The 72089-nt window shown below is 43.9% G+C and overlaps 2 protein-coding genes across 2 annotated transcripts; one reads left to right on the top strand and one right to left on the bottom strand.

Moving 5' to 3' along the window:
- The first annotated feature begins 15251 nt into the window (after positions 1-15251).
- On the top strand, positions 15252-23407 carry LOC115319434. Its single transcript, XM_029979424.4, has 2 exons — positions 15252-15318; positions 21616-23407. Exons 1-2 carry the CDS (start codon positions 15259-15261, stop codon positions 21970-21972), a joined length of 417 nt encoding a protein of 138 aa, XP_029835284.4. The 5' UTR covers positions 15252-15258; the 3' UTR covers positions 21973-23407.
- Positions 23408-56726: 33319 nt separating this feature from the next.
- Positions 56727-60310, bottom strand: LOC8043080. The gene is made up of 2 exons (XM_002416006.3): positions 60223-60310; positions 56727-57282 (listed from the first exon to the last, which is right to left on the bottom strand). Exons 1-2 carry the CDS (start codon positions 60232-60234, stop codon positions 56890-56892), a joined length of 405 nt encoding a protein of 134 aa, XP_002416051.2. The 5' UTR covers positions 60235-60310; the 3' UTR covers positions 56727-56889.
- Between the last annotated feature and the right edge of the window lie 11779 nt (positions 60311-72089).

Here is a 72089-nt window from a genome sequence, read left to right as displayed (position 1 = left end):
CTATGGAGAGTCCAAAACACGCTCTTTATATATATTATAAAATGACTCAGGCTGTATGAGATATTCTTTGCGGTACGTTTACGTTAATTTCATACTAATCCCAAAAAGTATAAATTTTAAAATCGATTTTCTCAACAAAAAAAAACCAACATTTTTTTTATTATTTTACTCTTGTTTCTTATTCTTGTTTCTTGTCCTTGTGTATTTTCGGCGCCCTGAAAGTTAGCTTGCGCCCTACGTCATCCTCAAGAGACTAGTCGCGAAAGCGACTAGTCGACCGTGGTGCAAACTGATGGCAAGCGGGCTACTTTCCAGTCTTTACCTTATTTATTTCCTTTCAAACATTTATTCTTTCATTTTTATTATATTGAATTCATATTTCTTGTGCAAATTTCGTATTTTTGGGGCATGTTCCCAATCTAACCCCCCCCCCCCCCCCCCCCCCCCCCCGTCTTTGAACATCACGGGTGTTAAAAAAAGAAAAGGGGTGTTTAGAATCGAGTAGATACGGTACATTTTAACAAAAAATAAAAAAAATAAAAAATGGGTTTTCGAGAAAATCGATTTCAAATTTGGTACTTTGTGGTTTTAGCATAACATTAACGTAAGCGTACCGCGAAGGGAATCCTATACAGCTGAGTTATTTTATAATATATATAAGGAACGTGTTTTGGGCTCTCCATAGACATAAAAAGTATCGACGTCCCAAGTATATCGCCAGTGTTTAATTGTCAAAGTTCATCAACGATTAACCGAGGGGGCGTTTTCGCCATTTTTACAGAAAAAAAGCAAAACGCTTAAAATTATTTTACGGTATTAAAGCCTTCTACCTGTGCTCACAGGGTGCATGAAAAAAGATAATTTAATGTGGACTCAAAATCCACGGCGGGAGATCGAGCGAAACATCCGAACCACGACGGATATGAAAAACACTGCTTTCCGCCGCGGCCTCTTTTAAAATTCGTAAGTCGAGAACCAAAAAATCCGACGAACTCGCAGTTTCTGGCTAGTGCGTTTTCAGAGACGACGCCATGACATATTTTTTTTTTTTTTTTTACAGCGAAATTAAAAATCCGGCCCTTCTTGCCTGCACGATTTGAGGTGAAATCACCCATATATATATATATATATAAAAGTACATTATACCGTACGGTGTATGCTCTTCCATACTTTATTCTTGTTATTTTTCGTCCCGGACATCTTTGTTTGGTTGTTTTCGTGGCATCTGAAAAGGCAGCGCCGACATAATCCCCGGGACAACGGCCCGCCATACTCCACGAGGAAAAAAATCTGTGAGAAGCAGTCACAAAAAGGAGAGCCCTACCCACTTTTTTTTTCTCCATCTGTAATTGGTGGGTCCCAGTCGACGTGACGGGCCGATCTGCTTCTTGAGCTGGTGGCTGTGACTCTAAAAAACGCCCTTCGCATTTACATACTCACAAAACGCTCAAACAGCTAATAATAATTGCGTTCTAGAAAATCGGCTCAGCGAATGATGAGGCGGAGCATCTGTTTAGACCTAAAAATAAAGTCCGCGCTGTGGCATTACGCAATGCAAACCTTCATGTCTGCATTGCGTAATGCCCTGCGCGGACTTCAGTTTTAGTTCTAAACGGATGTTCCGCCTCATCATCCGCTGAGCCGATTTCCTAGATCGTAATGATTGACTCTTCGAGAGTTTTTGCGGGTAAGTAGACGTGCAGGTATTTCTTAAAGTGTAGAGTGTATTATGGCAAGTGAAGCGCGGTTGTCCTTACTGTTGCTTTTTTCAGTTACTGCGAATGCAACTGTGCAAATCTCTGAACCATCCTTTAAGTTCTGCGAGTCCACTTCAACTCGGTTTCCGACATATGATTTGATTCATTTCGACGTACTTTTATTGTAAAGTACGAGAAAACTGCAAACAAATTTCCAATGAAAAAAGTGTTCATCGATTTGCACTTTTTGTGAACTTACAGTTCCTTAAGAATGGCCATTTAGTATTTGAAAGTCACAACCAAGTTTACATAAAATTTAACACGAAAGGGTATAATGGTTTATTCAAGAGCTGTGTCGCTAAGAAATAGACCGATATCACCAGTTAGTTTCGTTACGCCGCCGCTGCCGCGATGCATCGAGGGAACTTCTCTTTGAACATGAGAGAACCTCGTTGGAGCACTGCGCGTTCAGTGCATGAAACGGCTCGAGGCGTCTCGAGAACTGCCGCCTGCCTCCTCTGAATTAAAGTTATGGCAGCGTCACGAATGAGCCGCACACATGGTGAGATCGGTCTATTGGAGAAAAACGTGCCGTATCTTCCATACTCTACACTCTAAAACCAAACCCTGCGTCTCCTTTCCCCGCACAACACTGGAAGAGCCAATCACCGCAACTTACGGAGGGAGCTCAGCAAATGACGATGCCGAAACATATGTTTAGACCAAAAAACCTAATCTGAGGTGTGACATTAAGCAATGCAAAACGTCACGCTTGCACTGCCTAATGTCACAACACAGACTGCGTTTTTTTTGGGGGGTCTAGAACAATGTTTTGGCATCGTCATTCGCTGAGCTGCCTCCGTAAGTTGCGGTAATTGACTCTCAGAGCGTTGTGCGGGAAAGTAGACGCATGGGCATTTTAGTGCTATTTTTTGGCTCTTAACTGCTCATATTTTGCGTGTCCATGTATTCTTCTGTTTTTCGCATGCCCTTCGTTGCTTTGTTTTCCGTCGCAGCTACAAAGAAGCGAGAGCCGTCAACTTCGCCGGACAACGCAGAACTCAACGAGATGCGCGAGCCGAGTCCCGAGAGCAAATTCGTCATCCCAGTTGTCAAACAATGTGCCAAAGAACTTCCAGCGTCCCGAGAGAATGGCCTAACTTATGTGTGACTGAACCCAATGTGCTTTGTTTGGGAGATTATTTTTGTGAGTGATTCAGTGGGGGGCGTCGTATAAACCTACTCTACGCAGCAACTGAACAAAGTGAAAACGACAAGTGGCGCGAAGGGGACGCTCGTCGACTGGGTCGCCGGGGAGAACCACGAATGACTGTCAATCGTTGGAGCTGACATCCTGACTGGACGGAGCAGCCCGACGGAGTCTGTGCCTCAGTGACACTGTGGACTATAGTGACTCGTTAACAGCACTCTTCGACGGGACGCGGCTCAACGCAATGATTCATCGAGCGAGATGAGTTCAGGTAGAAAACTCGTTATACCGATGGACACATCCTCCCCAAGTCCGCTGCGAGAAACTTAGAAAGGTGCGTAAATCTAACATGCCTGTAATTACGCGGAAACGACAGTGGATACATGGCCAGCTGCGCAACAACGAGGAGCCAGTGTTGTGAATCATTGCAGCATCCCGATTGCGGACAACCTTTAATATTGAGACACTTATAACGATGCCGTTGCGGTGAGTGCATTTCTATTTTTTAGAATCTCGAGTAAATGACACGCGCGCTGGACGTTGCTTGACATCATCTACGATTTGACATCTGTCATATTATTATCCCGAGGAAGCCATCAATAAAGTCAAATTTTTGGTGGGAGTAGTCTTCAAAGCGACCTGAATCTTTCAAAACTTTTTTTTTCAGGTACAGATGGTTGTCTGCTCTATGCATTTCTGAGTATACGGTTGGGGGACTCACTACTGCGTTCAAGTATGACAACCGAACTGACCATAACTACAGACAAAATGAAGAAACCAAGCCGAAGCCAAGAATTGTTGATTCATAAAGCCACGTTACTGGCGCGTTCGAGCAAAACACAAGATGGTTGATGCGAGAGTACGCATCTTTCCAGTTTTTTTTCTTTCTTTTTCTCCGAAGCACGGTGCTTTATTCTACAAATGCATGCGTCTACACTGCGCGTTACAGTTTGTACGAACACGGCATCAGCCTAGGGTGACCACCTTTATGAGAGCGAAATGCGGGACACGCGGGGCAGGGAGGGGGGGGGGGGGGGGGGGGGGGTTCAGTAGAGGAAGTTTATTAACACGCACACAGCGAACCGAGGCTCTCTTAACACGTTTATTTTCCTGTACTGTTTATACACCCGCAGAAATTAAGCTAAAATATTTTCCACTCCCAGGGATGTATTTTTTTTAATCTCAAACGTGTTATTAAATGTGTCGAAGTTGAAAACAAAAATGGACGGTATCAGACCTCAAGGCTTCAAATGTAAATAAAAAAAAAACAGTAAATATTTTTCGGGTTATTGTTTCCTGTCAACGCACATTTTTATCAGCATGGTTCTACACAATTTTTTTACATTAGTGAACAAACGGTTAGGGCGCAAACGAGCTGGTGGTTGTCAAGCGTTTGACTGAAAAACCCCCGACTGGGTCAAGAAGGGCCGAACAAACACAGTCTCAAACACAGCTGAAATTTATTCGATAACGAAAGGGCTTATATAGGCATCAAATCCTATACAAAAAAACAGAGAGAGGGAGGGAGAGAAAGAAATGGGGAATCCCATGCCAGAAGCAGTACAACAAAGCAACCTTTACAATAGAACTGAGAAGCAGTGACCTTATTTAAACAATAAAAACAAATTATTTTTTTTCAACATTGTCTACACCGGCAGTCCGTCCCTTCTCGTCCCAGTCTCGGAGTTTTCAGTCAATTTTTTTTTTAACATTAAGTTCTCTTTCGCCCATTGCAACTGTAACTGTCTTCATTAAAAAAGAAAAAAAAGAATCACACTGCCTTTTCGCATTGACACAGCAAATTGAAAATAATTAGTACAATATTTTATATTTAAACTTTTGGCGAACTATTTTGCTCGCAATATTTAGCCACCAGGAGGGAAGCACAACGGCGCATGCTCCTCGTGTCTCCTGCAAGAACGATGGCCGCTTCCCGCAATGCTTGGATAGAAAATGGCGTATTATTGGGATTCACGCGATTGCTAGCGTACTCCGCGCTTCCCCATGCCCCGTTTGTTCGGCAACTTCATAAGTTGCGGAGTGAGTTTTACAGCAGTGTGAAATGCGGGACATTTTGAAGATTTTGGAATTTCTCGCGGGACGCTGGACCCGAGCCCTCAGTGCGGGACAGTCCCGCGAGTCGCGGGACGGGTGGTCACCCTACATCAGCCGCTTTGAGAATTTTACTCCGATATATTCTGGTATGGAACGGCAGATTTTACCGTTTCCGTTGGGTGACCACACGAACCCATTAGGCTGCACAAATATGTGTGGTTTCTCTTTCTGATTGGAGAGAGTAAGATGGGAAAAACAAAGGATTGCGTGTTCGTGGTAATTATGTAGCGCTCTGTACATATCGACGGAACACGAGAATGAAACGGACATACACGGGTACCTTGTGGCAATGCTGTGCTCGATCGAACCTTTGGTTTGCTTTGTATGAAATCAGGAAACCTTGCTCTGTTTGTTCACGCTGCTAAGATGAAAGTAGAATCCTTCTACTTTCATCTTAGTACTTTTATTTGTCTGTCCCACCTCTCGTTTGAGGGAGGGAAGGAGGGGGGGGGCAAGATTTGATAGCAATTCGAGTATGGTAAACAGTAGACAGCGTTTGCACATATCAGATGACAAAAACAGTGAGGACGGGCAACTAACTGCCTATGTCGCGACCTCTTAATGTTTTGTTGCTTTTTTTTTCTGTTAGAACTATACCTTTTGCAAACACGCTCGTTATGAATAGTAACAAAAACCTGCACAGATGTTTTGAAGGCGGTTTGTCAATGTCCGCCTTTGCTTGATTAGGAGGAAGCAGGGTTTGACAATAATCATAATAACAATTTCTTTATTTCTTTATTTATTTATTTTGGTTATTTATTACTGCCAGTCATTGACTGGCGAAGGCAGGAGTGGGTACACAGTGGAAAAGAGCACATAATCAAAATATGCGGTACGACATTACATCAGAAAATACGAGGAAATCCTTTTTTTTCGAACACAGATGCGCTTGAACTATTTACAATAGTTTCAGGCAAACTATTCCAGTCATCTATAGATCTCACAAAGAAGGAAAATTTAAATACACCAGAAAAGTACGGATAGGGATCAATATGCCTGTTCGACACCAAGGTCTAACAAACCTTGGTGTCGAAAACTGTATATATTTTTCATTTGTCTAACTTCTGCAAATGACTAATAATTGAGAAGAAAGTTTTAAGGCGATTTATTTTCATATGCGCTTCAATCGTGTAAAATCCAGCTCTATTTCGCAATTCTGTAACTGTACAATTGTTACAATTCCACAATTGTTACAATTCTGTAACAGTTATTAGGTTGTGCACTGATCAAGAAGTTTTGTTTGAGTTATCGAGGTTCTTCAATAAGCTCATTACTAAGATAATAAATCTGACGTATAGGACAGTATAATTATGTTGCGAAATTGTAGATATAATTACATACATTTGAGGAGCAAACTTTGAGGAATTTGGGTAGTCGTAGCGGTGTCGGAACGATTCGTTTCAATGAAGTCAGTTCATTTCATTTATTGCTTTGTTTTGAATACATTAATTCGCAATTAACTTATGGCAGGCAGTTGGCACAAAGGAATATATTAGTTTGTCCATTCGTATGTTGTCAGCTACTGATTATTATTTAAGTAATGGGAGCAGTGCAGGGCCGTAACCAGGGGGGGGGTTAGGGGGTTCTGACCCCCCCCGAAATTTTTTTCTGGGTACGGCCATGGTCGGTGCACTTGCAGCCAGCCAATTTTAATCTCCACCTCTGCGCATGCGCAGTGGCACCGATCGGCTACCGGGTACCAAACCGGGACCGGTTCTCCGGTTTGCTGTAACTCTCCATTATATGCCACCGATGCACATGATTCATAGGCGAAAATAAGACAATAGACCCTTTCAAAATGGCCGCCGTTGTCCCCGAAAACCCCCCCCGAAATTTTTTTCTGGGTACGGCCCTGGAGCAGTTGGAGATACGAAGAGATTTACAGAGAAAATTGATATCAAGTCAAAATTAATCGCATATGGTCCGATCATTCTTCCTCAAATTAAAAAAAAAAAAAGAAAAGTTCACGAGGGAGCAAACATTAGGTCCACAGTCGTGTACTATGAAAACATGAAGTCCAAGAGTAACAAACGCTCCGTTAGTAATTAAAGTCTCGACGGAAGTGAAAATGGTGCTCATGACAACGCTATAAAAGGATTTGCTCTTGACAGAATAATTAGTTAAGAGATTTATAGGTTATTGATGCACATTTCTATCAATCGGTTAAATAAATATAATAATTTGAAAGCTTTAATGATATTGTCATAATGACGTCTGAACAAATGGGCTTCATGTTAGTGACCCTTATCATCTAGATATCAACCAGAGTGCGTGATTGATAGTTTATTGTACGATAGAAAAATATTTTGCTTTAGACGGTGACAAGTTAAGAATCCAGGAGGAACTGCTCCCACCTCTTTCCACTTCAGCGGAGCGAACGCTGGAAAGGAGCCAGCGTTCGCTCTGCTAAAGTGGAAAGAGGTGGAGGGAGTTTTCCCCGAACTCTTCATCTGTAACTGTCTATAGAAGAACATATTTTCAGTACCAGCATAGTGTCGACGGATTTTCCGAAGTGTTTGCAAAGTGAAATCCCCCCGGCAAGAACAAAAACGCAGTGTCACAATCTTGCTCATTGAAATTTTATCTCTGCCTTTTTTGGTCGTTTTGTCTCACAGTATGTTTTCTGTTACAATTTTTAATATATGTGGCTTTTCGTCCAATATCTACTGCTACACAACAGCCAGATTACGGGGCTATATCGAGGTTTACAATTTAACATTATGGGCACTAGGTGGTTTCCCCCCCCAAAAAAAAAATCCCGCATTTTTAATGTAAAAACGTCTGCAGACTGCTTACGATGCACTTGGTGTTTCTTAGTATACGCACTAAACGTGTGCGTGTGTGCTGTGTTTTTTGCACATCGTAAACATGAATGGCGCATCCCTGAAAGCTAAAACTTGCCTTTAAGTACCTCTATTTATGTTAGCAACCCGTGAAAATTTCTGGTCAAAACAGCCGGATTCAAAATAAGCAGTTAGATCTGATTTCCTGAAGTTTCCAACGAGAACATGGCCTCTCGCGTGGTGCTGCGAATACATTAAAAATAACAGCGTCTAAGACCAATAAAGGACGCCGCCTTCTGAAAAAAAATATAAAAATCGCTGTTTAGCTTTGACTCAAGTAAAAATAGCAATACTTTTCACTCTGGCGATCACTGATACTACCATAGCCTACATGAAGCGTCGGATTTTGGCCACACGTTTATTATTTGTTTCATATTTCTTTCATTGCGACAAAATCCACATATTCTCTAGTATACACGTTCTCAATAAATAAAAAAAAAGACGAAAAGTAAAAAACAGGTACGAAAGTTCCGTTTGACATTTTTTGCCTCATGTTAGCTTATTAAAAAAATTGCGCACACCGTAAAGCTTCCGAAAATGTTCACTTGAACGTGTAAATGGTAACACTCTTTGCATACATTAGTGTATTTTTCGATTTTTTTTTCGTTTTATTCGAAAAACTGTTTCGACCAAACCGAACCTAGAACAGACGAACTTAATATAAACTCCTAACTTCCCGTCTCGCCCAAGCTGCCCAAAAGCGTCAGCCGCCCGAAACCCCCAGGGCTTGAGTAAGCAGACATGCTTAACTTGTTATTGCAGTTAGCCCTTCAGTCGCAGGTCCACTTCAGAGAGCCGCACGCATCAACTTAACGGACCGCTTGATAGCGGTCGTGCAGACGCCTCCTACGTACAAATATACTAAAAAAGTACTCAGGACGTGAATTAAAGACCCACCCAGAAATAAAAGACTAAACTAAAGTCAGCGAGGAACGGGAGAGGCCGCGAAAAGGGAGTATGGGCGGACGGAGAAGTGAAGTCGACATAAACTGCGACGAATATCGCCCGGTGGACTGTTTTGATAGCAGCAGCGACCGTTCCTCGACAGCTTCACGTTTTCAACCAAGGGTAGCGGGGGTAGAATAAGTATAGCCGCTATCTTTACGGCTGCGGATCCCAGAGCTGTGATGGTCCAATGCGCAGGATTCAGTCGGTCTGGAAATGTCGTTTGATAAAGCTATTCCGGTGAGCATTCCGTGTCCTCAAATGCTCCGCCGAGGGAGCTGTCCGTCGTTTCTTCCTCTTTATGCCATTTCGGTTATAGGAGCAGCCTTCTCGATTCTGGATTCAAGTTGTTGTTTTCATTTTTTGGGCGGTGCGACGGAGGAAGTGGCCAAAGAGGGGGTCCTTCCTCCCATAGCGACGCTCTGTTTGTCTGCGAAACATTCGCCTGAAAATAAAGCGCCGAAGGGTTCAATGTTCTCTCTGTGTACACGCGCGCGAGCGTGAGCACGACGCCGCAGTCGAGTAAGTTAACTCGACCCGACTCGAAGAGGGCAAGCAGTATAGTGATCCAGGAAGGTTAAATTTGGGCGGAAGGTTGTCCTCATAACTGTCCGATATCCACGTTTTATAAGTTTCTTGAACCCGGTCTGTTCACCCATTCGTGCGTTCGCGTACGTGTGCGTGCGCGTGCGTGTCTGCCCGTCTGTGCGCGTGCGTTTTCGTGGGTATGCGAGTTTGTGCGAGCGTGCGTGTACGTGCGCGCGTAGGAGCTTTTTTGTGCGAGCGTGTGTATGCGCGTGCGAGTGTCTTGTTTGGGGGGCCCCCTCTTTTAAATGCAATACCGGCACGCCAGGGGAGTGTCTGAGGCTGCCTCTCGCTAACGCAATCAGTTTGCAAACGAAATGCAGGGCAGCCCAGTGTTCCCTGCTGTCGTTCTCGCGTTGCGTGCTCGGTGCGTCCTAATCAAGAGCGTCGGGCGAACGGAGCGTGACGCTGGGGTTAAGTATACAAGAGCGGCAGCACACGCTCTTGTCGGCGGAACTGGGGACCGACTCCGGCTTGCGGGTCACGTGCAGGTGCAGTGGAAGAACCGGTTCCGTTTCCTGGTGGGAAACGGTTTCAGTCGCTTCCTTGTTTCGGAACGTCCATTGACAGAGACCGTTTACGGACTGCCTTATATAGCAGGATGTGTTACGATGGCCTAGCTGCGACGGTTTGCCGCAGCCGCTTTCACTTTGGGATCTTCCGTGAGGCTAATAAAGGCAACTAATCACGCATTGCCGTTTGTGGCGTCCAGTGTTTTTCTGCTTCCTCTGCACATCGGGGAGGGGCACAACGCGGAATGCCACGTCCTTCCGAAAGTCCAACAAATGATATTGCGTGTGGGAACTCCTAGTCTGAACCTGTTCGAGGGTGATACCCTCTGAACCGGCTTGTTTTGAACGGACCCGATTATCGCGGGCACGATCACACCCACATGCGCTCTAGTGTTCCCTGATTTGAGCAATTTCGGGCCGCTTTGCTTTCGAATGTCAGTTTTTTTTTTTTTTTTTTAACACGTGATCACGTGCGATAGCCATTAGCAGCATATGCCCATTGAATTGGTGTACATGGTGCTTTATTTTCCTTATGTTTCTTTATGTCTTTTTTATCTGGCCACAATCAAGCGTGGACTGCAGAATCGGAGACATAGACAGACGAGTATGAGAACAATAGAATATTCGTTGTTTCACTGATAGCTTTAGGAGGACAGTACAATCTTTTCAGAGATTCATATTCATTGCAACTGTTTTACAGTGGAACGTTCTTCTGGCGCCGCATGAGCTTGAGCTTGCATGCACACTGAGGTAAGACGCTGCTGCAGGAAGCTGGCTTGTGCTGTATTCAGCTCAATTGACGGCACTCCCCGCCTTTATATAAGTTATTTGTGACAATTGACGGAAAGTGCCACAGTCTACTATCCAGTCTAATGCTCTTGTTATCTTTCTTGGTGGCTCATAAGGTGATTATTTCAAGAACATGCAATAAGTAAAAATCTGTTAATGCACACTATTGAGAAAACGGTGAATGACGGCCCGGAGCACGAGTCGAAATTGATTCGGTCTCACGAGTAATTTCGCAAAATGCGAGACTTCCACGCTATAGATCTAAATACTCTCAGTGTCCTCGGAGAGCCCAGTACACCCTAAGAAATTCAATCGCATCTACTTACCTGCAAAACACTCAAAGAGTCAATCTCTGCGATCTACGAAATCAGCTCAGCGAATCATGAGGCGTAACATCCGTTTAGACCTAAAAATGAAGTCTGCGCTGTGGCATTACGCACTGCAAAGCGTCATGCTTGCATTGCCTAATGCCAAAGCGCAGACTTCAATTTTAGGTCTAAACAGATGTTCCGCCTCATCATTCGCTGAGCTGATTTCGCAGATCGCAGAGATTGACTCTTTGTTTGTTTTGCGGGTAAGTAGACGCGCAGGCATTTCTTAGGGTGTATGAACAGGTTCTTTAATTTATTCATTGGTCGCTATGGCCTTGTGGTGATCCTCTGTTATTCGCACAGCAGGTGACAATTGGGGATGCTCATGCCTGGAAGAGCAAGAATGCAAGCGCTTGAAGGGGCCAGGGGTGCCATGAATTGATATTGGGGTGAATTTAACTAACTGCATATCGCGTAGTGTGGCACAAGAGAACTGCCACATGAGGATAGGGTTCCAGAAACATTATATTCGCAATAAAATAAAAAAAAAAACACGCTTTAAGCGGTACGGGGCTCGCCACGCTTGAGTGCATGAGGCTCACAGATAGAACACGAGCATTGCATCACCATTCTGCTTGCGCTCGATAGTAATTAATTCGTTGACGAATCCTGACCAATAAATGTGGTGGCGGGAATCGCCAAAACGCAACATTTTCCGAAGCACAGCACGTGCTCTGAGCGTTGAAGAGACTGGGGCGCGACTCTGAATACTATATTGGCGCCGCGAGCTGGCGAAAGAACATCCAACAGATATTTCTTGCCCGAGTTGAGGAGGACAACTCTGATCAATTTTCTTCCCTGTTTTATGCAAACTTGCGACGGTGGAGCTAAAAAAATAACACACTAATTTGATCTACGTTCCGAACATTGGGGATTATGTATTAGCGATATCTAATAAAAGCGGGGATAACGTCAACTGGTTGGCCCCTTTTGCTCCTGAAGCACCTTTCATAACATGACTTTGCCTGCGAGACCAGCGCTTTCTAAGTTTATTTCCTCGAGGTCATATTGTTCGCTGTACTGAATCCTAAAATAATACGGAGCGTCCTACAATTTACTGCCGCGCGCGGGAGTATCAAAGCATCCGGTCAATTACACCATTAGTCGACCTAAGGAGAAAGCCTAAAAAAATGATGCGATGTTGTAGCCATGTTATGACTCCTATGTAGCGGTGTATTAATGGTGTGGAAAGAATTCCTCTACACACCGCGCCCGCTCGCCTATATTTAAGTGAAGTAAATGCTCCCGCGCTTCTCGCCTTTAAATTCCCAACGGCCACAGGGGCAGCCGGTACGCCCACGAAAGCTGTCCCTTCATGCTTAAAGTTTTTGTTGTAGTGTCTGCTTAAAAAGCGGAATCTAGTGAAAAGTACCTAACCGAGTCTTCTTTTTTCTTTTTTTTTATATTCCGGATGTAGCGCGTTGTACGCGAATGTCATCCACGGGCGACAGCGACAACCGCAAAATTTCTGCTATGACAATACAAACACAGCGGTGTGTGTAGAGTCACAGCTTAGAAATCGGCAAGTCGTGGTGATTCCCATGCATCGCATCATCAATGAGAATGTGGCCTCAGTTGAATGCGCCAAAGAACAAATCTAGAAGCTTGAGCATAATAAACCAAGGCCTGCGTTTATTAAGCGGGCAGATACTGTATAGTTTCGCTGGCAAGTTAAGAAAAGCCGGGTGTCGTAAGTACCGAGAGTGTGGGTAAAATTCATATAAAAAGTACTTGAAGTTAACAACAAAGTAAATGAGAGGTCACGTACTTAAAGTCAAGTAGCAAGTACACCGGGCCGAACGTACTTCAAGTAAAGTAATTAAATACAATGTAGATTCAAAGTAAAGTATACAAACGCTTTTAACGCAAACTTTCATGATGCTATTTCAATTCCTTATATTTTTTTAATTGGCATACACCGCCCGAGGGGTAATCGCGGGAGCATGTTATTTTCGGGAATGGTGGCCAATATTGAACAAAGTTGCACAGTGGCCACAGGGGAGTTGTTTTACTCTCATTGACGAACTATTTAACACAACCAACTCATAAGGAATTTATTTGTATCGGTCTTATAGCCGCCATTACTTCATTTGTAGAAATGACCAGACGACGTGTACTGGCTTGCTCCCAAAGGGGTTAAAAGTACTAGGAGAGAGCATGAAGTCAGCCCCGTAGATTCCACAAGCAATCCTCTCGTGGGGGAGTGTCATCTCCAAGTATTTTTAACCTCGTTGCTTGTGCTGTCCGAATGAGAAGTATGGAGAGGTCCGACTAATGCGGGAAAGCCGCCCCCAGTACAAACGGAGCGATGCTTCATCTGCTCGCATTTCAGCGAGAGTAGGATATCCCTCCCAGTATTTCTTCAGAGTTCACAAAGCATCATTTTGTGATACAAATTTAACGAGACCAAATTTGGGGAATGTGCCTTGAGGTTGGGAGTTGTACTTCCCTCGGAAATCACCAGAGAAAAAAAAATCTTTAAGTAAAGTACAAGTGAAGTACTCAGAGAATGTACTTCAAGTAAAGCAGGAGTTTTTAAAACCTCCTTGAAGTAGTACCGAGCGTCCGCGGAAAAACCGAGCCCTGTTTTTCGCACCGCCATAATAAATTAGACATCGCGAAGAGCTCGAACTCCGTCAGAACGTAGCCCCAGCCCTTCGAGCAAGAGGCCAAAGTTTCAGCGGCAACTGTTATCTTATTCAAAAGTTATGAGATTTTCTAAAAAATTCAATGGGAAAATGGTGGCCGATGGAGATCTCCAATACATGGAGCACTATGGCGCCAGCAAGTGAAAACGGGCAAAAATGGGCCCCATTTTCCCATAGAAAATGTCGAAAAATCACTTATAACTTTTGAATAAGAGAACGATTGGTGCTAATAAAACCTTGGCATCTTGCTCGAACAGCTGGGGCTACGTTCTGATGAAATTTAAGCTCTCCACTATGTCTAGTTTATTTTTGCGGTGCAATAAACGTAGTTTGGTTTTCTCGCGGGTACATTAGGTGCAATGTATTTAAGGTACTTCCCAACACCGAGTACCAAGCGTCTTATCAACTCTCCTTGGTCAATGAAATTGGAGCATTAGCTAATAAAGACACCAAGGAACGAATCACGGCCAGCAAGAAACAGGATTATAAAATCCACACTCAGCGCTTCTTAAGCTAGCGGTTACTATGGCAACCTCGCAGACTGTGCATTTAAATCCTCGGTAGCTACGCTGTTCCACAATATTTTGCATAATCTGGCTCCGTATTATGATGATCAGAAATCGGAAATTATGACGTCATTGAAGATAACACTCAGCCTAATCCGGAGACAGCGAGAGCAAATGTCTGGATCTCGTAGTTCGTAAAAGCGCGAGGAAAATATTCCGAACGCAAGGTCCGGCATCTTTCACCCCTCGAAGGGTGAACGAGTTCCCTTCAAGGTGGACACAATGCCAGCTAATAAGATGTTGCGCAGACTGTCGCCACACGGACGTTCTTTCCCACACCCACTCCGTCGTGAACAAACAAGATTGGGACGATACAACACATGACCCCGCGTAAGACAAGGCGGCTCGTTGTCTGCCCTAATTTCGGGCTTCTTTCGCTCTCTGTCGTCCCACCTTCGCCCGAGGCGTCCAATTGGAGTCTCCCTATACGAAAGAGTGGCTCCTCAGTCTCGTCGGGAGACGCATGAAAAACCAGGACGATCTTGAAATTCCTGTTAGCCGAGCCACCTTGACTGCTGCAACTTCCACGCTGGCGAGCGTCCTAAAAATAGTCCGGGCCCTTTCCAGGTAGCCCCGTCGTAGCGCGAGCGTTGCCTCTCTGGAAAACATCAAACCAATTGAAAGTTCTCGGAGGAAAGGAAAACATAACAGAGAGAATAGGCGTGGAACGGCAACACGTTGTCCGAAGGAGACTTCCTCCACTTTTGGAGCTGTTCTTGCAGGGCCGGTCGTCTATAACTGGCAACTCTGCATCGGCGAGGACGCAAAATAAAGGGAGAGTTGCTGAGAGAAAGGCCGAAGATGAACAGAGCGGGGAGAAAGGGTTGGACCGTTGTTTTTTTTTTCCTGGTCGAACACTGAGCCTCTTCCCGATTCCGCTTGGTGCTTACACTCTCGCCGGTCGCATGCTGAGAGAGATCCCCCAACTGTGCACGTATAAATGGCCAGCTGCGAACGGTGAGACGGTTTCTTTGCACATGAGGCTTCGCTGCCGTCGGGTCAGCGCGCTGTGTGTCCGAATGACGTCTTTGCTCAAGGTGAGGCTGTCTTTGCTGCTGCTTCGCGTTCATTGGGTATTGAGCACTTATTCACTTGTCGCGAACCAACATTGCTTCAACTCGTTAAAGAAGTGGAATACGCTTGAAGCATTGTTTGGAATGTTGCAGTGAAACGTTACGCGAACGACACCCGGCAGGAAGTAACTTCCGGAAATTGCATTGACCATCCTATTGTTTCCGGACACGTATTATCTCCGCTCCCTCCCTCTCCCCGCTTTCATTCTTTCGAAACTATTGTGTGCACTTTGAGGTTAGTGAAGTCAGAGCTTAGAAATGTTGGCAAAATATATTGTTTGTTGATTAAGCAAATATGCTGAAATTCTGAAATTGTAATTTTATTGAGACGTTAGGTATGTTAATGATATGCTCGGCCAGGGGTCTCCAAACCCCGACCCCCGGTCCAGATCTAGCCCTCGGAGGCTTTCTGACCTGCCCGCGGCTGGTCGTGGTCCTTCCGGTGTCGCCTGGCCCGCGGCCCGTTTCCAACAAGCCTGGTGCTACCAACGCAAAAATAAGCGCGGCGCGCACCAAAAGCGCACATGAAGAAAACAGAAAAGATGAAAAATCTTTGTCTATACTCCGCGGCAACTTTTCTTGGCAATGCAGTGGAAGGTACAGGCCCGCGTCCCCTCTCCCATTTTGAGTGTGCGCAGGCTCTCCTTCTCCCCCATTTCCGGGGAGAGGAGGAGAGCCCGCGCACACTTAAAATGGGAGAGGGGACGCGGGCCTGTACCTTCCACTGCATTGCCAAGAAAACTTGCCGCAGAGTATAGTTTCTTTTTTTTTTTTTTTTTTTACTTTACATTTTCATATTTATATTCTGGCCCTCGAGACAGCGACCGACCCCGGACCCGGCCCCTTAGCCAGGAAGTTTGGAGACCCCTGTGCTAGGGCATAGTCATGAAGTTCTCGCTATTTCGAATTTTAAGAGTAAACGAAACTTTTCTGAATTGCCAGAATATTGCGACCGAGAACGGGCAGGGATTTAACACTTGTGCTGGTAGACGGTCTTCAGCAGAAACTTGTACTCACTCAATCTATAGAAAGGCGATCGGTTTTCCACTGGGGCCGCAATTACTTCGTCGTCGATCATTGCTGTCGTTGTCTGCTAATGTTTTATGAAGAAAGAAGAGGGTGTGAAGAGGGCTTTTTCTAGTCTAGGTGGCGGTCCATGCCAGCTGTAGAGCTCATTAGTATCTGAAGTGGACACTACTTTATGCGTAGCGTGTTTAAATGGTCTGTTAGTGGCGAGCACCGCCGCGCTCCACAGTCAGTGCAGTGTCAGTATCTTAGGCGGCGGTTGAGGGGCACTTTTGTAAATACCCTTGTAGGTACAGTGCAAGGTCCATCTTCACAAAACTGATTTTTTACTCCCAGCATATCGTATAGACCAACACACGTCCCTGACGTCACGCAGCTGCGGTGGCGCTGTCAACGGCACTGCGCATGCGCAGACGCTTCACTCGAATTCAGTTTTTTGCGCACGTGCAGTGCCCACACCTGGTGTGGGCAAACGCGGGCTTGTTTGTAAACAGCGTGTCGGTCTATAGCATTTACTATCCGCGACAATATTAACGCTGCTCTCGGGCTCGTGAACATTTTACGACAGTAAACGATGAATACATAAGTGTTATTTTCTTCATCTTGGTCCTTGATACCTTTTTGCATGATAATAATGATGCTCATGAGGCTTTGATAGAATCCTCATGAGTTCAGTGTAATGTTTCTTAATAGGCTGCCGCGGTAGAGTTTGCTTCAGTAAAGGCCGGTAATTCACGGTACGTGTTCTATCCTTTAGTGCCAGCTCCGTAGATGGCTTGCTAAAAAATTGAAAACAGCTTATAAAGTTACCTTGACGTTGCGGCTGCATAGAAATCCAGGTGATACGATGACCCGATTAAAAACCAAGAATAAAAGGATTACTAGATTTGTTCATTTCAGACAAACCGACAGTGGTCTCGTTGGGTGAACGCCATATCAAGACCAGTTCGTTCAAAATTCGGACCTATGACGTTTCATTTTCCCCAGGTTATCACCAGGTTCAAAAGCCAGCCTCTTTAGTTATCTTTCGGTTAACACCAGTGCTCCGTTTATTTTTTTTTAGCATCTTGTTATATTTTGACCAGACTAAAATGTTTCAGACATAATTACGTTAATATAAAACAAGAAAGAATGAACAAGAAGCGAACGTTCCTTGGTCGTTCTTTCTGTTTAAAAAAAATATTTTACTAACACGCTTGGTATACGAACATACTTACTGTTCACTTTTTCTGTAGTAAATCAGTTGGCTTTAAAAGAAGGTTCTCGCGATAACAACTGCTGACGCCTTTGTTTACTAAGCCAGGACAGACACGCCGACATCTCGAATGTCAGTGAAACGCGTTTATAATAAATATAATGTCTTATATTGGAACATTAGTGCTGCCTGTTAATGAGGAGGCTGCTGGTCGTCTTTGCTCTAGAAAGTGCAGCTTTCACGATATTTGCTCTTCGCCCTATGGCATTCCGTCCTTCATAGGTGACACATAGACGGCAGCCCAGGCGAGCTACCGTAATATAGAGCAGAAAAGAGACGTCACAGTCAAGATATATTTATGTAGTTCGATGGCTAATCAAGCTGAAGACGATGTTTAGAATTAGTAGAGCTGGGAACGCGCAGAGAAAGCTTAATAGCTTGATGAATCGTCGTCGCCATGGCAACAAACACCGATTTTCCAAACGGCGTCTGCTAGCCAAAGTTTAATATTTTTGTAATGAGCAGCCGCAGACTGTCGCCACGAAGCGGCGTGAACGCAGGAAGAGGGGGGGGGGGGGGGGGAGGGGAGGGGATTAACACGCGATGCGAGGTGCCTGCTGAGGGGCTTCCCGCATGCTTTTCAATGGGCGGAACACGAAAAAAAAAAAAAAAAAGAGTTCGAAATGAGGACTTAATGCGTCGAAAAGCTGTTTATTTCTAGCGCCTCATAATTTGACAAGCCTTACACGAAAGGCATGTTTTCTGGGCCATCCCCCACACTGTTTTATTTTTTTGTCCATAACATGGGTCTACAGTATCAAACTGCCGACTACTAGACTCGTTGCTCTGTATTGTGTTCAATATTTTGAACTCTGAAAGCGATCTCTAGACGTTCATACTCGAAACTGGAAAAGCCATGATGGCTAGAGCTTTGCCAAAAAAACATTACTAGTCGAACCAGGGAAACTTCGTGCAAGCTGTTACATCGACCGCCGCACCTAGAACGCATTGCACATACTTCGCAAACTCATCGTCCAATGTGTGAAGGGTGTCATTGTCGTGCGCAACAACCAAGGCATGTTTATACGAATCGAATTTCTGGGAAAGCTCAGAAGGTGTTAGAAGGAAAGAGCTCGAAGTGTCGTTCAAGTAAACCTCGCACGGCGCCATCACAGCCGGAGTTCCATTTATCAACCGACCCGTGCCTGTCCACAAACGTCGGGGTAGTCGCGACGTGGCTCATCTGTCAAATTAGGAACTACGTTTGCGTCAAAATTACAAGCGTGCACATCACGACATCTTCCCATTCCGAAGGAATCATAGCCTGTAAGGAATCGCGGAAAGGATACACACGCCGTAAGAAAGAAGGAAAAGTAAAAAAAAAGAAACGAGCCAGCGTTATGCGTTGATATCTTGCATATATCTTGCAGCGTGCAAAACTAAGGGATGAGCGCATAGTTAAAATAGGCTTAGTGGTTTGCTCGTCGCAGATGCGTCCTGGCATCGTGGAAGCTGTTACATTGACCGCCGCTTATAGAACGCATTGCACGTACTCCGCAAACTCATTCTGCAAGGTCTGAAGGATCTCATCGTCCGAGCGTCGTCATACTGGCTTTTCAATCCGCTTTTGCTCTAAATGTTGCTGGCTGGCTGACGTGGGCTCAGACATGTACAAGTTACTCAACAAAAGCAATTAAGTAAAGTTACTGAGTATTGGCCTCAAGAGTAATTTGAATAGAGTAGAAATTACTAAAATAGAAAGTAATTTGAGTAAATTACTAACAACGGTAAAAAAAGTAGCGAATTACCTCTGAAGTTCCTTTTATATATGTATATTTTTTTATGGTAACAAGAAAGTGCATAGCTATCCGTTAGCGAAATTCTGCTAGCCAAATAAAAAGCGGCTTGTGCTTTCACAGAAATGCTTTAATATAGCTGGCGCTGCTTTTGCGTGCGTAGTTGTTTTGTACTTCTTTCGTTTTTTCGTCAATGATGTACTGCGGATGTATCGTTTCTAGTTTGAAGTTAGCACTGCCTGAGCTTGATTTTGCAGACAGTGTTTGCGTGTTTACAGTGTTGCGTAAAGTACATCTAAAAAGTACTTGAAGTAAAGTACAAAGTAAATAAGAGGTTATGTACTTCAAGTAAAGTAGTAAGTACACCAACTGCAATGTAAAGTGAAGTACTATAAATACAATATACTTTCAAAGTAAATTAGAAGTGCTTTTCAACACAATCTTTTATGATGCCCTTTCATCACCTTCAGGTTTTTATTTTTTTAAATCTGGAATGCATCGTTTTAGGGTAATCGCAGGCGAATCATTTTTTTTTTTTTTGGAAATGGCGGCAAATGTTGGATAAAGTCAAGCCGCCACAGAGCAGTTGTTTTACTCGCGCTGACAAACTATTTAACACAGTCAACTTATAAGGCACTTATTTGTATCGGTCTTATAGCCGCCATTACTTCACTCAGAGAAATGACAGATGACGTCTCGAAAGACGATAGCGCGTTTTCACATGACGATACGCCATTTTTTGTTTTCAAATTTGGGTAATATACTTTGAAGTAGGGAGTTATACTTTCCTCGGAAAGTGCCAGAAAAAACTAATTTACAAAAGTGCAACTGCATGCTCAGAGAATGTACTTCAAGTAAAGTACAAGTGTTCTAAACGTACTTAAACTAGCACTTTAAGTACCAGGTAGTACTTCCCAACACTGCTCGTTCATTATTTTTAATGTAAAAACGCTGGGGGTATTACTAAAGTTTCTCGAAATATTTTCGAACCTTCGAAGACCTGTATATTCTAAGTTTTGGGAGGAAAGGCAATGCAAAGAGGTCACCTTTGCGTTGCCCTTTAGCACGCGATTCTTCAAGTTCAGCACAAACTACGGGAGCACTAGATGAGCTTCAGAGCGGGTGCTGCACTTTCTTGCCTCCTCTCAGTGAGGATGCATGTGTACACTTCCTGTAGTGGGCGAGAGTTCTTACGTTGTGGAGAAGCGGGGACAAGCCCTTTCTTCAAATGCGTCAATTCTCCTTGAGCTTCGAGACACAAACGCCAGCCTTCGGTGTTAATCCCGTAGTTACTCGGCATCACTTGCGACATGTATGTTCGCTCCCCGCGCCTCGTAGCAGGGTTGTTGCAGTGGGGGGCTTGTGAAAAGTTTAGGGGGTTTCGGACTCACCGAACTATCCCACCCCCAACTCCCCTGCCTATGCCACATGCTACCCCCCCCCCCCCCCCCCGCGCCCCTTTGGAAATATCAGCTGATCTTCGACATCTTATCTCTTTTTGTGCAGGAATGTTTGTTGAGAAGCAAACCTACCACTAAATTTTCTTAGTAATTTGTAATTTGAGCAGAAGTTACTCCGAAAAATTTATTAAAGTAAACTACTAAATAAAAAACTAAAAATGTAATTGAAAGTTACGAAACTACTCACAAAAGTAGTTAAACTACAATAACTTGAGTAGAGTAGTTGAACTACGTACAAGCTTCTGCTTGAGGGCGTTGCGCACCACTCGTGACTGCAAATCACTGGGCGCGTTTGATATAACGATGCCTTCTTCACCATAGAACAAAATGTCTTAAATTGTCTTATGCGATTTCCTATACTCTGTTTCACCTCAGGATGAACCGCAGCGGATGCTTTGAGCCACCAAAGATAATTGAATGTCGCGCGAGTGTCACGCGACTTTCGGGATGGGCGCAGCGACGCGCAGAGGGCATAGACTCGTGATTCGTTCACAGCACCGGACTGGCTGCAGAATGACCCGTAGTGTCCACTAGCGGTCCATCGTATGGCGAAACGGAGTATAGGAAATCAAATAAAACAATTTGAAACAAAGTATACCGCAGCGTACATCTTAAAGCACATACCAGAAGTACGCCTTCATACAAGCAAGTGTCACTTTTTTTTTTTTTTGCTGCTGCGACGTGGATTATTGCAGCTAAATGGAACGGGCCTTCTGCATCAAGTCTCTGTATCCGACGCAGTGTCACCTCCCTGTAGCAAATCACGAACCTCGTTCTCTCGTAGATCTCACAGCTGGTCCTGCTAGTCTGCGTCGTACTGGTTACGTCAACGGAGGGCGGCTTTTACGGAGAAGGGGAGAGGCACGTCTACGCCGGTGCTGAGGACTACCCTCCGGGCTTCGTGATCAGCACGCTGCGGAGCGAGGAAGACAAGCACGGCCACGAGCAGAGAGGCTACGGCCACGGTCACAGGGACTACGTGAACGAGCCGGAGTACGTGGTGCGGAGTCCGTACGGTGCTCTGCTCCAGCAAGCCGAGTCCCACTCCCAGTTTTACGGTGGGGGAGTTGGTCCAATCGGGCACGACCACGTCGGTTTCTACGGAACAGGTGTCAGAGAAGACTACTTGATGGCTCGCTGAGTTCGATCGGGATGTGATCATGCGCGCGAACGTGTGCGAGTGTGTTTGAGTGCGTGAGAGAGCTTTGAAGTTACAGGAGGTTTCTAGGTAAGCTCTCTGGTCTGGGTGTTGGTCTAAAATTCCTTTTCTTATATTTTTCTCTTTGATGTGGTTTTTTGATTTCCTATTGTAAACTAAAAACGCTATCTGGTTCTCTGATATGTTACGAACATAATTTTCAAATTATACGGCTAATGTTTCCCAAATGATGATATGGTATTTTCTGGCCACCAACGGTTTTTGTACTGGTTTTTCAATCCGCTTTTGCTCTATAGGTTCTTTCCACTACATGGACAAGGCGCGAGGCTGCATGCTGTCTGTCAATCTCATGAATTTAATATTGTAAAACAATACATTCTGACAGTTATCTTACTTTCTCTACGTAGGAAGTTTCATCTGAGGTATGCTTTTGGCCTCATAAGAAACGTCATAACAGTAACCCTGTCTTTCGCTAGTTTATATGTCTTGTTTAATACGTCGTGATAAAGATTTCTTTTGTTTATATTGATGACAGACAAGGGAAACAACGTATTGTTTATTCCTTTTGTTCCTTCTTGTTTCTGAAATCAAAAGAATAATCAATCCCATTAAATGTGTTGTACCATAGCAAAAATATACTGATTTGGAGACAACAATTGTAAGGTCAGTTCGCTAGTCATACGAATGAGGGGATCCTGAGAACTGTTGAATAAAACCGTCGGCGATAGGTAACCGCTTGCACGCTCTTGTAAGGTGCGTTGTCTCCTTATTTAATTCTGAGCTTTCTATCATAGGGTCATTGTGCTTGAGTGTCTTGTAAATTTGTTTTTAAGTTCAAATCCAAAGATGTGTAGGGAACTTTTCCACATCTAAAATTGGACACAAAGTACGTTTGGTTTTATATGTATTCCTTATACGACCTTTGAGTGATGTTGCTGGTTCTAACTAGCAATGAAAACAGCTCACTTGGAAACAATGTCTCTAACATTATGCAGCAATGTCACCAATTCCCATTAAAATAAACGACAAGATCATGTTTACTCTAATATCTAAGTCTTCGGCAACTGCGTGAACACATTTCAAATGAGGCGCGCATTGTAGTTTAGTGGTGTTTCATCTGAACCTTGCACTGTATATTTGAGCAATTCTTGTCTTGTCAAACAGGGTCTTAGTTATGGTATGTTGTCTTTATTGTTGAAACAAATTATTGCATGTGTTTGCTTTAGAAAACTCACGGTCAATTGAGGTCGAAAGATTTAGAAATCGAGTTGGACAACACGTTAGGAAATCATTGTTTTATGTTTCCGACCGCCGATTGAAGCCCTGTTTTGTGTTTGGGAGGACACGTTGCACGTCCTGCAAGTGGACGAATTAACTTAATTTTGTTGTTGATTCAAAAATAAATCTATCTTTTAAGGTTCGTGTGTTTCAAATGTATACGTACATTAAATCAATGAATCAATTTTATCCTAAATAAAAATCAACACAGAACACACTGCACAAACACATCTGGATCCGTAGGATTCTTGGCTAGCCTCGGATCCATTCCAAAAGTACAAAAATAATGCGGCGGTTACATGGACAGTCAACTGAATTTTACTAGACTATTAAACCACACGCGGCATGGCAAAGAAAAAGCATTCGGACAATATTTTTTAAAGGGCTGTGCACACTGGACAAAACTTTTATAATGCACAACAAAATCCCGACCGTGCCCCATAGCCAGCCGGAAACGGCCAGGCGGCGCCAGCAGGGAGAGAGCCCACGGTTATACTCTGTCTCGTTGTAACTTGGCAAAGGGTGAACGATAAGCCCCACATTGCGTGCCGAAGGCTTCGAAATGCGCCACGTATACGGGCGCAACGTACACATATTGGAGCATGACGCAGCGCAAAGCCTGACACTTCTTCGGAGTTCAGGCGCGCTCCGGTGATACGCAGTCACGTTCCGATTGGCTTGCCAGGGCCGTAGCTTCTGCTGTACTGGCACGTTGCGCCATCACGGCTTCCTGGGATATCCAGTATTTCTTGCTTCAGACACTATGCTAAGCGGCGCCACCAGAGTAAAAGCTCACGTTTGAACAATGCAACCGCCACTCCCAGAAGTACCCAATATTTCTTGCTTCAGTCGCTAGATGGCGCCAAACCAAACAGCATTGCAGGTTGCCTATAGGCGTGCACGTAAAGCGGATTCAACAAAAAGTGGATCCTTGGAAGAGCTTTGCATAAGTGCTTACGAAGCGCGGATGTGATTTTGTCGGGTACGACGAAAGTCGTGCTATAGATGTGGACAGCGCTTTAATCGTTGGTTTAGAACAAAAATTGCAGGTCCGCTTGAGTAGCCGTAAATGTTGTATGCAGCGATGAAAATAGTAAGGTATTCTCTTCAGAAACAAATAAAAAGAACGCACACACAAAGCAAATATGATGTTCAATGTTTGTGATGCGTGCTTGCAGCTCACATGTGCTTCCCTGCTTTTCTGCTAAAAGGGGTGTTTTTGCATCCGAGGTTTTTCGTGTTTTTTTTCTCACTTTTTACATTACTGATTGAAAATATCAAAGACACGGACCCAAGGGAATTCCCCTTACTCTGCAGGTAGAATATTTTTTTTATTCATGTAAAATGCGTCTAGATCTCTCTCAGATAGTATATTACATAAAATTTTATCGACACCTTGAATCCATTTGTCTAATTGCTTTGAAAAAATTATTATTAGCAAGGAAAACATCGCATTGATGTTAGAGAGCCACGCTTTGTTAAATATAGTACAGTCTTTAAAGCGTATCATGAAAAATAAACGTTGTATTAAACGCACTTGCAATTAAGCATAAATTGGTTGTACACAACAGTTTGTCAGTCTTTTATTGAGTAAATATTAGGTCATTGCTAATATCTTTTTAAACAATGTAGTTGCTGTTCCTTTAGTTGTTTATCTTGTTATGTTTTATTTAAGTTTCTTTTAAGACCATTGAACTTAGTTCGGAAATGCCCAAGAACATTATCGCAACAATGAAGGCAGGGAGGGGAAGAAAAAAAAAAAAGCTATCCGAAAGTTTAAAACATCAAACTTAATTCTCACATATTTTGTGAAGGTAATATTTCTGTCTAAGATGTTTACGTTCAAATCTTGTGAAGGTGGCCGCCATGGGATTGAGGCCTTATACTCTAGGGTATTTGTTTCTTTTTTAAGAACTGTTTTCTCGACGATAGAGGGCCAGCTCCCTCCAGCCGTCACAGTCGATTTGAGGAACTCAGAAAGCATTCGAAAGACGAGCTTCCGGGAAATTCCTTCAAGACGAATACAGAGTGCATTGTCACAAACAAATGTATCTTTGTCGGAGAAAAAAACGCCGCCTAATAAAGTGGAGGCAAAGTTGAGCGCAGCAATGGTAAAGCCTGGTGTCACAAAAATATATCATAAAAAATTAAAAAAAACGGTAGAGCGAGCCGTTAAGTGTGATTTTCTGCCGGAAAACATTTTGACACAATGGGATTTTTGTTTTACAACTATTCATTTGAAAGCAATGTCCACGAGTGTACTTAAGAGGATGCGTGGAGCAAATTACAGCACTATATCAGTAATCCATATTGAGAGCGTGAAGCGATCACCGAGGTATCCCAAAATGCAATCTGGGTTGGCACACGGAGCGTTTAAAACTACCTATTGTCGCGTAAGTGTGCCGAACAACAACAAAAAAAAAAAAAAACTTCCGTAAAAAAAAAGGAAAAAAAAAATCTTTCCGCGGCAGAGTTGACAGGCCACGCGGATTCCGCTCGGTCAATCGGGGTAATCAGGGTTCGAACCCCGCCAATCTAGTTTTCTTTGACCATTTCTTTTCACTTCTGCAAAGGCTCCCAGTTCAGTTCCGCCACTGATCGCGTATTCTGGTTTAGAGCGTTCCAGAACAGGGGCCGTGTATGGACGTTTTCTGTTTCCTGTCGTTATTAGTCACGTCGGTTCCGTATGTGGTATGCGCGACGAAAAAATAATGAAATATTTCAGCCTGGAATATGCGAGAAAATATAGGTTGGGTAAACCAAGAATGTATGACAATCACAAATGTTTCGTAAGCACTTTTCAGCGGCGTGGAGAGATCAAAACGATGTTTTACCGCATACCAGAAGTGACGACGTTCAAGATGGCTGCGCCCTTGTGGAAAAGGTGATGGTGTTTGCAAACAAAAAGCGTCTGTCTGGGCATACTGGGGTAGTAAATCAATTACAGTAATTGAAATACTGTAATTTACTTTTTTGGATATTTGTAATTGTAATTCATTACTTTCAGCTAGAATGAATTGTAATTCAATTACATTCTAGCGTTAGTAATTGCAAACTTTCCGCCACAATTACAACTACTTTTGCAAGACTGCGGGGCCGACGGAACCTCTCTGAAAGACTGAGCGCTTGCACAAGGGACCTAGCGCTCGGTGACATAGTCGCACATATTGACACGCACGCACAACAGAAATAGCATCGTGTTGATTGTTTTCTTGTTGCTTACACTGCGGGCTGAGAGGCAATTAATCCTCTTTGGAGCCTATCTCAACGGCGCCGTGTGGAGCTGTCTGCGGTGCGAGCAGAAAATAATAGCTTAAGCATGACAGAGTATTGGAAGAAACAAAATTGAGCTTCAGCCTTCAGCCGAGGTTGGGAATTTTAATTTTCTACGAAGTTATCTTTCGTTTCTTTTTTGCCAGCTGTTTACGTCCCTCTTCCAGTACTGTCACATATTTGTGTCTCAGTGTTATTTTCAAGTTCATTTTCTGTTTGTTTTACTTTGGATATTATTGGAAAAAGAATTTTGGAGACTGACCTCGCATTTGTAAATATTGTCACAATGATTCGGGAGCCCCGATTCGGTTCTTACGTATATCTGAACCATCATAATTTGAACTCAATGCAAATAATTTACAATACCATGATGTTTGTATGAGAATCTGGTCGTATTAGAGCGTGTTGTTTTAGCTTTATATTAGCACTAGTAAATATTCATATATGACTAATTGTGGCATTTTTATTTGCCCATGGCTTACAGAAGTCTGTCAAAATTTGTTGTTCTTTCGCGACCTTGCGACTTCCAGCATGTCCACTAATTTATTATTTTTTCAAGATATAAGAACGCAGTACTTCACTGCCCAAAACTGTCAAGTTCTATCATGAATTTAACAAAATTCATAAAAGGAATGTACAGCACGTGACATTTTTACAGCGATGACTAACCCTCCTCAGACATTCGGACAAGAAATGAACCAATAAATGCGTTGCATTCTAAACAACAGGTTTAAAGTTGTGTGGCCCAAGTCGGGTCGCTCTCAGAAATAAGCAATGGTAAAGTAATTGCATTACTTTTTAAAAAGTAATTTGTAATTGTAATGAATTACCTTTCGCGTGATAAAACTTGTGGTTAAACTACTTTCGGAGCAAAGTAATGGTCATTGTAATGGAATTACGTTTTGGAAGTAATTTTGCCATGTATGTGACTGGCCGTGCGCAGAACACCAGATTCGCGTCAAGCGAAGCGTACGCGCCTGCTCCGTGACAACACCTGCGCCACTTTTAGTTGCCTTTGTTTTGCCGTTAAGCTCCTTGCTGACAATGAGGTAAAACTATACATTTATTACAGAATGGAACTTTTCAGTATGGACACTCAATTTATTGCCTTAGCCACAACTCGGGCAATCGTTCACATACGAATACTCTCGAGGAAGAGTTTTATTGTGTATCGATTTAGGTTATCCAGAAAGAAATGGGGTCAGAAGACGACAGCGAGGATAATCGCTTTGAGCATGTTGCACCCCAGTATGATTGACGCTGCCATCTTCGTCTTCAAGGTAGTTTTCTTTATAGCATGTTTTTGTGAAACGTATCTCAGAGTGATAGTCGAAAATACCCTACCCTTTGGCGCGTTATGTCACACTGGGAATCGCGGCGACATTAAGATGTTTTCAGCTGAAGCCAAGCGTATAGTGTCGTCTACCCAAAATAACTGGAAGCTGCCAAGCGCGGCAGTGCGGTAGTTTGGCACTGTATATAAATATAGTTCGATACGAGGCTCCCGACGAGGACCAAGAAACAAAAGTATGCTGAGAGGAATGAATAAAAAAAATAAAGATAACAGCACGTTTTCAGTCATATCTTTTTTTTTTTTTTAATTTCACCAAAAACCTGCGTTTTTGGTGAAATACTTACTACAAAAATTACCGTAACTTTAAAAGCCCAATGATAATGTATCGGATGAATGAGGTCGCTAAATTGTCATTTTTCTAACTTATTGTTGGCCTTGTTTCGTTTTTTTTTTTTTTTTTAATCATTGTTCGTACTTCAAGGGTAACTCCCGCCCATACTTGCAAATTTGTGATTACAACTGTTTTCAACTCAGTGAGTGCCGCTGAACTACAAGGTATGATTTGTTTTATCGATATTCTTCTTAGTTTTATAAATATCACAGCTCAAAGTTTGGCTTTGGCCCTCCATGGCAACACCGAAGCTATCTGCTAGAGAGGGATGGTAACATTTATATCAGGTGTACGGCCTCGACGTGACGTCGCAAGGGTGCAGCGGTACGCGGCACAACGTGCGGAATCAACCGCAGTACTATGGCGCCTGGAACGCGTCTCCGATTGGTGTGTTAACCGCATCCAAAAAAGTGGTCCCCCAAACTTTCAAAATCATACTTTTGGACTAAAATCCAAAGGTATGATTCCTCACATGGCCCTTCCAAACTAATTAGCTTTCCTTCTGCAATTTTGTAACTATCACAAGGCGGTGTTGGATATTACCAGAATGACCTTTGGAGGATCGGGCAAAAAAACTAAAGATATCCCCCCCCCAGCCTCTTCGAACCTGCGAGGGAGTCGCCAATTTTCCTCTGGTCAAACCTAGTTTGTGTTACCCCTGCACCGGGCCCAATGGGAGAGAGGATTGAGACTTTGGGCTGGAGCCATGGAAGGGAGTTCCAATTCTTCTCTGCACCGCCTGTCCCCAGTTGTGTTATGACGCATTCCACTCGTAGATCCGGAGCGCTTTCCGAAATCCGCGAGGGAGGTTAAATTCCGCTCCGTGGGATCCGCTCCGAATCGACGAGGGGAAGATAAAACTCGCACTTTTAGAGCGACCTCCCCCCCCCCGCTTCCCCCTCCGCCGTTCGAAATGGCCGCTGCTCGAACTTGACAAGCCCACCAACGCCTCAGCCGACTGATCTTTCCGACGACCAGTGACAACTGTCACTGCTTAGCTGCAGAAATAACACGCGACACAGGTCAGGCGAAATTATACGTACCATGGCGCCCATGTCACAAATAACGAAGACGTCCGCGTTCGGCACCGGCACATACCTTTCGGCCGCCTCAAAGCGGTGGGGCACGGACAGCGATTTCCATCGGTGGAGTTCAGATTTCTGGTACGACTTTAATAAACACAGAGGTAACAAACCATCACTTTCGTGGCCGTTGCCCAATCTGTTTTTGCTTTATTGCACGGGAAAACGCCGGCGGAATACAGTGTAAAAGGTAAACAATCATTGGCCGCAGAATGAACAGGCCTAACCTTGCGTCTGCCTCCGGCTTTCTGTCTTCTTCCTCTCACGATCACAGACGTCAGCGCTTGCGATTTACCACGCTCCACAATCCCGGCTTCGTATCCCTGGTCTACGCGAGGTTGAAGCGTTCGAGCCGTCACTATCCCACGTAAACAACCGACGCACCCGAACAGATCCAACTCGACGACCCGACCGTGGCCCGACCGGCCCGCCGACCTCGCCCACCTCGCCGCGCATGCGCGACGTAGGGTGCTCTGTCAACTTCCGGAAAGATCTGTGAAATCCCGCAGAGCAAATTCGGCGGGGTTTGATGCGCTCCGTAGAGCGAGCCAGACCTGCCAGCGGAATATGCGCGCTCCAAATGGAGCGCTTGCGCTCGAGATCTGCGAGCGGAATTCACCATTAGTTAGTTGTACGCCATTCAATTCTCTCTAAATAATCTTCATCAGTCTTCCAATCTTACGTTCGTTATTAAATTACACTTATCATCCATTCTTCCATTCTCGTCTGCAACCCTCGGCGCTCCTGCCAAATCCGTCGCCCCCTCCGGCAGGGCGAGAGCAACCCCTGTGCACCTCAACACTACATGCTCTTTTGTCTGGTCCTCCCCTTGACATATGGCACACCACGTATACATTTCCTCATACTTTGTCCTATGCGGAGCGAAAGTTCGTCTGCTTCTTGCACAAGGATTGCGATGATGTCAGAACGCCGACCTCTTATTGGCTGATTGAAAAACTAAATAGTGGGTAGACCTCAAGTCATCTAGCATTGAGATCTACCCACTATCCTTTAAATCAAAGCCAATGAGATATCAACGTCATGCAGACTTCACCGCAGCTCCTACGCAAGAAGCACTTGCTCACCGCATATGTCCTAGCCCTGAATACTCCTGAATTCTAGCCTCAAATAACAACGAGCTCCCCTGTGAAGTAACATACCAATCTTTCTTCTTTATTTCCTGTTTTCGTCCCCTATACATAGTTGAAGCTGATTTTCCCTGCATTCCTTCCTTCTACATTTTCTACTCGGCTTCTTTTACTTCCTTTTCTACAGACGTAGTCTGCACTACCCTACTAGCACTTGACTGTTTGTATTTGAATTTCAGTTTTCGGGTTCGGTTTGTTCATTTAGTGTTCTTACTTTTCAAATGTAGAAACTTATATACCTTTCTTGCCCATCGTATATCCTCCATTGTGTCTATCCTTCGTTCACATTTCAACTTACTGATCGCCTATGTTACTTTCCAGACTTCTCACCGCTCCTCTGCCAGATCTCTAAACTCGACTGGAGCTCAGATTTCATGCATAATACTGCGTTGCCAAAATACAATCCCGGCACCATGAATCCTTTCCATATTCCCCTAACAACCTCATATCTATTGTAATTCTATATCTTCATAATTGCTGGATTTCTTTTTTCTTAATTTATTTTTTTAGCATATGTTATTACTGTTCTTGTAAGTATCGTTTTTCCTTATTCTGCCATACTCCTAGATTTTTATAGTTCTCTACGTGCTCTACGTGCTGCAACTACAGGGTGAAACAAGGAGACGCCAGGCTCTTTAAATCGACCGGAAAATTCGGTTTCTTAACCTATCGCGCTACGACTTTGTGCAGCATTGCCCACAGGTGGTGCATTTTTTTTTTTTTTTTTTGTAAAATTTGCGAAGAGCGAACTTACCTGAGGAAAAAGCAAAGAAAGAAAAAGGCTTAGCTCCTATGAAAACGCAGCGACGCCACCGGTCTGCAAACAACACGGCGCCGTTTCGCACGGGAGACAAGAGATGGCGCAACAAACGCCGCCAACGAATGAGCATACTGCGCCGAGAGCAGGTCTTTTTATCAGACGATCTTTTCGACTCAAAAGCGGCGCGCGTTCCGCAGGCGGCGACAGTCGCAGAAACAAAAAAGACAGGCGCGGTAACAGCAAGGAACTGCAGTTCCTTGTTTGCAAAAGGGCCGGCTGTCGGCGTCGTCTGCTCGTTCGTTGGCGGCAGTTGGCGTCGCGACCGCTTGCGCCATCTCTTGTCTACCGTACGAAACGGCGCCGTGTTGTTTGCAGACCGGTGGCGTCGCTGCGTTTCCATAGGAGCTAAGCCTTTTTCTTCATTTACTTTTTCCTCAGGTAAATTCGCTCTTTGCAAATTTTACAAAAAAAAAAAAATGCACCATTTGTGGGCAACGCTGCACAAAGTCGTAGTGCGATAGGTTAAGAAACCGAATTTTCCGGTCGATTTAAAGAGCCTGGCGTCTCCTTGTTTCACCCTGTATAGTGCTATGGTGCCTGGAGCGCGTCTTCGACTGGTGTGTTTAGCGTCCTATCCCGCCCATACATCAAAAGTGGTCCCGATGTGGCAACAAATGACGCGAGTGTCATGCTGTTGCCTGTCGCGATCCTGGCGGTTGGCCGTGGAAATGCTGGCAAAAAGCACGAGCGAACGCGAGTGTCACTGTCGTCACGGCGTCCCGTTAGGTGTCCTAACTTCCGGCTGCACCAGCTTCCGTGAACTGTCACAGTGGAAAGCGACCCGCAGCAGAACAGGCATCTGCTACATACACCATAACTGTTGGGACGCCACCAGGGTCGCGACCGGCGACAGCATGACACTTCTATGACGTCATCAGGCGGAAATCGAGGGACCACTTTTTTTGGCCGCGGTAAACACACCAGTCAAAGACGCGATCCAGGCACCATAATAGTGCTACGGCACGCGTCGCCCAGTGTTGCTTGACTAAATGCTAACCCGCTTGCCACCTGCTAAAGAACAGCTGGTCACATCTTTAAAATCGGTTTTAGTGGAGTACTCGACTTCCGTAAAATTTTAGCGGTTATCATATCTCGTTCCACTAAGCGATACCAGTAATTTATTTTAGTTTCGTTTTCGAATGGAGTTGCCCTTTAAGAATCGCGCTCTTCTAACAACTCCTATACGGCCTCCGCTTAGAACAGCAGTGACCCCGAATAACCTCCTATGCTGCGGATTGTTGTCCTTATTTTGTATTGACAATGGAATCTCCATTATTCAATATACTTTGCCACCTTAAAAAATTATGTTTGTAATTGGTAGAGGGGGGGGGGGGGACAATTGTGTTATTTGATTCTAGAACTAACACTTCCAAAATGTGTTAGAAAAGTGAAGGTACAAAACAGGTTTGTAAGACTGCCTCCAAATAGAAACGAGCCAAAAACGATAAGTAAATCTTCGCTGTAGCGCACAAAATCTCAAGTAGAAAATGCAGCAGTAAATCTCATCTGATGAACGTGATCTGAACAAAGGACCTGCGAGAAAGAAATAACAGTCATTTGTTTATTTTTGGCGGCGAGTGTCTTGATGAGCGTATTATCTGCTAGCGAAGCCAGCATCCCCTCTTTCTACTGATACCAGTGTAGTATTTTTAGCATCTCGAGCGTTTTCGTAAAGGCGCTGGCAAAAATGGACCATTCGATAAAGCACCGTTCAGTAAAGCAAAGAGGCCCGTTTCCCTCGCTTGAAAGCTTCATGCTAATCGCGCATCATTAGAAGCCGCTTTGTCGCGCCTCGCGGCGTCAGGAACGACACCTTATTCGTCTACAACTATTCAGTTTGGGTTGCTTCGCTGAGGATGCGCCATTTGCATCCTCGAAATAGCCAGTGGGGCAATGAAGGCGGCAGTCACTTCCACTGCAATGATGCTGTTTCAAGAGTGCTAACCGAATTGCGTTATCAGCTCGTAGGCCCTAAATGGAAATCGACACAGCTCGCATAAGGACCAAGCCCATTCCATTCCCATTCCATTCCCATTCCGTTCCCATTCCATTCCCATTCCATTCCCATTCCATTCCCATTCCATTCCCATTCCATTCCGGGCTAAAGGCGTCTAATTACATTCCCATTCCATCCCCTCCAGCGCTGCCACCATTCCATTCCCATTCCATCCCGGGGTCGCGAAAGTGCGGAATGATTCCGAAATCATTCCAATTCCGGTGTGATAATTCCGCACAAGCCAAGCCAGCTAAGGGGCGCATCTCACTCGCTCGTCCTCGAAACGCGGAGCCTGTGCATTGCTCAAGGCCATCCTGTTGGGACAGTCAGTGGCGCGCACCTTTATAGAGAGACAGAGCGCGGAGAATTTGGGAACTAAATCTGATGGTCCTCGTTAGCGTCTTCACGCACACGTCGGAGGTATTTTGTGCCTTTCTCCTTTCCCTCTATGACCTCGTGTTTGAGGAGTGCCAAGACGGACCTTATCGACAATGACTGTTTGACAAGTGCAGCAGCGGCTTAGTACTAGTCTACAAAAGCTTTCGAGGAAACGAGCGATGCGGGGTTCCTTCAGATTTGAAATTAAAAGAAATATTGCCAATTTGTTTAATGCGAAAGCATTAACTGTCCCATGGAGCGAACCGATGTCATCAGCTTTAAAGCCCCGCGCCAAACGGCCCCTAATTTCCCCCGAAGTGAAGCCGCTCTTTAATGGATAGGCTCCCATTTGCTGGCGCGCGTCATCAAAGAACGAGAATCCCATTGGCTGTTGTGCGGCGTAGTTCCGAAAACCGCCACCAGAGAAGCCCTTTCCATGGCGCCGCAGCGCACGCAGCGGCCCGGCCACTACCGTCTCATCGCGTTATGGACAAAAGGACCAGAGCCTTAAAAAAAATACCGACAGCGAAACAGAAGAAACACCTAGACAAGGTCAACCGTCAAACGGAAGAAGCAAGCAAGTACGCAAAAGAACTATGCATCAACATATGGCTAGGGTACTGCGATTCCTTTGACAAAAAACCAGCGCTGGAGACATATGGAAGACATTCAAATCCATGCCAGGAAAAAAAAAATGAAGTCAGCCCTGCGACAAAACAGAAGAAATTCTCAACAAATTGGGATACATCTTCTTTCCTCAACCCCCAACAAAGCCGGACGCAATCATTTACCACCCTACCCATTCGGAACCTGCAGACAAGTCGGAGGACATGCCCTTCACAGAGTGGGAACTCGAAGCCCATGGTTTCCTCAAGACATATGCCGCAGTCCCTCACAACGCCAAAACCTCAAGGAACATGTTTGGGTAAGATATAACTTTGACGGTAGGCGTGACCTGCTAAGTCAACAGGAGCACGTAAAACAATTAGCGGAAGGGAAGGCCGCCTAGTACTTGTTTTGCGTGTGTGGGTCGTCGCAGCACTGCGTACCTCGAACAAGTTCATTGCACGACCGGTTTGGCCGTGGTTCACAGTAGCTAAGTTCGCCTGGCAGCGCATAAATTTCGCGTTTCTTACTCAAGTATCAACTCCCGAGGTTGGCTGACATGCCTTGTCAAATGTACTACTACCTCCGGGTAGAAATTCTGGGAAGAATACAAGACGACAAAAAGTTGTTACTTTTTTTTAAGTGGTACAATTCTTGTAAACGGTCTGTTCTTTTAATACACGTAGTGTAGGTATACGCTACTGTGACCTTTTTGACGGCGTTTATATTCCCATTGACGCGCTTCAAAAATAAATTTTAAAAAATTTGCTGCCTGAAGTCAGTCTATGAATGTTTCTATTCCTAGCTTTCTTTATTGTGATGTTGGATAATCCCATACTGGTTCAAAGATAAACAGCTACGTGTGTTTACATCTTAGTATCATATCACTAGGAATATAATCCTTGCACAATTTTATTCCACAACATCCCACAAACTGTTTAATAAGGTATTGCATATATTCAATGAATACAGTTGCTGCACAGTTGCCACGTAAGCTATCTACATGTTCCAGAAAACATCTGCTGCTGGGGGGCACCATAGAAGTAGGCAAAGGAGCTGGCTACATTACAGAGCAATCCACAAGTTCCTGAGATCACTGCCTCTGAATAAGAAGCAGCAATCTTTTGTAGCCATGGCTACTTGTGTGACATTATCCTCACATGTTTTCAGACGTGCAGTGCAAAAGCACTGAAGAAAACAAGCTGTGTGAGGAGCCTTCTGGAAAAGCATAACTTAAAGAATTGTGTGGAGCTGACGAGGACAGTCCAATAGTCAACATCAGGGCTGCTACTGGTGTTGACCCAAAGAGACCTGAGACCAGTGGCAATGGCAATGTAAGTGATGATGTCATGGGTTCCAGAACAGGCCGACGAAGCAGTGTTTTAATGGCTGGCACGACCAGTAATCTGCAGCTGACAAGAGTGAAAAGGAGTCGGCAACATAGTCGTAGACGCTGCTTCGGCTCGGTTTTGAAGCAGCCCGACATGCTCCGGTAAAGTACCCAGAAAATGCAAGTCACTTGCAGAAACGGTGACGGCATTCCTAAATAAAAGGACTGAGCAAGGAGTTTTATTCTAGATAGCTGTTGTATTTAATTGCGACAGATGAAACAAATTTGCTTAACAGTAAAGATTTGTGATATTCGTCTTTATCGTAACTCTCCATCATTAGAACTCTTCTATACCCCACAGCTGCGGGCTTCTGTGCACCCTTTTTTTACCAAAGCAATGCAAATCGGGTGTTTGTGTTTAGGCAGTGTATTTATTAGTCATTGCGGTTTTGCAACAATACGTTATGCTGCGCATGAGAAGTTTAGCCAGTACGACTAGTATACTGTGGTGATACACAAACGCACATTGGCACGATGCTCATACAGATCGAAGTGGGCAGTGGCAACACCACCTGGATAGCAAGATAGTACTGAACTTACTACACCTTCCATGATTGGCCGTAGCTTACAAATTGCACATGACTGCTGCATCTGTTTTGGCTGGGATTAATGTTCAATTAGTGAAGAACTGATTGACCACGACTCCTATCCGAATGCTGACTTGACACTCATCTCCGATAGACGTGCCGCGGTGTCGCGGCACGTCGATTGAACATTCCTCCCGTTATTCTGAAGTGATGCTCTTGTATAATATATGCCTGTATTTTTATGTTCTTTTTGAGAAATCTTTAACTACTGCATCATTACCGCTAGATTGGAAGCTTGGTCTGATGGTTCCGATACGCAAAGGAGGTCCAAGGAATGTAGTCACAAATTACCGTTCAATTTCACAAAGCAGTATCACGTGTAATGTAATTGAGTACATTTTATACACAACCATATTCTATCACGTAAATTCTTCGGGAATACTGCCTCGCTCCCAGCATGACTTTCGCCAAGGTTACGCGTGTGTGACACAGTTAAAGGGGCGGTGCAACGATTTTCGGACTTCGGTCAAAGATTTCTGGAAGTTGCCCTCTGACACTTCTGAAGTAAAGAACAGAAAACCGATTTCGCCTGCGTGTCCTAGTTGTTGCGTAAAAAAAAAGATACAGATTGGCATTTCGGGCACCCCTCAACTCACTCCCAGCCTTCAGGGTCACACCTGGTCGCACTCCCAGTGACGTCATTCGGAGTGCCGTGTAGCTTCCCGTGTACTATCTCGGAGGACGCTTCCCCTCCCTCTCTCTGCGTACATTAGCGGGCGCTATGCTGCAGCTTAGAGCCGAGCGAGGTCACGCAATCTTTCCGCCGTAGTTCCTTCGGCTGCCACTTGGAGCTGCAGGTGGGTGAAAAAGCTTGACTTTTGCTTTGCGATTATGCAGCGGAATCGCAACATTTTTAATGAAGGAAGTGTTTTCTCTATCCTCTGGGACACGATAAACAACGTAAAAGTGACGAGATGCAAATTCTTTTAATCATAAAATCGTTGCACCGCCCCTTTAACAGAGTTTGTACATCAACTGGCTGAGGCTCGTGATGACCGTGATAGTGTTAACTGCATTTTCCTCGATTTCATCAAGGCCTTTGATGTTCTCTCCCACGATTTGTCAATAAAAAAACTTAACGGTTACAAAATTAATAAAAAAGGTGTATAGTGGGTATGAGAATATTTGTTTCTCCGCAAACAATACGTTGTGCTAAACGATTGCCAGTCTAAATGCGCTGACGTGACATCAGGCGTTCCGCAAGGATATCTTCTTGGGACGCTATTATTTATGTTGTATTTGAACGATATCGTCAATGTGTGTCATCTTCAATGCACCCCTTTGTGGAAGATTGTGTTGTTTATCGAAAAATACGAGAGTGATAACATCGACATTCTACAGGCTATTACTAGGCTAAACGCTATTACCGATTAGTGCAAACTGTGAAAAATGAATATTAATAATTAAGAAAACTGTTCATATTCCTTTTACTAGACGTCTTGTTCCGTCCCTCGGTGTTTTTACAATTACTGACGAACCCGTCATTGTCGACTACGAATTCAGATATCTTGGTGTATTCTTAACTTCCACCCTAAGCTGGAATAAGCACGTTGATTACACTGTTTCAAAAGCCTCAATAATGCTTGTCTTCCTCTCTCGTGATTTTAAGTCTATTGTTCCATCTTCCCTGAAAGTGAAACTTTATTTTTCGTTATCTTCGCTGAATTTTAGAATATGCTTGCACCACTGGAACCCTCACACTGCTATTAAAAGAACTAAGCTACAAAAAGTACAAAACCGGGCTGGCCGTTTTGTTTAAAAAAAGTATGACAGGCGACAGAGTTTGTCACGTGCGAAAGAGAGACTGGGATGGAGGAAGTTAATCTCTATGACTTTAATAAGAAATAATTTGAGCCTTCGACTCACTTTATTTAATAACATATTTCTTTGTAGGGCTGGGATCAACAACGAAAACCACCTTCACCCGCCATATTATATATCGCAACGAAATGATCACATTTAATTTCATTTCATTTATTTACCTTGAAGACCCGTGTCCGGGTATTACACAAGGGAGGGTAAGAAGACACTTGTTTAAGCACAAAAGTAAAAATCACACAAAAACAAGAAAACAAAAAAGAAAAACATGGTATTAATGTTAAATGGCGATAAGAAGTTAACAAATCGCTATACAAATTTATTACTCGTTTATTTGATCCAAGAAAACATTGAGAAGCTCACAAAACTTAGAGGTGTTAATTTCCAGTTCAATGCCGTTGGGTAATGAATTCCTATCGCCCAAAGCAAGAGGCAGCATGAAACTCCGCTGTTTAAACTGATATTTTTATGAACTCTTTTTTCCTAAAACCATACGCGATTGGAACGGTTTGCCAGACTCGGGGGGTAACATTGTTGCTAACGATGTGTTTTATTTAGCAATAACCTCGTCGTGTTTCGTAAAGCGCGTTTTTAAGAAGCCTGAGCTTTGTTGTGAGACTCAAAAAGATTTATGAGATGGTATTTTTGTTTTCTTGGCTTTTGCATAACTAATTGTAGTTTTTATTATAACCTCCCCCCATCCCCTTTACTGTAATTCATATGGCGTTGTAGGTATCTGAAGTAATAAACAAATAAATACTAAAATAATTTTTTAGTGCGCGGCGGGATTTTTTTTTTTTTGCAATTTTATTGTGTTTTTTGTTTTGCCTCCCTTTTTAGAAGTTCATGAACCTCTAACTACCACTACGTGTGGGCGCTTTTAATGTGCGCGGATTATATTCCAGGCGTCGCCAATGCCAAGTAAGCCGCTTGTTTATTGAGAAAGACCTAGACTGAGTCGCAGTTCAGGAAACGAAGATGGAAAGCGAGGCCCTGACGGAGAACATGGTACGCCTTTTCGCAGCGAGGTATGACGTTTGTGTCAGTCACGCTATAGGGACGTCGGGGCTGTATTTTATTTAAAAAAAAAAATCCATCAGGACCGTTGAACAAGTTATTAGTTGTGAGACAATACGTTTTGTATTGAATGATTTTTTTTTTATATCTACTTACAAGTTTTGCGTGCTTTGCGTCCATGCCCCCACTAAAACGAGTGAACGTTTTATTTTTTCAAACACATTTAAAGTGTGTTCAGACTGATAGACTAGTCATTTTGTTGTGGGACTTTAACTGTCTATATGTGCTGCTATTGACAGGGCGAATAGCGTGCTGCATAAAGACGCGAGCGCTGAGTTTTTGAACAACATGGTCGATCGGTGCGAATTAGAAGATCATGCACTCTTAAAAAAAAGACCGTGCTTCTACTTTGCCGCAAAACACTCGGAGAGTCAATCACCGCAACTTACGGAAGCAGCTCAGCGAATGACAACGCCGAAACATATGTTTAGATCAAAACACGCAGTCTGAGTTGTGACATTAAGCGATGCTAGCGTGACGTTTTGCATTGCTTTATATCACACCTCAGACTGCGTTTTTTGGACGATTTTTGGAGAATGATTAGAGCCCGTAAAATCAGTCATGACCAAAAACAGACGATCGCAGAATCCCGTTCAGTGCCCCTTTAAGAAGGTCGTAGAACTTACAGAAAGTTCCTGTGAACACACGAATAACTTCGTTAACTGGGAGAAATGTTTTGGTTTTTGGCACGGTGAGTGGCCTTCCGTGCCAACTGTGTTTGAACGCAATATGTGGGATGACTCGCTGTCCCATTATCTCGGAGTTCCTTCGGAACATTACCGAGACAATGATGAATACTGGCGCGTGGAGACGGAGGCTCTGCGCGCAAAGGCGACGAAGTGTGTGTGTGTGTGTGTGTGTGTGCGTGGGGGGGGGGGGGGGGGGGGACTGGTTTGTTAACCTTTGGTGTGGTATGTGCTACAGGTTTTGCATTGTTCGCGTGTCAACATTCAGCGCATGCATCGTGTTTTTGCTTTGATTTATTTTGGGGATCAAATCTTTTTCTTCGAGTAAGAGCCTGTGGTCTAGGCCTGTCTCATTCGTTCGTCAAAGAGAGTTTGTGAACAGAATTATTTTCCTTCGAGAACAAAAAGACCCGTTTTCGCGTTCTGTCGTTCAGACAAAGTTGTGTAACGCATTACCAGAGTTTATAGTGTCAACGAGGGAAGACATCGGGGCCGGTGTGCGTGGGTACCTGAAAAAAGTTGTTTGCGCAGACCAATTTTCTTCAACGCGTTTCTCCCTGACTACTTGTGTGGCGTTGCACAAGCGTTTAACGAGGGACCTAATTGATTTACTATTTCCCGCGCATTTGCATCGTTGCTTGTTTAGTATAGGGCCAGCGCAGGATGTTCTGAAGCGAGTCAAAAGCATGATACACTCGCGGTCAGCTTTCTGTGGCAATCCGAAGAGAGGAGGAGAGCGCGTGTACGGCGGTTGGTGCACCCTCTCCCCTAGCATTGACTGCATTGCCACAGAAAGTTCGAAGCGAGTGTAGTCCCCGCAGGAACTAAGACCTCTTTTTTTTTATTTATTTACACAGTGAAACGCTGCCCGTTGGAACGTGGTTAGCTGAAAAAGGTTTGCCTATTGCATGGTCGGACACCTGCTTAGTGTGCAAGATGCCGGAAACAATTAAACATATATTCCTAAAATGTTGCAACGCGGTGTTTTTTTTTTTTTGTTTTTTTTGAAGGGGAGGGGGGGGGGGGGTTTAGAGGACCCGGAAAAAGGGTCCCCGACCACCGGGTAGCAGGACCGCTCCCGCGGTCCTGCTCCCGATGATGCGGCGCTAAAGGAATCCTCTCGCCTCATTCGTAGAATGGAGGGAAGTAGGGCGCACGTGTGTTGAGCGTCTCAGCCACTGAGGAGCAGGACCGCGGGCGCAGATGCGCTCCGATAAGAAACCGAAATCTAGAAACGCGTCAAAATGAAGCATTTCTACAGAATGCCGTAAAATGCTGCCGCAGCATTATATCCTTCTAAAAAGAGTTTATTTAGTGGTTTTCGAGGATCCTCAGCAAGTTTCTAATTGGAACTAGATGTCTATTTGTAATAATTAAAAAGTTAATTAACAAATTTTACTTAATTAGTCCACTGATAGTTGCGACTGTCTCCCTATACTATCTCCCCCTAGCCATATAACTCACCTGCACAAACCGCATAAGTGTAGCTTGCACGGCTTTTTTTAAACAAATCTGACAGGTTCCGTTGAAACGTGGTTAGCGGACCACCCTATATCTATATATATGTATATATATATATATATATATATATATATATATATATATATATAGAAGGTATGGCAGGCAAGTAAGACACTGGCCACACTGTACACAAACCGACTGTTTCTGCCTTCACATGGCAATTAGGTTACACCCTGCTGCAGACTCCGTATTGCCGTGTGACACGACGACATCGCCTCATGTCACACTGCAATTTCCATCAGTGAATTTCTGGCAGGAAGAAGCATTCTTGCGGTTCCCCAGTCCCCTATTCGCCGTGTCTCGGTCCTTCTGACTTCTTTTTATTCCCCCGGCTCAAGGACCGATTGAAAGGGCGCCATTTTGGTACTTTGGATGATATCTAGAACATCGTAACCCACGAGCTGAAAGGCATTCCAGCAGATGCCTTGTAGAACTGCTACGAACAATGGAAACAGCGCCCCCGTCGGTGTGTAGCTGCCTAAGGAAACTGCTTTGAAGGGAATAACCTCGATTTGTAAAAATAATAAAATTAATGGTTAAAAGAAAATCAGTCTCATTAGTTTTCTGACACGTTTCTTTATAATATACAGGGTGTTCCAGAGAACGCAGGCCAAATCGCTCCTGCGAAAACTACTCATTGCAACGAAATAAGGCTTGGGGTGTTGTGGTCCTGGGCCAGGGGCGCATTTAGCAAAATTATTAAAGGCCGGGATATTTAAGTTGTTAATTATTTTTGCGTAACTAACTTCTTTAATATTGTGCTTAAGGACATGCTTTAAATTACAAAATTACTGAGCATCATAAAAAAACACTAAATCAACAACTTGCAGAACGATAGAAGTCACGCGAAGCATTTTACGGCTTTCTGAAAAACCGCGCAAATTCGACGGTTTTTAAAGTTTCGGTTTGCTATCGGAGCGCATCTCGTCCCCCGCCGGCACCACGCCTCGTGTAGAGATAATGGGCGCGTTAAGTTAGTGAGCTCCAGACTCCGGACATCTGCGCTCGAGCGTGCGGGTTCGGAGCGTAGCTTAACGGCGCACTTTCGTACCGAGGCGCCATCTGACGCCTATTTTTTTAACATTTCCGGTTCCGGCTTTCCTAAACATAGCTCCCATCTCGTCGAAACGTCGAAAAAGTGTTTGTTCGACGACGACTTCGATGAAATAAGTGCGCGGAGACGGCAGCAACAGCAAGAGCTTGTATTTGTGCTGCACGCTGTTGGTGCGGCGATTAAAGGTACCTTCTGAATTCCCAAAAGCCTTAAAGAATGACGGCTGAATGGCCGAATTTATTGGCTCGCCTGATCCTGAAATTGCGGTAAGGTACACGAACAACGTTGACAAGCATTTGAAGGATGTATGCATACCTTTCTACACCAGCACCTACTTCTTTATTTTCCACGATGACGGAAAGATTGCACGAGCTGTCAAGCGTTCGCCGTCGAAGTATCCACGCATCCAAGCAGGAGCGACTAGCGCGTCTGAGGGAGTCCCTAAAGGCTTCGGCGCAAGCACGAACGACGCCGAGAGCTCCGAGCACTGCATGGTAGCGCAGAACGAGCAGCTCGTACCCACGACCGGCCTACCTCGGTGCCGTTCCTGGCTAGGCCGGAGCCTTTCGGCCGCGGGGTTCAGTTGGTGTGGTCGCGGTCGGCGAGGTTTGACGAGGCGAGCGCGGTGGCATCCTCGGAGCGTTCGGAAACGAACTCGCTCGCCAGGGACATCGCACACCCGACGCCTCTGGTTCGTCCAGAGTGGCCCGGCGACCCGGCCCGGAGCTTAAAACGCTTGGGTTTTGAGGTTTCTTCCGACTCGTGCAAGACCACCGCGACCACCGCACACATAGCCACCGCGGCCACCGTATGAAACCATCGCGAGTAACCGCGAGATTGGCCGCGAGAGCGGAAACGCCGTCATCTCACCGGTAACCGACCGGTTCGAGCTCTCGCGCACCATCTCCGACGACGGAGCTCGCGGAGCGCGCTCCGCCACCGTGCACCGGAAGTGAGACGATGTCGTTTAGTTTAGCTCGAGTGCACTCTGACCGCTGGAGCGCGCTCGATCGCGTTAACTTAACGCGCCCAGTGTAACCAGACTCTGCTGCGTCACGCGATGACAGCGCAGAAGAGGTCGGTTGCACTATTTCTTCACGGGGCGCGGTGCCGCCGGGGCCGAGATGCGCTCCGATAGCAAACCGAAACTGAAAAACCCGTCGAATTGTGCGGTTTTTCAGAAAGCCGTACAATGCTTCGCGTGACTTCTATCGTTCTGCAATTTGTTGATTTTTTTAATTTTCGATGATGCTCAGCAATTTTTTTTTTAATTTAAACCATGCCCTTAAGCACAATATTAAAAATAGTTAATTACGCAAGATCAAATAACAACTTAATTATCCCGGACTTTAATAATTTTTATAAATGCGCCCCTGGCCCAGGACCAAAACGCCACAAGCCTTTTTTCGTTGCGATGAGTAGTTTTCGCAGGAGCGATGTGGCCTGCGTTCTCTGAAACACCCTTTATATATATATATATATATATATATATATATATATATATATATATATATATATATATATATATATATATATATATATATAATAAAAGATAAAGAGAGGAACTGACCTGGGAGAGAACAAGCACTTGCGATTAAAAACATTAAAACCAGTAAACCCGTTTAATGAATTAAAGGTCTTGGGTGCCGATCGAGGAAAAAAAGCGGAAACTTTTTGGAACCTGGAAAGCCCTTCCCCTGTCGGTTATAAACCTCAATAACCTTCGTTTCCACTTACAGGTATAAAATCGACCGTAAAAAATAAGGAATCAAAAAAAAAAAAAAAAACGACGAATGCCTGCGTTAGTTTTTCGCTCCAGACAGTATCAGACGCGGAAACAAATGGAGAAAAAACAGCCGCGTTCACCCTCTCAACTTGCAGCCTGATCAAGTGACTACCGTAGGGTTATTATAATGTGCGCCAGAGGCTCAAATGGCGTGTATTCGACTTCCGGGAAGCGAATCAACACAGACAAACCACACTGTAAAAAAAAAAAAAAAGCCCGTGCGTCTACTCTTCCGCACAACATTCGGAGAGCCAATGACCGCAACTTACGGAAGCAGCTCAGTGAATGAAGATGCGGAAACATTAGCTTAGACCAAAAAATGCAGTCTCAGTTGTGACATTAAGCAATGCAAAACTTCACGCTTGCATTGCTTAATGTCACAACTCAGACTGCGTTTTTTGGTGTAAACATAAGTTTCGGCATCGTCATTCGCTGAGCTGCCTCCGTAAGTTGCGGTGATTGGCTCTCCAAGTGTTGTGCGGGAAAGTAGACGCACGGGCTTTTTTTAGAGTGCTACTTTTGCGGTGCTCCTGTGCATTTTTATGGGAAAACGCGCGTGAATTTCGCCTCTTCGTCGGAAAATAGAATAGATAACTAGTGTCATCCCGGTCGTTCCGAGTAGTATGCACTTTTATTAACATTCGTAAAGTGTTTTAGCTACAGCATTTTTCTTTACCACTGAATGATAATAAACTTCGCTATGTTTCAGTCCAAAACCTGTTTCATGGCAGTTATGTAAAAACGAGTGACAATTCTGAGCAAAACAACAATCGAAAGGAATGTAGATTATGTTCAAGGTTCGCCAGAATTCCGGCGGTGCTTATATATTCCTAATATGCCCGTCTTGTCACTATTCTGTCGTGCATCTTTATGAGCGGTTAGAAAAAAAAAAAAGCATTCGAAACGTAAATAATAAAGTATGTGGCCTATTAAAGGTTTGTTTTTTAATTATTTCCTATGTCGAGCAGGTTCTATCAAGCACCTGTTTCCCTGGCTTTTCCCTATTCTCAAAGATTTCGAGGGTGCGGGTCATGTTACGAACGCAGGTTGTGGGAACCCATAGTGTTCCTTCCCACCACATCGTGCGCTGCTGACGCCATGTGGCGATAGCATCGAAGGGGCGTCGCCAAAGTGGACAATCTCGTGCCCACAGCGGCGCTGCCTGAGGATAACGAGGCTAGAAAAAGGACGGAGAGACGACTGTTATGGCTCTCGGCTGTGCGGGACGAACGAGGACGGCTGCCTGGCTTCTTGAGCGCGGGGCTTTGATTGCCGCCGTTAGCCGGCGACCTGCCCGGAGCTGCGGCCCCCCCATGGAAGATGACTGCCTGGCTTCTAGACTGCGGGGCTTGCATTGCCGCCGCAAGCCGGGGACCTTCCCGGAGCCCCTGGATGACTGCCCGTCGAAACCAACGTGGCCACTTGCTCGGAACCACAGGTTCCCATGGACGACGTTTGAGCTCCTGCAGACCATCGGGAAGCCGACCCAGGGCGACGTTTGCGCGCTGCCCGCCGACTGCCCGGACATTGACGTGATGCTTGCCTTGTAAACATTGTTGGGTTAATAAACAGTTAGCCTAGAGCGTGTGTCTGTCCACCCGAGGAAGGGGCGTTAAAGAACCGCCCACAAGGTCAAGCATCTGCGCACATATTCGTGAGCCGAGAGAATAAAGCAGTGCTTATTTATTTTTATTGTGATCGTCTGCATGCAAAAGAAGTTACTTATCCAGTATAACTGTGTAGTTCCTGCCGTCTTCCATGGTTTTCCAGATGTCCTTCGTTCGTTTGGCACGTATATTCCCCATGCTGGAAAGCGCCGACGCCGTGTTCGAGCTAACAGTGTCCGACAGTGCACATAATTACATGTACGAAGCTGTTTTAGCATCGTTTTTTCACGCCACGAATTTAAAATTAAAACGCCGTAACTGACCAATTATTTCGTCTGCGTGACTGAAAAATGTTCCAAACTGCCTAGTACGTACAAATTATTCGTGATATTTGCTCCTGTATTCAAGCGTAGGGAGAAAATGCACTCGCTTTTTCCCATAGAAATACATTACCGGAAGTTAATTTCCGTTGCTTGCCGTCTGCTTCAGTTTTCTGCAGCACACAAGCGCCAGTTGAACCTCTGGCTATATATTATAATAACTGTATGGTGGCTGTCTCTTCTGGCTGCATAGCGACAGTACGGCGAGCTAGTGCTCCACAATGCGTCTTTCCCGCATCGAAACGCAAGGAGGAGCACGCCAATCAAAGGGCCGTATGGGTAACGCGCAGGAAACGCGCGACGACGATGCAGTCAAGCGCGCGCCACCATTAGTCGAGGTCGGGGGAAGACAAAAGAACGTGGGCGCGTTTCGGGGGTAAACAAACGCATTAGGTGCGCCAAGAGTCGACAAACTTGCAGGCCGTATGGTGCTGCAGTCGCCGACAGCTCAGAAACTACAAAGACACTTAGGACAACTAACATGTCAGAATGCGGAGGCATTCGTATACGAAGCGTATTCCTACAAGCTGCGCACCGCGCTGGTGCTTGGATGTGCAGCCCTTCCGGATTCTGCCCGGGCGGGCTCTGCTCTGCGGCCGGCTGCTCCCTCTTACCGGCGGCCGGGCCGCTGCGCCATGAAGAGGGCTTCTCTGTGGGGTGGCGTTCCTTGGAACTACGCGACGCGCCAGACAATAAAGTGGCTGCTACAGACTACAGGCTTCGCTGCATGGACAGGGAATTTAGTTGCCGTTTGGCGCGGCTTCAAAAGCTCATAACGCCGGTTCGCTCCATGGGAGAGTTAATGCTTTCGAATGAAAACGCTAGGCATGGTGAGTCCCGGACGTATCATTAGTGCTGCGAAGTCAGTGCAATTTCAGCATTAGCAGATAAGAACGTCAAGGAACGAAGCAAGAAGTGGGAACATCACGCCCCGCATTTCTGAACCTGACGGTGGTTATGGCAAGCCTGCGTAAACCAGGAAACATTCCAATAACACTTATCATTGTACTGCCACCTTAATTTTTAGAACCATGTACAAATCGTTTACACTCGAGTCGGAGCAAGTGGCTCAGAACTCATGCCCTGGTTCTCTCTTACTCCTATACAGGTTAGGCTTGCCGCGTGGAAACGTTTCCCAAATGGATGTCCCTAAAGTCTACACTTTGTGAGTGTTTCGCCTATACAGTCCGTGTGGCTTCATCCGGAGTTAACAATACACAGATTTATTCACAGGCACGAAAATGGTGGCGAGAGCAATTAATGGCTCTTTCGACAGAAGTCTGACGACACGCTTTTGCGGGAGTTTTTGCGTCAGAAGGTTTTTTTTAATAATAAAACTTCGCAAAGCATACATTAAAGCGGGTGAGCAAAGAGGAGTGGCTTGACACCACGAGGCGAGTTTGTCTTCGTTTGGTTTTGGTTTTATATGTCAAAGGTATTTCGTGGCACTCTCCCAATAAAACGGCCCTGCAAACTTTGAAGCGTCCTCTCTGTTGCAACACGCGTTCGTTCTTGACACGGCCATTTTAGAGAGTACCTCGTCCTTCGATGCAATCCATCGTCGTTGCGCGGACTGGCTCATCCCCAAAGGGAGCGGGAAGGCAAAGCGACGGGCAACTTAAGCCCGCGAGCCTCGAAATCTCGTTTACGCAGGCGAACGCGGTGGTGAACGAGGCCAACCTTTGCGGGGGAGAGGCGCACATAAAGTAAACACAATACCGTCAATAATATGAAAGAAAACAAAAACAAGCGCCCAACCCCGGATCCGTAATCCCTAACAGGGACGGCCGTAAAACAGGCAAGTCTGGGAAATGACACACGCTGGGAGGAGGGGGAGAGCATCGAAATTGCTCGCCGAAGAGTGTTTACAATCACGAAACTTTTACGAACGCCTGTGAGACATCCGTGGCCATGTCGAAGGAAGTGTTTTACTTTGGGGCGTTGCGGTGTTTTATTTATGGCTTGTCAGGGCGTCCATCGTAGCCGCGTAAACCTGAACGCCCTTTTCTGGGAGCCTTCCCGTTTCATGCATCTGTTCCAACTTCAAGTCCAAAAAAAAAAAAAAAAAAAAAAGGAAAGAAGTGAATGGTGGAAGAAAAAAAATTCCCCGCGAAATTTATTTTTGTAAATTCTATTCTTTTCGAGAAGCTATGCTAAACAATTTTGGGGCCCTGGCAGCGGCTGATGTAGCTCACAGAAGATTTTCGTCTTTCCAATGGGCTCCCCTTATTTATCTGGCTTTTATGTAGGACTGTACTACAAAACAGGTTGCTTGCGTTTTTATTCATACGTGTGCCGTCTTAAACGGTTCTGTCTTCTAGTCGCGCTGGTATTGTTTTGAGATATAAGAATTTGTCTGCATCTGCGGGCGGATGGCAAACTTCCCCGCGTAATCGACAACATGCCATGAATTTTATCATATATGTGTAGGCACTTGCCGCCCCCCCCCCCCCCCCCCCCCCGCCACCCCCACTCACTCAAAAGAAAGTTTAACGAAAAGGTTGGGATTTTTTTTTTATTTAACCGAAATAGGTGCTGTTCTGTCCGTCCCTATGTTTATTCTTTCTGTTTTTATTTAACTTCACCAACGCGCTCACGTCGAACTAAACATATAGTGTTGGGTCATATCCGGCATTTCTAGTAATTTTAGCTGTTCTGTCAGTTCCAATAGTTTATGCCGAATTTAATTGGGTAGTCACATTCATCATGATAACCTCGGATCCGGAAGACAAACGATAATAATTAAATCATACGCTCTTTGCTTCATTATGAAACCGTACTTAATGCAGGTAACTTTATTTACTACGTTTCGCTCAATATGTGACGGTGTCCTTACGCGTTGTTATGGACGTCTTCGGCCGATCCGAGTAACGTTTTGTCTTCATAAATAAATGTTTACTTACTGCGGTCTACGACACCGCCGCATTTTTAATGATGAGGGCTTTCTTGAGCGCTATCTCACAGACAGGGCATAGAAAAGCAAACGAAACGTTTATTGCGTTATGAATCTCACTGGACTTCCCAACGAGTCAAACAATGTGCTTAGAGACACGGTTGATTTAACTAAAACTATAAACTCCTTTTTAAGAACAGCCGTGTTTGAACTGATGCTGCCATGTTCAGACGATAATTTAACCTCTACGACCGACATTTGATAATTACGCAAGAGGGCTTCAACGTGAAAAGGAAACTAAGAGTTTATGGGCTTCAAAGCATATAGCTATTGTTAGGCTCCCAAAGTTGACTTCTAACAAAGCCTAGAATGATTTCGCGATAACTTTAGTTGCCGACGTGCTCCTAATACAGCAGTACTTGAGCAACATCAACGCAAAATTGACGGAAATACGTTAGTGTGCTTAGTCTCTCCAACCTCGACCAAGGTGTGAGTAATGAAGAAACGAGATTGGAAATCTGTGAACCGTATACCAATGTGTTTATTTTTTTTCACGCATCAATTTCATCAATGCACGTCATCGCAGTAACGCCTCTATACATGTCTCTGATTTAAATTCTTCACCTATTTTCAGCCCCACGTACGACTTCCGAGTTTCGGATACACAATGCAAGCGTCGAACGAGCGATGAAGGGTAAACTTCTAATGCTATACGCGGGGATGAATAATCCGCTCCAACAAAGGCCCCTTGGTAAACTTCCATAAAAAAAAAATAAAAAAGAGGGTATCATACTGGAATTGTCAAGCTGTGTTTGTTTTTGTTTTTTTTTTGACGGGAAATCTGTGAGACCGACGAGAAGTTTGGCATTCAGTCCAACAAAGAGCTTGAAACCCGCCATCGAGCTGAAGTTAACAAATTCGTCGCCGACAGTAGCTTCAGTAGGGAGTACGGCAAGTCCCAGAATGTATGTGCGTGCGCTGCGCGCAGGCCCGTTATGGGATTACGCAGTCAGCTGCATTAGGAGGGGGGGGGGGGGGGGGGAGGCGCTGGTTTTTTGGGCCAGACAATCCTGAGTGAAATGCGCCTTTGATGTGATGCGAGTATAATTCGTCCACAAATAGCTTCGTAAACAACTAGTATTAAATTGAATCTTTTTAGAAGCTTTTCACGGATGGTTGTTTTCAAACAGCTTTTTTTAGCCACTTAAAAAATTAAAAAAAAAGTTAATCCACAAGCCAGCCTCGCGGCTTGTCTTTGTTTTCTAGGATAGTATAGCCCTACAAATGCCCAGTCTTCTGTTATATGATGTAATTATTGTGCTGAAACTCTCTCCTGTTTTCTTTAAGCAAACCTAATGGTTCCGCGACTGGGTGACATTAGACCAGTCTTGTACGCGTTACTGAAAAAAGTAACCGATTAAAATTGCGATTACTTTATCATAAAAGTATAACTGATTGCAGTGATCAATTAATGCATCTCAAAAGTAATTGAAAAATTACCAGAAAGTAATTGATTACTTTTCACGTTACTCTTTTAAACTTTCTGTAACGAAATCACAAATGCATACATATACGTTCAAAGTGGTTACATTTTGCTTTTTTTTGTCTCTTTTTTAGATGGAATGGGGGAGGGGGGGGGGGGGGAGGGGGCTTGATAATGGCTAGATGAGGTCAGTGCAGAACATAGTCGTTTATGCCGCGGCAAACCTGGATCGTAACAACCAGTGCGCAGGTAGCGGGGCACTCTTGAGTCTTGACGGTTCGACAGTCGAAACGTCGCTGAGCGCGTTGAGGTTCTAATCCCTCTGGTATCTTGGTATCTTCTCTTAATTGTTTAGTGGTAAAAAAAAAAGTGTCCAACATTGGTGTACATAGACGAGTGACGCACAGAGAGAGAGCGATTTTTTATGTAAAAAAACTCAACTCAATAATTTTAGCTCTTTCGGAAACATAGAAATCATTACTTGTAGTTTTACTGAAAAATAGTATTTGAATTACGAGGAACATCACCACAAAAAAAAGTAATTGAAGCGTTAAAAAGTTACAATAAAATGCAATTGATTACAAGTAATCAGTCACTTGTAACTCGTTACGTACAAGTTTGCATTAAACCATCAACAATTTGGCTTCATATAAACTTAGCAGCTTCCTGTGGAAACGAAATGGTATGAATGCATGCCCTCGCAGTCTTTTGAATGTTTTATGGGGAATCTTCGTACCTGTGGAGCTAGGCCTTCAATGACATTTACTTGTTTCATCCAAATACTTTTTCAACTTTCTTCTATTTTTTTTTTCGAATCCCATAGAATTTTTTTGGTCATTTTAATATGTCCAGTTCACACAGCAAAGAGAAAACGTTGCCTGCCACGCCCATTCGCAACATTTATTGAATCGATAGATAATTAGTCAAGGTGTCAGCATTTCAGTCAGACATCTTTTGAACTCTGACAAGAAAACGCAAGGAAAACAAATTACCAGCCAAAAGAAACATCCGTAGACTTTTACAGTCTAAGGATGTATGTTTTGCATACATCCTTAGATAGCAGTCGTAAGTCATACTGGCTTTGTGTCGAATGCGTGAGACGTCGCGCGAGAAGTAAGGACGAGATAAGCAATTGGGAGCCGGAGACACTGAAAGATAAGTATTTCTTTAACGCCCAACCACCACCAACCTAAAATGAATCCGCACGCACACGGACATACAAGCACGCAAGCGCACACAGACATACATTGGTATAATTAGAACAGAATAAATGGATCCAATAACTGAGGGTAGCATAGGAGGGCCGTGGCAACTTCAAGCATATTACTCTAGCTCCGATTTCAATTTTATATTATAATATTACAGTTAACTATTTATTAAATTAATGTTTAGCCAAACGATGACTTAAGGAACTAGAAGCTAGAAATCAACATTCCCAAAAATGGGAGTGGCGCAGGACCTACATAATGATTAAACTTGAAGTGGCACCCCCATGAAGAACGAAACTCAGAAATGAGGTACGCTGAGGACATGCGGCGTTGAAGTCCATGCTCTTTTTCGCTTATCATGGTCGAAAGCAAATACTGAATGTCCGAACTCGTACCTTTGGCTACTGCTCCAGCTACATCTCCCCAGGCTTTGACTTAGCGGTCATAAGGTTCGGTGCACTCCATGGGAAAAGAGAATGGACCACGCCTAACGTGCCAAGCGCAGGTAACGTGGCGTTTGACCCTAATCAAGCGGAGGAAATTAGACATAAGATGATCAGACAGTGTGAAGTCTGTCTTCAATCATACGGCGAAACTGGTTCATGCTGCTGCAAGGTGAGAAAATTAACGAGTGCCGCCGTACGACCTCTAGCCTGCATTTGTTTTACACGTGCGTCACTTAATAGTGATACACGACCGAATGTCGGTACGATGCTCAACTTGACTAAAACGGGCAAGGGTGCGACGATTAAGCTCAGTGTATCCCTAGTTTTTGCAGCGCCAGCTTTCGCAAAGACGTGTTTTGAGCTCCGGTGTGGTGACGCGCCCGATCACCCCGATAAATTCGCACCTCGCTCGCGTCCGGTAGCTCATGAGTGTTCTCGAGCGTTATTCGGGTGTAAACAGAAATGTATAAATATGCTAATGAATGGAGTACAACAAAACTTTTCACGAAAATCTACGCTTTTGAGACTGTAGGCATTTGGAAAAAATGCAAGAAGCTAAAACAAAAAAAAAAAAAACTCGATACTGTAAACGACTTAATTTTCGCGAGGACCTAGTTTTCGGGAATTGCGCGAATCGCCTACAATTCGCGAAAAATAGGTCCCGCGAACAACTCCGGTAAAATATAAACACATTGGAATCTATATTGAGATCCCACCGCGTCGCAAAAATTAGAACCCGCGAATTATTCCAAAACTTCAGCTTTGACCTCAATCGCGAAATATTGAGCCCGCGAAAAATAAATCGTGTACAATATTTCCTGAGTAACGAAAAAAAAAAAGAAGAAAACAAACCGTCCGCTTGACGTTGCTACTCACCTATTGTACCACATACTTTCTGATCTGCTGGATCCCCTCTATGGTGTTCATCTCTAAGAAGCGTTCAAATTTTTATGTGCTATATGTGAGTGATTTCGGCAACCCGATTTGCTTCTATTTTCCTATCGCTCATAGAAAAAAAAAGTGTAAAATCTTTGTCATTTTTTTTTACAGAAACCTGCACTTACGAAATTGCAGTGTGATAAATAATTAAAAAGTTAAAACAGCGCAAAAGACAACGGACAGGGTAAATAAGGTCACAGACAGAGCGCTGTGTCCTTCGTTACCCTGTCCGTTGTCTTTTGCGCTGTTTTAACCTTTTAAGTATGTCACACCAACTCGCCCAGGCTTCAACCTTAGCGACAAATAAACCACATAAATTCACCTCTGTGACAACTTTAATCTCACTCGGTTTATTGCTGTATCTATGTGACTTTTGTAGGCTCGATCAGCGCTCGGAAGCACCCTGTTATAATTCACTGCTACACTCTAAAAAAAGCCCGTGCGTCTACTTTCCCGCACAACTCTCGCAGAGCCAATCACCGCAACTTACGGAGGCAACTCAGCTAGTGACGCTGCCGAAACATCTGTTTAGACCAAAAAACGCACTCCAAGTTGTGACATTAAGCAATGGAAGCTTGACGTTTCGCATTGCTTAATGTCATAACTCAGATTGCGTTTTTTGGTCTAAACATATGTTTCGGCAGCGTCATTCGCTGTGCTGCCTCTGTAAGTTGCGGTCATTGGCTCTCCGAGTGTTGTACGGGAAAGTAGACGCACGGGCTTTTTTTAGTGTGTATACCTCAGCGGATAAAGGATACTAACATCTAGGCTTATTAATTTTTTTTTGTATTTATAAATACCAGCTTTTCTAGCAAAACAAAATACATCATAAGGGTGACAAACTTCATAATCAATACCGCCGTGCGACAGCGATGCAGTTCGATATTGTATATACGCTCTAAAAAATGACAGCGCCTCTACTTACCCGCAAAACACTTGAAGTGCCAACCTCTCCGATCTAAGAAATCAGCTTAGCAAATGATGAGGCGGAGCATCCGTTTAGACCTCAGAATTAAGTCTGCGCTGCGGCATTACGCAATGCAAAACGTCATGCTTGCATTGCGTCATGCCACTGCGCAGACTCATTTTTATGTCTAAACAGGTGTTCCACCTCATCATTCACTGAGATGATTTCGTAGATCGCAGAGATTGGCTCTTTGAGTGTTTTGCGGGCAAGTAGAGGCGCAGGCAATTTTTAGAGTGTATACTCCGCGACAACTTTTCTTGGCAAAGCAGTGGAAGGTACAGGCCCGCGTTCCCTCTCCTATTTTGAGCGTACGCAGGCTCTCCTCCTCCCCCATTTCCGGGGAGAGGAGGAGAGCCCGCGCACACTCAAAATGGGAGAGGGGACGCGGGCCTGTACCTTCCACTGCATTGCCAAGAAAAGTTGTGGCGGAGTATAGTATACTGATTGGCAGTTTAAGAAAGACGTGGTTCGGCGAGGCTCGAGCATTTTATTAGCGGCCCGCAGCCAATCAGGCTGCGGCTTTAGCCGATACAAACGCCAAGCGAATTCACCACGCCCGGCCTTCCTTAGTTAAGCTGCCATTGACTATACGGAGCGCAAGCTTCGGGATGGAGGTGACGTCAGAACGCCATTCTCTGATTGGCCCTGAGTAGAAGGATAGTGGGTAGACGTCAATGCTACCTGTCTCTATGTGTACGTAGTATTTTACAATCAGGGCCAATTAGAGCTCCGCGTTCTGACGTCATCACCGCCCTTGCGCAAGAAGCATACGAAACTTGCGCTCCGCATAGTCACTGAGCTTCAGAGACGACGCAGGGCATGGCGAGTCCCGAGCACCCTATAAACATTCCTCCTCCGATGGCAAAGCAGCATTAACCAATAAAAACACCAAAAACCTATCACGAAGCAAGAAATACGAACATTATGATCCATACCCTGTGTTTCTTAAACATTCGGGGACTATAGCGACGAGGTCGAGTTACGACGTGCCGTTTTGGTTTTTCTGCTTAGGGGAAGAGTTCCGCCATTCGTGTGAACGTCCAATCAGACGCTAATGAATCTCGAACTGAGGTCTCGAAAGCAGTGTCTACACTCACCACGGTTTCCCAAAGCTTCACTTTCAACTTTTGTGTCGTACGGTCCTTCCTCCGGCGGATGCAGACTTCAAAGCTGTACGGCGACCAATCGTTCCGAAAGGCGTCTCGGGGGCATCGGTACGCGAGGAAGAGCACGCCAATCGAGGGTCAACATAGAGAAGGCGCAGGGATCGCGCGAAGACAAGGCAGCCAAGCGCGCACCGTCATGTAGACACACTTGCACGCTGTATATACGAGCTGGCATGGCAGCTGGCGCTGAAACGCCTAAAAGTGGGGCAAAACGCACGGCCACGGTTACTTCATAGGAGAGGCGTTATTCTCCCCGAGCCCGTATGAAACCTAACTCAGTTTCGTGGAACATTCCAGAGAGGGCACCAGCTTATCTGCTGAAGATTGATTGAATCGCGCCTTCCGTCTGACTCTCTCGTCTACGCAGTCGAACTACTTATCTCGACTAGAAGTACGCTACACAGCGGATCAGCATTCACTAGATGAGCTAAACTTCGGTATGGTGGGCTAGGAAGAGAGGTGTAACGGATGCGCGCTTTTGACCGATAGATGCCTCGCGCTTCGTGCCTCAGTGTCTCTTTAATCACCATGGTATAGTATCATCTATAGGCTGGCAGCAGCGCCACAACGGCCAATGCCAAGTTAATTAATTAGAAATTGTTTTCTAAATAAAGCCGAGCTGTCAAGAAATATAAAACAAAAAATACAAGGGGTGGTGTTTCCATTTAGAGCTGAAAAATACCTACCTATACAGGTTGTTATAAAATGCTCAATCCTCTCAATTTCGTTAGCATCTTATTCTCTGATAGCCTTAGGTACAAGGTGGTGCTGCGTCCGCATAATCATTAATCCCTGCACTGTGAGCTTGAATCGTGGAACCGCTATCGCGGTGCCAAGATTGTTCAAGTGCAAGGTGTGATGTTTCCGTGTGTCTCATCTTGTGAGACCTTTCGAAGCAAAATTACAATAAGGAATATCGGTTACAAAACTCGCCTCTGCTATTCGAACTCCTTCAAAATCGAAGTACACGTACATTAGTAGAAATTGCTTGTCAAACGTTTATTTAAAAGTGTAGACAATTGTCATTTGCAGTATTAAATTAGTGGTAAGCGGGAAAGGCGCTACTAGGAATTTCAACGGGATACTAAATAAGCCCCCCTATGATTCAAATAATACTAATGAAGGAAACGAAAACAATGAAAATCCTACTCGATATTTTGTGTGACCTCCGAGAGCAACAAGAGTTCACATAAAAATATTTTATTAGGGTCAGTTGGGATACCATGACCCATGTGCAGTTCCCGAGTACATTTATTTTGTCTCCAGAGACTTTGGGTATTTTTCGTTTTATCGAGCACCAGAACAACTTGAACAACTCCTTCCTGTCTAGTGAGAGTTTACTTCTTTACAGGTGGGATCGAGCGCACTGAAATCACTTTTTGACGCGCGCCCGGTGGTGATCCTAAGTCAAGCAACGCGGAATGCCACATTCTACCAAAGTCGTCGCCAATCCAAGATTTTCTTTTTTTTTTTTTTTTTCATTTCGCCGCATAGAACGGGTACCCCATATAAAGCATCCCTAGGCTCTTTTCGCAACACACGGTCAAGTAGAAATGGAGCAGACTGTTCGACGAAGCACACTAGGAACCTTGATCGGAAGGCAGTTCATTTCTTCTGCACGGAGATCAACGCGCCATGTGCCACGGTGTCAGCAAGGGTCCAGACAAGTACGGCTTCCCGAAGCTGAATTGTCTGCCGAAGCCAGGAAAGGCGGCTGACTGCACAGCGCTGCCTCCGTATGCGTCGAACCCGCTTGAGAGGGAACTGGACTCCGGCTGAAGCATCTCGCCTTCGTTCAAGCTGCGGATGATGTACATGGTGTTAGCCTTGCGACCGCCCCCTCCTCCGCCGTGACTTGTGTAGTACTGCTGCTGAGTCGAAGGACTGGCTGTTTGGTGGACGGGGCTGGACAGGTAGCTCCGCGGGAGGACGTAGCTGCCGGGATAGGCTGCTGTGGCCCTTGTGTGGCCGGCACAGGTGATTACAACGACGGAGCAGACCAGGGCTGCGATTGATTGCTGGGGGGCAGAAAAGAAAGGTCGGGAGTGTGAGAGGGACACAAAAAAATGGCCGGAACTGCTCCGCAGATTCTGAGTTAATAACCCTATAAATACAGGGCGGAAGCAGCGATTTTGGAGAATCATCATGATATCGAAATAAGACAAGTTCAATATGTAAAACTGATTTACTAGGTGTGTACTGCATATATGACATCATTACACAACAATAACTTTTCGAACGGTAGCCTTTGAGCTTCCAGGAAAAAAAAAACGATGAAACACTGGGGTTTGCCTTATCAGTCTGGGTGAATCATAATGTTTTGATCATATTTTATAGTAATCAACGCTCTGATAGTGTTTAGTTAAGATATAATTACTGACAGACCTGTTGACATGAAAAAACAAAGAAAGTGCCGCCAACAGAGATGCCAATCAGCACTTTCGATATGCTCGAACACTCCATGAAAAACTAAGGAACAGCCTTTCATACATTAGGATAAAAATCGCGAATATCGCCTGCTTTAATAATGCTAGTTCAGTCGCGTATAGCGCGAGTGAACGAAACTTTATATCTCTCTGTGTGTTACATGTCAGAGTGTCATAAACTTGAAACGCGATGCGTTTGCAAGACGTTTAATTTACTTATTCGATTATGTCCGCCTCCGACGCCACTTATATCATGCTTTTGTGGCTATACTATACTATAACACGTATAGCATGGAAGGACAGGATGAGCGGGTTGGTATGGATAATTAAACTTGTTTGTCCGTCCCTTCTCCTTTTCCTCCTCAAGTCTAACGTAGTGCATCTCAGTAAATTTCTCCCTCCAGAATTATTAATCAGGTAATAATGAAACTATTAATTATCGAATATTGTTAAGACGAAAGGGCGTAGAAAATGCGGGAGAAATTGACTTGTTTTGTATTCGTCTCGGCCTACAACGATGTTCTTACAAGCTCCGACTACGTGCACATTCTCTAGTTCGTCGTCGAACTTTGCCATCGAATGTTGCTGCACCACTCCTAATCTCCTCAACTGTTTGTTTTTAAAAGAGCTAAGGCTTCTGAACCTTTTTCGCACAAGAAAACTGGAGGTGTTCACGCAGGGAGCAATAACCCTTTCAGACCCTTTCCAGTCGCCCACTATCTCGTCTTATAGCGATTCGCGATTGACAGCCACGCTACACTCACCGTGGTCGCGTACATTGCAAAACAAGACTGCAATGATGCGAATGTTTTTTTTTTTTCTTTTTTGTTAGACGGATAATGCACTGAGCGCTTCTGCGAGCTCATACCCATTAAGCACAAATTGATTTGTTGTAACGGACTATGCAGATGATGCCCTTCGGCGCACCTTTAAATTTCTATAATTAGGGTCATTGTTTTGTTGCCGGAAATCATGGCATAATGAATTTATGTTGTTTAATAAAGCTGGAACTCTCGTTAGAACAGTACCCTCGAAGCGAAGTTCTTTATTGTTTTGTTACTTTACTCCTGCCCTGATATACGCACATAGTAGTATCAAAGCACACTGATCGTTAGTTGTTCTCTATTGCACTTTTGCTACAAGTGTTGCCTTTTCGATTATTCCTGAGGGAAATTATTATATATAACGTAAAGAGAGAGAGAGAGAGAGAGAAATGAACTATGTTCATCGTACCTATTATCTCATAGCTGAATTAAAAAAAAAGAATTGACGAACGTTTATAAAAATAAAAAAAAAATAAACAAAGTAGACAAGCCTAACTTGAATAAAAAGGGAATTCATTTCAGTCCCTAAACCGATGAAAAAACTAGTAGCTTGCACTATGGTGTTCTATCCTTGCTCGTGCAATAATATTTCATATATATCACTGAAGTCGACGGATAATTGAAATCTCAAAAACGTCCATACGATATCATTTTCCTTGAATAGAATTTTGAATTTGAAACACACACACACACACACACGCCCACACACACACACACACACTTTCCCTTAATTGCAGAAAAAAAAAGGAATCTTGCACTAATAGCAGTCGCCCGTAACACCATAAAACATTAAAACAGTTTCCTTAAAATGCGATTCGCTCGCAGGAATAAAGTGAAATAGGCATAAAATACTCCTTTTTTGTACTTGGCTTCTGTAAACTATTCCTGATAGCGTAGCTTTTGTATGACTCAATCGAATTATTTCCTATGACCAGTGTTGTAGGCGTTACCGAAAAAAAAAGTAACGAAATACGTTACTCTCTACTTGCACATAAGGGGAAGGCGTTACCGACCTACGTTACCTCGAAAAAAAGGAACGCGTTACTGTTACAGTTACCGATAGAAAGTAACTCACGTTACTTTTTATTTATGAATTAAGAAGTTTTACTGCATTTACCTTACAGGGATGCGTAAGCGCCATGATTCAAGAAACATTACGCCTATGCAGACGCTTCTGGTTCTGATTTCGAAGGTATCGGATGACTGCAAGGACTCGTTACTTGGCGGCTAAAGGCACGCAAATATAAATTGAAGTGTAACTTCTTCCAAATCTTGGGGAGAAGATGCAGCGAATTACGTAACTACGTTACCCCTCACTCGAAATAAGTAACGTAAGTACGTTATGTGTTTCAGTTTTCTAAATATAACAAATACGTTACCACGTTACCGAATCAAGTAGCGCATTACCGGTAACGCCTTTTTTTTTTTTTTGTAACGCATTTCCGCCAACGCTGCCCATGATCAATATTACCCAATTTTTATGAATTTGCTGAAAACGTGATTTATAGCTGCGCTTCTGTGGTGGCCTATATATCTATGATAGATATATGCTACCGGCACGGAAGTGATACATTCCCCGAGTCATAGCTAAGAGGATTCCTTCGAAGTGCCGGGATCCATTTTGGGAGGGGAGGTCATCCGAACCCAGAGTGAAGCCCGACACGTTCCTAGTTCCACATCCCATCCGTAAGAAACCAAACCAACTCACCACAGAGAGCATCGTGCGAACGTTTTTCGTAGCCTCCCACGCCCAGACGCTCCACTAGAACCGATGAATGGAAAGAACGAGCTTCGCAATACGTCTTGCCATTGCTTCGCTTGGCTCGTCTTATATACGCCCAGCAGCGGACTGACCACGAGCCATTCCCCGGCAAGCCGCCATATTTATCTTCCCTTTCCCTTTTAGTCTACTTCGCCGAGGACACACCTCCCAGGGTCCGTGCCGTACGGGAAGTCCTAATGTTCGCGACCCTAATGCACGAGTCTGGAGCGAAAGACTGAGAAAGAAAGGGTCCTCCTCTTCGCTTCAGCGACCGCCATCTTGCTCTTGGCCCTGAATTCGGCAACATGTAGGTCACCTTCGGGGAGATGGCCTCAAAGAGAAGTAACACACGTCGCAGGAAGGCACAAAAGAAACAAAGCCGGTGAAATGATAGACTGATTTGAGAGGGCGGCTTCAAAGTGGAACGGATGGGTGATGAATCTGGTCGCCGGTTGCGGTTTCGTTTTGATTCTCTAGCGCGCTCCCTGTCTCTCTCTTTCTCGCTTTGTCTCTCGTTCTCCCTCTGTTGACGCTCTCGCGCGCTTGCGACCCGCTGCGGAGAGTTTATGAAGCCCAATTGGCCCGTGGAGATGTCGACAAGTTGGCCGCTGCTTAGTACGCGGAAGAGACGAGGATTGATTGACTCTAGCTTCCTCGTTTCGGGACAGGAACTTTGCGGCTTCGGGTGGCCTCTTGGGTTTCTTGACTCGAGCATCGTTTTCCTGGAAACGGTTCGCTGTCTCTGATCGCTTTTGGCGACGACCCTCCGGCTATTTTTAGATGTACATCTCTTTCGCGGCTCTGAGCGCGTCCCTGCACGAGGAAATCTCTCGAGTGGCGGTTCGAGAACGACATCACATTTGAGCTTCGCAATTTTGGCCGCGGGCTCTGGTTACGATTCAGGAGCACGTAGTCGCCGAGGGTGTGGTTTCACTCATACCATTTAAAAAGGAAAGGAAAAAAAGAAACGTGGATTACTAACAGCAGGTAAGTAAAAAACGCAGGCGAGCTGGTGATTGACATCCATAGTAAACCCAATACAAGGGAATACAAAATAAATAAAAAATATACACACAGAACGAAATCTTAATAATTGAGACTTCAGTTTTGTCCGCCTTTTTTAAAATTATTCCCTTGTATTGGGTTTGCTATGAATTACTAACAGCAGTTTTTCTATAAGTAAAACAAACTGAAGTGACGGCTTCAGTTAACATCTAGTATTTTTTCAGTCATGAGACTTCAGCGAATATTTAACTCGGAAATAACTTAGCCAAAATATTTGCAATTATAAACATGGTCACTGCCCGGTTTAGTGCATCCACATACTACAATGCTTGTCAAAAAACGTCAACGTTTTATTCTCTCTGCCACGTCCATGCCAATGCTTTTTCAAAATTTGCCTTACGCAAAATAGGGACAAAATAGGGCCTGTCCATATGGGAGCTAGAAAATTTCGCACAAGAAAAAAAAATTTGTGAATTGTTTTTTGTGCGGAAAACTTCCTTTCTTGCGTGAAAAATATTTCCGGCAAATAAAAATAGAAGAGTTTTCCCCACAGCATAACCTGCGCGGCGAGCTGCTCTCTGAATGGCAAAACACTTATTTACTGATTTTATGTCCCACGATCTTTGAATATGCCTGTGCAATTTAAAATCGTTTTCATTACGCTTATTGATCAAACTGTGCAAAACAAAGCCGCGATATTTGTTTCTGGAAAGTATGTGTGCAATAAAATCATCGGGGCCATTCAAAATTACCTTAGTTTTAAGCCACTGTATTCTCTCAGAAAATGCCTTCGATCAAAACTAATGTATAACATAAACTCAAAAGAAACCAGGAATTAACAGAAGTATAGGTCTGTGTATCCGCCATAATTTATTTCGGAGGTCGGTTTTATATTGGAAAATATAAAAAAAATTTAACCGTTTAACGAATGCTTTTACATAATCGTTTCTTCCGCCTACAGTTGAAGAATGGGAATCGGATGCTTGTGCAGATGCTTTCGAATGACTTTGTTTTAATATTTGATAAACGAACACGATTAATGCTCTCTTGCCAATGTTATGAATGTTTCCCTTCCGAGTCAAGTTTATTTGGGGTCGTATATTTGTGTGTATAGGTGCGTATATTTCTTCGGGTATTTTTCTGTATATTTGCGTGAATTTAATATGCACCTTTATCACTTTCCTACAGTCTATTACATAAAAAACAAAAATTCCCCAAAACTTTTGCCTTTCATCTGGAGATTTTATACCACCAAGTTTCTGGCGAAATAAAGAATTCAAGTATCTTAATCTTACACCGACCTCTAACCGAGCTGAACAATCATTCTAAGAAAAGTGGGCAGGGTACTTAGGATTCAGTTGTAGCAAAGCACTATAAGTCACTGTGATAATAAGTGGATTGGATGAAATATCACGCCTTCAGTTTGTGGTCAGGAGAAGAAACTGTGAACTTCATGAAAGGGTAACTTACCAGCTGTTTGTGCGCTCATTTGAGCTAATACTGGAAACACGAATGATGTTCCTTCTGCCAAAAGGAGTATTTTTCAAGGGTGTGGGGTCAGATAATAGTGCCTTTAAAATGTGCACCCACGCGGGAACACGTATAACGGTAGCGTAAAACGTTTTTCCTGTTTTTTCTTTGTGAAAAAAAAAACGGATTTTGAACGAACAAGCAAACGCTGGTGCAAGAACGGAAAATTGTGTTACCGGAAAGTCGGAAGAAGGAAAAAAAAAGAAAAGCTAAATTTGCACAAATCAACACACGAGTTTGTTTTTTCCTTGACTGGCCGGAAGTACTTCTATTCCTATCATATGATGTTACGTCCAGTGGCGTACCAACTTGTCTTTGAGTGGGGGGCAAACCGGACCCCCCCCCCCTCCTCCCCCAGGGCCGGGGGCGGTGCCCTAGGTATCCCCGTGGCGCCGCCGGCTAGTGTTTTCCCTGCCCAGTGGCGGCTGTTTCAGGGGGGGGGGGGGCAAACACATGCCTTTGCCCCCCCCCCCTCCCGCCCTGGGAACTGGGGGGGGGGGGGGGCAAGCGCCCCCCTTGCCCCCTCCCCCGGTTGGTACGCCCAAGGTTACGCCTATTCGAATAACGAATAATTATTAAGAAATAATTCAAACATCAGTAGATTTTTTTTGCAGTGAGGAAATAAACGATGCTTTCAGTTTCACTTCAACATTATATGCGTTATGAGCGAGCTCATTTTCCTATACAGCCAGCAGCAAAAATAAAACAGAAGAAGACGGGCACTTTCTGTGTCTTGCCCCCTCTTTGTTTTATTATTTCTGCTAGATGTAGACTTTACCATCAACAGTGTTTTTGAGCGTTGACTGGCATAACTGAAATTCCCACTTATGACGCACTTCTGTCTAGCTTGATATCTCAGCGCTTTCAGTAAATCATTGTTCAATCATCCCTCCGCTAAATATTGTTTTATCATTTATTAGCACCTACATTTTCATGTCATAAATGCATATATATGCTTCGATTACGCGGTTTCAGACAGACAAACAAACACACACACACGCAAAATTAAATCTCCGGCGCAAACTGCGTTGCTAAATACTTTTGGCTTGGAGAAAGTAAGGTGCACGCAACGGTACCCACAATTTTTTTTTTTTTTCTTTTTCATTTTGTTACTTTTCGATTTGTTAATTTATGGAAAATTATGTAATGAAACTACGTTTTTACAAAACCCGGCAACCCATCTCGTAATGAGGTTATCGTATCTGTAACAAGATCGAGCGTCCGTGTTTTATTCAATATTTCGCTCACGTATGGATCTCGTATGCGAAATCTTTTTCATGACGGTCATTGTTTCTTCTGCCCTTATGAATCTTTATAAATTCGACGGCTTCCCTCACGGAATTCGTTTGCTCCCTGATACGCACGCAGTAATGAGCCTTGGCTCTCGAATGGGCGACCGTACATTCGAAAAGATCAAATTATACGCGACAATCGTCACTTCAATTTTTGTTGTTTAGACATTCACGCACTTTTGTTGTAGCCAAGGCTGACGTCTTATCGTGTCTTGAAATACTTCACTCACATGCATTTTCACGCTTAAAAGGTTTCATGAAGACACGAGAAAAGAAAAAGAAAAATGGCTGTGATCTAGAAAATAGTAACACTAATGATAATGAATGCGAGAATGAATGAATGAGTGAATGAATGAATGAATGAATGAATGAATGAATGCGTCCGCTTTTTTTAAAAAAACAGCCAAAGCCAGTTTTGTTGTCACATTCGACCAACCCAGACAGATTTATCTCTTATATCTATACGTTTGAATATTGAAAGAACACAAATAATATGTCAATTTATTTACTAAGAGACCCAGTGTTGAAAAAGTTTTTTTTCAAAAATGTACCTACGTTACAGTTACAATTACTTATACAAAAGGACACCTAGGTACGCACTTAAAAATGTACCTAGGTATCGGTGCGGTTACTTCAAAGCAACTTTATTTATTTCCCCCAAATTTGTCAGAATATATTGGAAGTAAAGCTTGTTATACTAAGAATAGGCACAGAAACGAGTTCGATAAATGTGCTTTATTAGTGTGAATGTGAGGCCAGAACTTCCATTGTTTACCATGCCACGCCGAAACAGCCGAAACTCGCTTGTTGACGTTCTTGCCTTCAGAGCCGGTGCTGACGTCGACGGGCACAGAAGACGTCGGCCGCATGAAGAAACGCATGAGTCGAGTGCATATGCCCCTAACCTTCGCGACGACGAGCGAAATGCTTCAAGCTTCCTCGTTTTTACAGCGAAGCTGTTGTGCGCTAGGATCTGGGAAAAAATGCGTCCGTGGATGTTGACCAAAAACTCCCAATTGGCCGTGGCAAGTATGAATAAATAAAAATAAAGAAGTGGGCAACCAGCGTGAGTCAGCTTTCCTTGGCGTTATTAGATTTCGAGGTCCTGATCCCTTGTTATCATCTCAAGGCATCGCCCTCGAGGTCGTCATCGAAGTCGTCCTTGAGGTCGTCAGAGAGGTCGTCCTCTAGGAGTCGTCCTCGAGGTCGTCCTAGAAGTCGCCCTAGAGGTCGTCCTAGACGTGGTTCTCGAGGTCGTCCTAGAAATTGTCCTCGAGGTGTTCCTAGAAGTTGTACTTAAGGTCGTCCGAGAGGTCTTACTAGGCGTCGTCCTCGAGGTCATCCTAGAAGTCGTCCTTGAGGTCATCCATGACGTCGTCCTAGAAGTCGTCCTTGAAGTCGTCCTAGACGTCGTCCTCTAGGTATCTTCCTAGACGTCGTAAAAATAACAGCTTCGCTGGTCCTCCATCTTGACGTGAGCTGGAAGGGCTCTACATTTTTTTTCCTTCCGTTAGTCGGAAGAAAAATAAGCTTTTTCTTTTCTTTTGGATTTTTTTCAGTTTTTATAACTGCAAAATTTGAGTTTGATTTATTGAGTAGAAACTGCATCATTTACGCAATGTTGCATTGCTTAACGATTGTAATTATAATTTATTTTCAGTTTTATTTCATACTGTTTTTATGGCAGAAGAGAGCCACCACCAGGACAAGATACAGGCAACAGATACTGCGCACATCTTTCAAGTTATCTCCTCCCTTGTATAGCTGCCAGAGGAGTTTCAAACACGAAAGGAAGTCAATTTCGGTTTGGGATGAAGGAAGCAGGTCACTATTTTCCCTAAACGGAGTTCCGAAGCGACTCGATAAATTGGCGTCGCTAGAACGGCATCGCTAATCCACTGTTCGCTCAAATGAACCCCGCCATTCGCTAAAACGTCGTTCGATCAAGCCAGTGCCTCTAGGGTCGTACCCAACTCAATGTTCATCACGGCACATGGTAGTGTGTTAATACTTCAAGATTTATACTTTCTACCATTTCGACAAAGTGAATAAAAAAGTGCCTGTAAAAAGTAACTTCACTTAGTTACAAGTTACTGAAAAATGTACTTAAGATACAGATACCGATACCGAGAAATAAAAGTACCTAGGTTTGTTCCTCAGGTACAACAAAAGTACCTAGATACCGATTTCCAGTTACTTGTATCTAGGTGCATTACAACCCTGGAGACATTTATGCGTGAATCGTTGAAAAGATAGTACCATGTTTAACGCAACATAAAAGGGTGAGTCGTAAACACACGATTGAGTGAAGACTGGCATTACATAGCATAACTAGAGCAATGAGCAGTTTAAAGGCGTACTTTATACACTGGATACGGTTACCTAAGGACTCCAAGTTGTGGTATTGAGAAACTTTGTTAAAGCTGAAAGCCCCGTTATCTAAGTAGAGGGATAGAAGAGAACTAGCGACGTTTTATGCACCCGATCTTGTAAAAAACTTTCAGAGCACATTTGCTATTGCGCGTCAGACTAACTGCATTAGATGCATATTGAGCAGCAAGTGAGTGCCACGGAAGGAGCCCAACACATACCTAATTACCATCGCGTCTTTTGGCTCGGCACGTAAATCCCCATCGTGGCTGCCTCCTTCCCGCTACCAGCTCGTTGTTACTCTTTGGCCTTCTTCCTCCCACACACAGCTTTCTTTATTGATTGTCGTCCACAACAACAGGTTGCTAACTACGTCTTGTCTCTCTGCGTACTAGCGCATGCCGACCCCCTAATAATTAGTTACCAGAACGTGCCCCCGAGCATTCTTGTAAAAAGGAACTTTTTTGGTTGCTCCATCGGAATTGCCGAGTGTACATATTAGCCTCAACAATTAGGAAAACGATGATTCTGTATCCTTCCTTTCCCTATAGACGCTCGGCTGATTTCGCTCTTTTCAGGTGCCAATAATTGATTTCAACGTTGTGCAAATGTGTGCGTGGAACTCTTGCGTACGCTGACAACTGCTTGCTTCAGGGAACCGCATATTATTTTGCGTGAAGATAGTATGCCCACGAGCGTCAACAAGACGCCCGCAGATTACGCGCGCTGAACCTGCTGCTTTCAGCACTGTCAATGTGTCCTTTTGCATGATCGCCCGGAATGAGAGAGGCGACAGTTAAATAGCGCAGCATCGGTATCGCAAAAGGGAGGCGTAGATGGGATCCATAAAAATAAAACCCCGAGGAGGGTATATCCGTGTGTACGGGAAAGGTAACTGCATAGCGACAGAATAGTAACCAATCATGGTGACGAAAGAGGTTCAGATGGGCTAAAATAGCTAGAAACATAAATTTAAAAAAAAAACCTTTCATGAAGCTGGATTTAGGAGACGTGTTTTAAATTTGAGACTTTAAGTTTCTTCCAAATTACAAAAACAGGGAACAACCGACTCAAATCGAGCACACGTGGCGTTAACTTAATCAAACCTTACAATTGAACTTTTGTGGGTTTTTTTTTTTTAATATTAAAGGCAGCTTTTGGAAATGCTATATCCGGCGGTTTCTATAGCATTGTTGCGAGCGGTATCCCGTTAACAATAAACTTTTGAACACAGATACAGCGAAAATGTTAGGGCAGCAAAGTTTTTTAGGAAGCTTGGTGATCGCACTTGAGGCAGATACGAACTCTCTCCAGTGGAGAATTCGTGCAAATTGTTTTATTCCTAATTTACATATAAAAACGAGCTTGCAATACTGCGCAATAAAAAACGTCACAAGCGCGCCAACGTGAAGATAAATTGTTTCGAAACAAGACCGACTAGTTTTAAAACATTCACGTTTTCATCAGTTTGATAACGTTAGCGCTGAATGTAGAAAGCGTACATTCCAACGTGGTTTAAACTTAATTCGCCCACAAAGTGTTTATTTTCTGCAGTGTTGGCGGTAACGCGTTATAAGTAACGGCGTTATCGTAACATGTAAGTAGTGCCTACAGATGTGAACACATATTTGGGTTAGTGTAAACTTCCAAAAAGTATAAAAAAACCTCTGTATATATTTGCAAAAAAAAAAAGATATATGCATTCAAGTATATATCACACAAAGGTTCACCGAGGTATTTCTACATATAGAAATACAAATATACAAATATACTTACAGCATATACATACATACAGGCACATAAAAATGCACATGTAAATTCAGCACCAGATACAGAATACTCCAAAAACAGTTTGAAGTGAACCCTGAGGAACTGCGGTCTACAAATTCTTTGCCACGCTTTGGATATTACAAATAAAAACTTGTGTGTACGATTTTATAGAAAACTTTGAATTAACCTGAAAAAGGGGCCTCTAAAACCACAGGCGAACATTTTCGTCAACAATATTTTATGTGAGATATGATCAAACGCTTTTGCAGCATCTAAGAACAGTGAGCATGCACATTTGTTGTTGCCGAAAGAGCAATTCAACGTATTTACAAGATTTTCAAGTAAAGAGTCGGTGCCATGCCCCGCGATAAACCCATACTGAGACGAAGAGAAAAAGATCAAACATATCAAGAAAGGACGTAATTGTTCTTAGGATGTGTCTTTCTAGAATTAGTGCTAAGCATGATAGAATAAAAATCGGCCTATAACGTTACGCTTTCCACCTCTGTAGAGTGGTCTGATTACGGCGCTTTTCAGGCCATCAGGAATAACCCCAGTTCTTATAATTCGATGAAATATATAAATCACTGCAATAACCAAAGTACTGAAATGTCGACGTCAGTCGCACAAATGGATGTCGTCCGCCTCTGCCGCCTTGTTCAACTTAAAATTGAAAAGCAATATACGATTATCTTCGAGAGTCATATCGGGTAAAAACGCTGAGTGCTTACAAGGATGTTCAAGATTAGTGGGAACGATATTCTCATCACGAAAAATGCCCGAGACCGAAGCCAAAGATTTATTGAAGCTTTCAGCGATTGATTTTGAATCAAACCCAAAATATTTTAGGATTGCGTCATCGAGGGATGGTTTGGAAGCACATCTCTTCACATCATTTAGGAGAGAGCCCATGCTTTTGACATATCAAAACGCGACTTATAAAATGATTCGTGGATGTGTTGGCGCTTCTTACACCAAACAAGTAAATTGGCATGATTTCGTTAACTATTCCACTTTTAACTCTATCTTTTGGGCGTCGATAATAAAAATAATTGGGTCAATAATATTAATAATGATTTATCAATCAATTTTATTGGGTGTCCAGGAACAACCATTCGGTCTTGCTACTGGCACATCGGATATTCAAACACTGAAAAACAAAAAGCACAGTCACATTACAAGATCAAACAACTAGACTAAAATACACAAACATCAAAATAATCGACGCCTAAAATTAGAAGGGAAATATTTATATTGGAAGTTCATACGTTGGTGCGCCGTGAAGATGATGTATATAGTCGGGAGAGTACATCACGCAAAAAAAAAAGGAATTGTAAAATGACAAAGCTTCTTCCAGATAATAGTGGCCATGTAGCTCTCATACCATTTGTAATCATTGTAGGGTAGTTCAAAAGTGAAAGTAAAATGTCGGCTACATGAGCTTCAAGAGTAAAACAACGTGTCTACAAAGTCACAAGAAAGAATAAAAAATTCATGTGCGATTCACTGTAACATCTGACTACCATACAGCTCTGCCTTAATTAAAAGAGGTTTTTTTATTTAGTTTTGGAAATTCTTTCGGCTGGAGTCAAATATGTCCAGTTTTTTCATCGTAACTGTTGTAACAATCCAATAACCTGGGAATGGGGCACAAATTGCTGAATTCTTTAGATGTATAAAAAGGTGAATTGAGTCTTCTAGGTACTCTAAGAATCCTATTATTCTATTCAGAATTCAGATAAGAGACTCGGGGAGTGAGTTAGGCTGTGAAGGATTTTAAACAAAAATATGAAATCCGCTTATTCTCTGCGTCGATGTAGGTCAGGCAATCCTACACGTTCCAAAAGGGCTTCATAATCCAAGGATTTCTAATCTCTAGCCAAATAACGATACTTAAAAATTGAGATGTATTCGTGTTGCACTCATTGAATTCTCAGTGAATTGATTTTACAGATTGCGTTCTACACCACCGGCGCATAGTCTAGCTGTGAGCGGCTCAGTAACTGTAGAGGTTTAGAAACGTGCGTGTATTGTTGAATTCGTTAGTCAGGCGATACAGAAGACCATGCACTCGTAACTATGCGCAAACCATTTTGCCCACGTGAACATCAAACCTTAGGTTTGAATTAAGCGCAACACCGAGGTCTCTAATTTCACTTGCACGAGTTAATAATTTAAAAATTCCCTCTCAATTCGATGAGAAAAACAGTTTCAGTTTTCCGAGAAAATTTCAATGCTATGGTTTTTTAATGGTTCAGACGGGGCCTGTTTTCTTTACACCAATTGTTGAATCTGTTCACGTCTGCCTGTAGTCTTACACAGTCGTCAAAAGGTCAAATTTTATTACATATTTTAATGTTTTCGACGTACTGGAGGAATAAGGATTGTGAAATACCGATAGGTATATTATTGACAAATATAGAAAAGAGAAGATGGCCTAAAACAGATCCCTCAGGCACACCTGAGCTAATTTTAAAGGTTGTGGACGTCATATTATTAACTCGCAAAAAACCCTTCCTTTTCTGCAAATAACTTCCAAACCACTCGATCACGTTTTCCCAACACCGTAGGAAGACAGTTTAGACAGTAACATTTCATGGTCAACCACGTCAAAGGCCATGCTTAAATCAAAATAAACTACGTCAACTTTACCTTGCTTAAAGACAATGTGGGAGGATGTAGACGTAAACGTAATCAAATTCGTTGTTGTCGACCTGCAAGGAACAAGTCCATGCTGGCTAGGAATAATTATATTTCTAAGTGAGAAAGATAAAAATTTATGAATTACCATTCCGAAAAGATTCGAGAAGAAACTAAGAAGGGAGATCGGCCTATAATTGGAAATATCGCCACTGATTCCAGACTTGAGCACAGGAAAGATTACTGCGAGCTTCCACATGTCTGAAAAAATTCCGGATTTTACAGAGTTTTTGAATGTTTCACAGAGCACAGGGTGGAGTAAATCACGATAAGTTTTAATTGGAGCTGCTGGTACTCCATCGTGACCAGATGAGGCCTTAGGTTTTTTCTTAATACGCTCCGCAACGATATTTTCGTTTACACAAATCGAATGTAGCAGATCTCCAAGTTTTTCCGGGTGAGAATCAGGAAACGAGGAATCAATTTGATCAGTGTAAACAGAGCTGAAATGTTTAGCAAAGACTTTTTATGCATTTTTTTTTTTGCAGCGATACCATCTAGATTTATTGTCTTTGGTGTGTTCGTTCTTGCTGTACGCGAGCCGACGTACTGCCAAACATTTTAGGAATTTGGACTTAATTTGGACTCCTTTGTTTCTCAATGCGCCTCGAGATCCTGATTTAATAATATTTTACTTTTTTTTTTCACTACTTGAATTCAGTTTCTCCATTTGAGAAGGTCGCTCTTCTTCAACTTCCGGTGCAGAAACGTTTTCTCTTGAAAAGTGCTCTTAACTCAGCTGAAAACCAGTAAGGACATTTAGCTTTGTGGTTTGATTTAATATGATATATTTGTCCATGCCCTCTTGAAATACTTTAGTGAATTTGGTGACATGATCATTGACGTCCTCGCATTGTAAACTAGTCCACTTCTGAGAAGGGGGAGGGGTGATAAAGACCGACGTAATCTCTTTTGGGAATGATATAGCTCTTGTACGATAGCACATTGCATGTGGTAACACTGGTTAGGGCTGATAAAATTGGATGCACTCTATTTAGAGCGAGGTGATATCTATCTAACGCTACCATCGGTACTTCGCTAGAGGTAACGCTTATATCATCCGTGTTTGAAAAACACGAGTCGAGAACTTTGCACTGATAGTTAAAAGTTTCATTGTGTTGTTTTAAGCCCCAAAAGCGGAAAAGT

The sequence above is a fragment of the Ixodes scapularis genome, unplaced genomic scaffold (genome assembly GCF_016920785.2).
Source record: "Ixodes scapularis isolate PalLabHiFi unplaced genomic scaffold, ASM1692078v2 PGA_scaffold9__187_contigs__length_104089568, whole genome shotgun sequence".
Taxonomy (NCBI): domain Eukaryota; kingdom Metazoa; phylum Arthropoda; class Arachnida; order Ixodida; family Ixodidae; genus Ixodes; species Ixodes scapularis.
Note: the sequence above shows the minus strand (reverse complement) of the source record. Positions and strands in the feature narration are given on the sequence as shown.

Bases quoted from the DNA above. Each gene is read 5' to 3' on its own strand.
- LOC115319434 (XM_029979424.4), top strand. From the start codon at position 15,259: ATGAGGCTTCGCTGCCGTCGGGTCAGCGCGCTGTGTGTCCGAATGACG. The intron at 15,319-21,615 runs GTGAGGCTGTCT...GTTCTCTCGTAG, and splicing joins GAATGACGTCTTTGCTCAAG to ATCTCACAGCTGGTCCTGCT.